General features: G+C 35.0%; 2 protein-coding genes and 1 long non-coding RNA gene across 3 annotated transcripts; 2 read left to right on the forward strand and 1 right to left on the reverse strand.

The window, feature by feature from the left end:
• Positions 1–1,392: 1,392 nt before the first annotated feature.
• On the reverse strand, positions 1,393–2,120 carry LOC147396511 (uclacyanin 1-like). The gene is made up of 2 exons (XM_086450135.1): positions 1,915–2,120; positions 1,393–1,841 (listed from the first exon to the last, which is right to left on the reverse strand). Exons 1-2 carry the CDS (start codon positions 2,093–2,095, stop codon positions 1,393–1,395), a joined length of 630 nt encoding a protein of 209 aa, XP_086306261.1. The 5' UTR covers positions 2,096–2,120.
• An 11,230-nt stretch (positions 2,121–13,350) lies between these two features.
• LOC147396512 (membrane-associated protein VIPP1, chloroplastic-like) lies at positions 13,351–28,927 on the forward strand. Its single transcript, XM_086451173.1, has 11 exons — positions 13,351–13,749; positions 22,875–22,999; positions 23,092–23,202; positions 23,514–23,578; positions 23,665–23,746; positions 24,147–24,221; positions 26,622–26,692; positions 26,796–26,878; positions 27,869–27,933; positions 28,120–28,194; positions 28,506–28,927. Exons 1-11 carry the CDS (start codon positions 13,620–13,622, stop codon positions 28,623–28,625), a joined length of 1,002 nt encoding a protein of 333 aa, XP_086307299.1. The 5' UTR covers positions 13,351–13,619; the 3' UTR covers positions 28,626–28,927.
• On the forward strand, positions 24,228–24,983 carry LOC147396513 (uncharacterized). Its single transcript, XR_015180723.1, has 2 exons — positions 24,228–24,819; positions 24,865–24,983. It is a non-coding gene; the product is annotated as an uncharacterized LOC147396513 (long non-coding RNA).
• Positions 28,928–72,089: the final 43,162 nt, after the last annotated feature.

The raw sequence follows: 72,089 nt of genomic DNA on the forward strand, positions 1-72,089 counted from the left end.
CTCAATGTCTTTATGAACTTCAGCTATGCCCAGGGGCGGAGCCAGGATTTTCTTGTAGTGGGGGCAAACTATGGCTGGTTGTATAGTTGAAGAACTTCAATTGTGAGAAAATTATTTGTGCTGGAAAATACGATTGTAGTGAGGTGAGGGTGTGGGGGCAAATGGGGAGAGAGGTGAGGGAGTAGGGGACAAATGGGGCATGTAATTAGTTGAAAATATAGGGGTGTCTTAAAGTTCTATGGGGGCAATTGCCCCCACCAACTCCTTACTAGCTCCGCCCCTGGCTATGCCAATTGAGCTGAAAATGCCATCTGAAATACGGTCTTTGTGGTATATGGATGTAGTATCTAGACCATCCTTTAAACTCTATTCATGTTTGTGAAAGATCAATCTGTTAAAACTTACAAAAGAGGTTGGTTGCGTCACTCTGAATTTATGAGGTACCATACTTTTGAAATTACCTCTTGTCCTGACTTGAATTCCCTGCCTACACCATCTCAGTTTAAAAGCAACAGTTTTGGAGACACTAATACGAACACCTGTTTACAATTAGTAACAGTCTGATACCTTCAAAGCCCATTTGAAAGGTCCTAATCACGTGGCTAGTTTAAGTCGTTACGATGCGTGAAAAAGGTTCATTTATCGTACGAGAATAATGTAATATCTGCAGATCAGCTCGGTGCCAGCAATCAATATGCTTGTATTGTGATTGGAGGAGGGACCAACTGTTTCAAAAGTTTGAAGTTTACATGGCTGAAGACATTAATTGGTCCTCTTTTTTATTTTTTGGTGAGGGTCATATCTTCTCTGTGTTGTACATATATTCAAGTTGTTATTCGTTATGAATTTGAGTGCACTATTTCGTCGTTGTTGATAATGAAATTACTAAACCTTTTTTTCTTTTATTTATTTATTTAAATGCCTAATGAAATTGATATCAATAGCATATTTTGATGTGGTATTTTATTATCAAAGATGATTTTGATTGCAGTTTAAGATCTTGATGTTGTATGTATGTTATTGCAACTAGGTTTGTACCCGGCCTTAATTGATTAATTAACATCCTTAGATCAAAAATCAATTTGCCTTTGTTTCATTTCACCTTGAAAATTCAGAAAAACATCCATCTTGAAGTTTTAGAATTTAGCTTACAAACAAAATGCTCAAACAGAAAATATCATGAACTATTATTGTTATTATTATCGCAAATGAACATATATCCCATCATCTGGTTGAGTGAGACTCGCACAATAAGCCGTACAAAGGTAAAATTGCAGGAAAGCAAGAAAGCTAAAAGAACACAATGTTATTCTACACCTACAGAGATCTTTGGCTGCTTAGATCTGATCTGTGTATATTTATTATTAGGCTCATCGTAATTAAGGGACCTCACTAGAAAAGATAATGCACTTCACAAGAAGAGAGCGTCATGATCAAGGGGAGAAAAAAGAGCAAACTTGCAATGCGCTTGTGAACTTCAGATGCTGAAGCCTCGGTGGGGCCTTCAGATTCATTAGGTGGGGTCTCGGGATTTGATGGACTGGGAGGAACATTGGTCTTGGGAGGCGGAGGAGAACGTGGTGGAGAATGAGGTGGCTTACGGTGAATTTCAGGTTCTTTTGTGGGGGATTCAGGGGGAGGGAGAAGTACATCTATTTGGAGTTTAAGTCCTGATCCACAATGCCCACTTGTGCCACATATGAAGTATCGCATTCCAGGATTGTCTAATGGGATCACTGTCTCACCGTCATTGTGGGTGTTGATTGGGTTGCTTGTCTGACACATGACATATGCACTTTGGTTCACTTCAAGCACATCATGGGTTGGTCCATAAGTGAACACTGCAAAAAAATCAAGGCATTGATTAGTATATCCCATCCCCCCAAATAATAAATAAAAATATGATAAACTGACCTAAGTTGTCTCCTGTGTAAAATGTCGTCGAGGAGCTCCAGTTCTGGATGTTTGACACAAGATCCCAACCTGTAGTTCCTCCTACAGAGTGATTAGTTGCAGAGACGCAGATAAACAGGATCGACGAGAAGATTATAATGACAATAGCCGTCATAGCTGAAGTATGAGGTGATTGATCCATCTTGCTTTGAATGGTTTTCGAACACAAGTCCTAGAAAATAAAATCAAGGATCAACATTATGTGTAGCTCATATATAGGAACATCAGATGAAATGGGAATTTTAAAAAAATGGCCATTTCTATACTCTAAATTGGCCCTTAACATACTACAACTTGTAGGAAAAGGATTCAATTGGACATGTTTTTTACTCAAGAAAATTAATAGCTGAGTGGCACAGTGCTTTCAAATGTGTTCTGTAACATGTGGTTGTGATGGCCACGAAAAAAAATGTAACAAAAATGCATATTTTGATAACCAACATAGAAAATATCTTCTCCTTGTAGCCAAATGGGGGATTAGAAAAAAATAAATAAATGGTTAGGAATTATGAAACATAAAATTTTCTTTATAATTAATGAAAGAGAGAATTCAAATGTCCAAATCTTTAATCATGTTTTGACATTATAATTATCTGATATTATATTAGTTGATTTTATCTATTTTAACAAAGCCAAATAACAAATTTACCCTTGCTTATTACATAGAGACAAATGAGGCTCTTGGCCATTTTAAATGTTTTCTTCCATGCTTTCTTTTTTTCTTTTCTTTTTCTTTTTCTTTTTAATTATAATGCTTTATTGTGTATGTCTGTATAAGAATGTGGCTGGCCATATCACTTCCCTTAGCAAAAATACTCGTAAGAATATCCATTTTCACATAAAATTAAGTTAAATAGTAAGGCAAAGTTCAAATAAAAATAAATAAAAATAAAAAAGAGCTATTTGGGAGGGGGTTTCCTATATATATATATATATATATATATATATATATATATATATATATATATATATATTTATATCAGGCACAGAAAATATAAAGAAAAATGCATAAAAGTGAAAAGTTTAAGAGAAGTGATAGAGCTTGAGCTAACCTTGGAAGGTGCCCTTTAGTCTTCTTGGAGTGGGTACTTATAGGTGCATGGCAAAGAATTGAGGGTAGCTTAAAGGACACAAAATTAGAATAAATTAGCCATTTGGGTGAGTGTAAGAGGAAATGGTTTGTGTATGAGAGAGAGAATTGTCTGGCAATTTTGGTGAGGTTGACCATGGTCAATGAGAGGACATGAATGGGTGAGAGAGAGGTCATGGGTTGTGCATGATAGAGAGAGAGAGAGAGAGAGAGAGAGAGAGGACATAGTTTGTGTCTGAGTGAGAGAGAAGACAAGGTTTGTGCATGTAAGTAAAATTGGTCGGGCAAGAATCGGACCTAGGTTGGATATTTATGTTAATTAAAAACTTAAAACTTATCTATATATGTATGTTAAATTACTTTTATTTATATTAATATGAAAAAATAATAGTGAAAAAACTAATGATTTATTACTCAAATCGACTTTATTATAAAATCCAGAAGGACCCGGTCGAATCATTGTTTTGGTCCTGCTATTAAAATAAGAGTCGTGCTGGGGGTGACTAGGGGATTTACTGCGATCTCACACTTCTTATATGGGGGTGCCCATATAACCGTAGATGCTTTTTACTCGAACCAATTAATGGCACCCCAGCATTAGTGTTAAAACAATGGCTAGGTATTAGAAAATTAAGGTAAAGTAATAATTAAGAATAATGATAATCTGACTATCCCACTTGACACACTCAATTGACTCTCCTGATGTGACAAGTTCAGGAAGTGGAGATCTGTATGCCTCAGGATACAAAATTGCAATTCCCAATAAAAATGTGTATCCTGAGGCTTACATATCTAACTTGTCACGTCAAAAAAGAAAAATTCTCCTATTATTGCTTATATCATCAGTGCCACATGTCAAAATGGTGTTGATCTGTGAGCAATCAATCTCTCATATCTTCACCATTATAATGAGTGAAGTTGTAGTATCAGTTGTTTGACGCCAAAATTTGAATGGTAAAAAATGACCCCATTTCACAATTAAACTTCAAATTATCACAATCATTTTAGTATTAAAAAAAAATCAAGAAAATTATAATCCCATGACGGTAGGACTCCTATAATCAAATAGTTGGTATTTAATAATATCTAAAAGTTGAAAGTAGATATTTTATAGGAATATTTATGAAAAAGTGATCAATTTTTGATAAATTTAAGATTTCGGCTCACTGTTCATTTTAATTACCAAAACATGAACGATAATGAATTCGGAGGATTTTGAAAGAGACTATTTTGCAAGTTTAAAGTGACAATTTTGTAGGTTTAAAGTGACTAATTCCAATTTCGTAGGTTTAAAGTGACTAATTGGAATTAGTCACTTTAAACCAGTGAAATAGGCACTTTAAAACTGTTGAATTCAAATTCTCTCCACCATGTTTGGATTGACGGGAGAGATCTTAGGACAACTTTGGAATTTTAAAATATCTTAAAAGAGATCTAGGGGTAGAGTTGGCATTATAAAATATTTTAAAACCTCCATTTCTCCCCTCTTCTCTCCACTTTTGGAGAGAAAGAAAACTCACCTTTTTTTTTCTCTCCTCTTCTCTTCAATTCTTTTCTCTTCTCTCCCAACTTAACAATCCAAACAGGAGAAATGGAGAGAAATTCATTTATTTTCTCTTTTCTTCTCTTCATTTCTCTCAATCCAAACACAACCTTAGGGAATTGAAGAGGTGTAGTAAAGGAATGATTCGTGATTCTATATTTTTCAACATTTATTTTATGATTGTTAAGGCAGCTATAATTTAACTCATATGCACAAATCCTATGATCCTTGGGAGGACAACATATGTATTTAGATAAAGCAAACCTTTTATTTCTCGGATCCCACACTACTAAATACATAATTTGTATTTTTTAGAAAAGTATTTGTAGATCTAATCTTGTTTGAACTTAGGAGTTTTGTTATAAAAAAAATTAAGTGATTTGGGGTGTAATATATAAAGAGGAAAAATTGGGATGCATCGATCTTCCGACGAATTTTTTTTTTAGATTGACGCTTGTTCAACCAATCATACCAAAAATAAAATAACATAAATAGAGAGAGAGAGAGAGAGAGAGAAAGAGAGAATACGAGAGATTTATTTAAGAGTATGTAGCAAATCCAACAATTACGAAAAACAATGTCACATGTCTTTGCCTCCCCCTTTGAATGAAATGGTGGATTTTGAGCAATTAGCCTCTTTGGCCCTTTTGTTGGCAATTCGATTTGAAACATACTTTTGAAGGCTCTTTTCAAGGTGGATTCGTGCAATTGGGATGTCTAAAATGGTGCTACATGTCTTTTCCTCTCCCTTTGCAAATTCCAATCCTTCCACTTAAATAGATAAACCAAATCCCTTAAGAAAAGCTAAATAATCAAATCTTGTGGAATCCATAATCCTAACTTCGAGATCAAAATAAGGTAACTCCACTAATTAGAGTCTTCCCATGTTTTGTTGATTTACATTCCCATTAGGTTTGTCATGGGGTTGTATTTCTATGTACTTTCAGACTTGTTAGGGACTTCATAAATAGGTCTTCGAGCATTTGGAATTATCTTATTCCATTTATAATAATTTGAAACATGCGTATGTGTTTATTCTATCTTAAAATGTATAATCAATATCAATTCAAATGCATCTGAGTCAATCATGGTTAATTTCAGTCAAAGAACATGTCTACTTGGGTCCTCAAAACCTCTCCTAAACTATTTCAATAGCCGTGGTCACTTCAGTAGCCAAGGATGTATTTTGCAATTTGCACCCACATTATCCTGAGGAAATTAAATAATTTTTTATTATTATAAAAACATATATTTTTTATTTTCTTTATGTCATTTTACGGTAGTATATCAGGTGAAACCTAGGTCAAGGGAGGTGTCTCTAAATCACCCTAATTTTTTCTTCCTTTCTATTTTTTATGTAACCTATTTTTCATTTATGGAATGCCCTCCTATTGATACCCCTATGTTGCACCCAAATGTATCTATTTTAAATCAAATATTTTCAAAGTCTTAGACCATACAATTTTTTTTAAAACCTAATCTAGTCGGATAGACCCTGAACTCTATAGTAATGAGTTTTCATTTGGGCCAACATGGTAGTTCAGATGGCCAAGTGAGTATTGGATAAATGCCCTGATGACCACCTATCTATGCGCCTATGTGGCATCCAAATGTATCTATTTTGAAGGTTAAGATCATGATTTTGTTTTTAAAACCTGAACTCTGTAAAAATGACGTTTCATTAGGGCCAACATGGTAGTCCAGATGGCCCAAGTGAGTATGGAAAAAATACCCTAAAAAGACCAGTTTCCTTGTATAGTCTGTTCATTTTGGATATGGAGAAAATAATAAATAAAGATTGAGATTCTTTTCGGTTCTTATTGAATGACACATTATTGACTAATTATGATTGTAAACACCGTAACCCTATTTCGTTATTCAATGAGTTTGATCACTGAGGTATATGATTGCTTGTGTTATACTTAAAACAGCTTTTATTAGAGTTTTACCAGAGAATAATGATTTTCTAATGCTCCCTTTGACACACACCTCCTGACATAGCATGTACTAGAATCATAGATATTTTTTCATGGGATACACAACTACATATATTTATGAGGATGTACCGTTGCTATCCTGAGGGAAAAATCTATGATTCTAACCCATGCCACGTCATGGGGCGTATGGGTGCATGTGTCCGAGGGGGAGTCACAAAATCATGACTCCTTACTATATAACCCAATGGAGAGACCGATCCTAGGGTTAGTGAACCTTAGGAAGCCTAAAATTTTTGTAAAAAAGTTGAGTTAATAGTTGGAGATCGACATTAACTAGTAGGAATGTAAAACCTTAGATTTTAAACATGTATCTCGAGAAAATATACAAAATAGGAAAAAAAATTTGAAAGTGGAATTTTTCGAAATCAAATACACTATTAGATTTGCACCGAAATAAACTATAAGAATGCGAAAATCGAAGTCTTGGATATAAAATTTTGATTAAAATAAAACAAATCAGATAATGACCATTACGTCCTTTTAACACTATAAATATTAGGAACCACAAAGTTTTTTAAAATTATTCATCTATTTCCCACATTCTCTTCTTCTAAAAAAAAATCCTAGAGAAATCGTAGTTCCTCCATCTTCAACCTAGGTCTTCAACTAATTCGAGCTTTGGTTGGACGTTGTCATAAAAAAGAAAAACGATCAAATCATCACAACCTTCGAAGAGATATAAGAAGTTAGAAATTTTGACTACATACAACACGGAACCTTTGTAGTTTTATTTTGAATATTTTTAATAGTCGTAATTTTCTTTGCATCTAGATTTTTATCAAAAATCTAAATATATTTTTTATATGTAAAATAGGTAAAAATAACCTATTTTTCGAAATCTATGATTAGCATAATCGATTCGATGTATTATTCGTTGCTCCACGAAGAGTTTTTATCTTTCTCGTATTCTTTTTGAGTTTTTTGATTGAAGAAAAATCGAGTGTTGAAATCAAAATTGCAAAGGTATAAAAAAAAATTGCAGAATTATAGAGAGTTCTGACAGTGACACCGAACAAATTCAAAAATATTTTTATGTAAAAAATTATCAACTTTTTGGCAGCAGAAAGGTTTCTATCGGTGGCACCGATTGTTTTGTTCGGTGTCACTGTCAGAACTCTCTACAATTCTGCAAATTTTTTTATACCTTTGCAATTTTGATTTCAACACTCGATTTTTCTTCAATCAAAAAACTCAAAAAGAATACGAGAAAGATAAAAACTCTTCGTGGAGCAACGAATAATACATCGAATCGATTATGCTAATCATAGATTTCGAAAAATAGGTTATTTTTACCTATTTTACATATAAAAAATATATTTAGATTTTTGATAAAAATCTAGATGCAAAGAAAATTACGACTATTAAAAATATTCAAAATAAAACTACAAAGGTTCCGTGTTGTATGTAGTCAAAATTTCTAACTTCTTATATCTCTTCGAAGGTTGTGATGATTTGATCGTTTTTCTCTTTTATGACAACGTCCAACCAAAGCTCGAATTAGTTGAAGACCTAGGTTGGACGTTGTCATAAAAGAGAAAAACGATCAAATCATCACAACCTTTGAAGAGATATAAGAAGTTAGAAATTTTGACTACATACAACACGGAACCTTTGTAGTTTTATTTTGAATATTTTTAATAGTCGTAATTTTCTTTGCATCTAGATTTTTATCAAAAATCTAAATATATTTTTTATATGTAAAATAGGTAAAAATAACCTATTTTTCGAAATATATGATTAGCATAATCGATTCGATGTATTATTCGTTGCTCCACGAAGAGTTTTTATCTTTCTCGTATTCTTTTTGAGTTTTTTGATTGAAGAAAAATCGAGTGTTGAAATCAAAATTGCAAAGGTATAAAAAAAATTGCAAAATTGTAGAGAGTTCTGACAGTGACACCGAACAAAACAATCGGTGCCACCGATAGAAACCTTTCTGCTGCCAAAAAGTTGATAATTTTTTTACATAAAAATATTTTTGAATTTTGATCAAAGTTATTTATTTTCTTCTAAATATCATTATAAAAGGATTTACAACATTAAAATTATTTAAAACTTTATTTTTAAATTGTTCAAGGTTTTTTTTGAATTTTGATTTAAAAGATCAAAGTTTTCGAAAAACAAACTTGTGAATTATTTAAACTTGAGGGATCGCACGGTATATGTGATGTCCTTTGGACGAGAATATAGACTCTCATTGTTTGCGTGTGATGGCAAGTGAATATCTAGGCATTAAATTTATTTTTTGTTATCGCGAAGCGATGAATTGATTGCTTATTTACAATTCTATCATCGCGAGGCGATATGTATTATTTTATTTTTTTACGGGTTGGGCCGTTGCATGGTAGGTACCTAAATGTTCATTCCACACACTTGTTTGTTTTATTGTCTTTTTTATTTTTAAAATAAAAGAATATATATACGTAGTTATTTTGGGGTTGCATGGTAGGTACCTAAATGTTCATTCCACACACTTGTTTGTTTTATTTTCTTTTTTATTTTTAAAATAAAAGAATATATATACGTAGTTATTTTGGGATCCGTTAAAGAATTTATGAAAATTAGAAATGATAGTCTATCATATCATGTCTACAGTGACATACTATCCTAGGATGAATGGTTGCGATATTAAATTCTTATGTAGTATAGGGCATAGGAATTAATATCATAACTGAGATTCAAGAGTTTCCTCTCTATCTTTATCGATGAACTATGTGATGCAATGGTGATTGTGAAAAACGTAGAGATATCTTAGGGAATCATATGTTCTCCTGATAGGCTTAGATGAAGATGACGAGTCAATGATCATTAACTATTTAGTAGTAATCGAACGTATTGACACTTTGTGAAAGGACCTGTACTTTATGATTACAGTCAACGACAAACTTTGGTTAGATAAATGGTCACCCAAGTGTGGTAAGTGCAGCAATCAATCACAAAATCAGGAATTAATGATGAAGTTCCACATTAGTAAAGTTTAGAACGTATTCAAATTATGTCTAAGAGGCAACCAGTCGTGGTTCTTAACAGACACATTACCATTGTTTGTGCTTAATTATTGAACCTGTTTTATTTTAATTTATAAAAACCTGAAATTTTATCTGGTTAATTATTTAAAATAGTGATTGTAGTTATATTTCTAACGTATTTATTTTATGATTAAGAATTATTTTGTTAAAAGTTGAAGAACGATGTTTTAAAGTTGAATATTTTATAGGTTGATGAAAAGAATTATTTATTTTTTAAATTGACTTATATTTTATTTTAAAATGTTTCATAAGATTTTGAAGCTTGATATTTTATTTGTTATTTTGAAAAAATAACTGGTAAATTGATAAATGATACAAATGTTATTACTTTTTAATTATTGTCTAATTCATAAATTTGATATTATGACATGATTTGTAGTTATTTAAGTATAGTGTGATTTAACCATTTTGTTATTATTTACAAAAAAAAAAAAAAAAAACTTGCATATCTTTTCAAAATACTTTAGAATGATTTTTCCCATATTTAAATGACTATTAGTTTGAGATATTTATTTTATGTTGGTTAACTCTCATGTTACTCACCTTATCATTCACCCTTTTAGTTTTGATAGATTTTAGAGTTAATCTTAAGGAGCAAATTTCGAGTTAGTACTTGGAGTTCATTTCTGACGAGTAGCAGCCCCCGTTTACTTAAGGATATTTTTAGATTTAGTTATTTGTTCCATTTTGTTAATGATGTATTTGAAATATTGTAAGTGAAACATAAGTAAAAATTGAAGTTGTTTCATCAGTCTGATATTTTTTAGTTATATATATAATTTATTTCACTACTATATTATTATTTTTATCACTATATAATCGTATTTATGTTAATATCACATTTGAGTAGAGTTTTTAATGTCTCGAATTTTGACATGAAATCATAGGTATTCGTGCTGGAATTTGGGGACTCCAAAAGGGAGGTTTATGAATTACTTTTTGTACTTGTTGATCAACAACACAGAAAGTAAAGTAGGACACAACACTGGAAATAATCTAAAAGTAAGTAGGAACAATTTCAACTTGTTTTGAAGGAATTGCAAGAATATTTGATTTTCAATTCTTAAATTAACAATCTTAATTCATCAAAATTTCAATTTCTATAAAGATTATTATAATACATATATACATATTTGATGATTTTTCCACTAATATTGTAGAATTTGAAAACCTCGGTCTAGGCTTTGTTAGAAATATTGCTAAAAAAGATATTTTTATATTAGTTTATTAAATAAGAGAAATTTGTGTTTGTTTAAAGTTTATCGATCATTCACTTTATTTTTTCATCACATTATGATACATGACCAAATTTTGTTAACCAAGAGATGATTGATGAGGTATGAGATACCATAATGTCTTCAAATAAAATTGTAATATAACTAAGTGATTAACTTAGGGTTGTAGTTCATTTTATTTGAAATTATCTGCCATGATTGAAGCTAGACACTTCATTCATATAACTGCCATATTATTAATTAAAATATATTTGATGTATAATATCTTATTATGTAGGTGTCATGATGTTGACATATGAGTGTTTATCAATACATTAACTGGTTGTGCATAAGTTAATTTTTATTGAAACTTATTATCAAAATAGAATCAGTTTGAAATCTCAATCTAGACAATTTTTTAAATTGTGGTTTGAGATGGCAAGATGCAAACACTTGCCCAAGTTTGGGATTGACAATCTAGTGTAATATATATATATATATATGTGGTAGATTAAGATGAAGCAAGGAATTTCTTCGAGTAGTTTGATCCCAATTTTTTTAGAATAAGATTTTGAAGATGATGATAAATCTTAGTTCGCATAAAAGTTAAATCCAATGTTTTACACATCCAATTACAAGGCGCTATGCGTGTTGAAGGCATCCCTTATGTACAAAAACATCCACATTAGGGATGCCTTCAATATATGCGACGTCCTGTAATTGATTATGTGAAACATCGAATTGACTTAATTTTATGTGAAGAAAAGTTATCATATCCAATCCAATCCATCCTAGGATTTGATCTAAATAGATAGATATATAGATCATGACCTGGATCTAAATAGAACATGATCCAATTGAAACCCGACCCAATGGTATGGAGTATGGTGAGCAAAATTTTCTCATATGGTATTGTTTCTTTGGTTGGCATAGTTAAAAGTCATTCATCAAATCTAACACCTAAGGTGGATAAAGCTTGGGTGTAACAGAAGTCACCAACCATGCACTAAATATATTTTTCTATGTGGTTCAACCACTAATCATTTCTTAATTGAAATCAACACAAAACTACTTTATTTTAAAAATATATATAAATACCCCTCCTTACATACATCTTATGTTCTCAGTTATATGTAGTGATCCATTTTCTTCTTATTTCTCTGCCATGCAAAATTTTCAAGTTCCACCGATGATTGATCAACATGACTCAATTCCAAGCCCTCTCGGGCAAGAAAATAGACCACAAGAATCAATTAGTGCCCTCGAAAATTACTATAGACATGGCAGTGGACGTGATTACCATGTTAGACAAGCATTTTTTCGTAGCTATCAGTTATCGGATACACGTGGAGGTTTCAAGGAGAAGTTGAAGAGGTCGGTGAAGGGGATCAATGAGACTGCCATGGGTGCCGTGGCTGAAATTCGACGTCAAATGTCTTCAAGACGGCATGGGATTAAGGTTTCCAGGTTTAGGTTGCCTATATTACCTCTAGTTCTTGGTCAATGTTTCACACCATGGCATCGCAGACCATAGGGTGACAGAGAGACGAATGGTTACAATATCTACTATGTATATTTTTCCTTCTATAAATTATCCTAATACTTTCCACACATCTCTAACATCTGTCATGTATTATTTAGAAGTAGTGTCTAAGTATTGGTCATTCTACTAGGACTTATGTCAAATAGGGTAAAAACCCATCAAATGAATTGGATTTTATGAACCAAGTGTTTTTCATATTTTGTCATTTTTCAAGTATTTGGATGAGGATTGGATCATGAATCATGGATCATCTTGTGGACTTTAATTAGAATTGAGGGTGTGACAAGAGAAATTATCCCCTTACAATATCTTGGTTGTAGATTATAATGGAGACTCAATTATCTTAATGCACCGAATCCCAACCCTCTTTGATTTGGTTCATTCTTAACCACCCTAATGCTTTTCATCGCTTAATTTTGGTGAGTGTGCTAGTTTTATATCATTTACTTGAACCTAATAACTTTATTGATTTGTCCGTCACCAGAACCCGACAACCAATTAGGTTAGGTAATATATTGGCAATTAATGATAATCTGACACTTTTTTTTTAATGCTTTTTTCATAAAATTGTGTAAAATTGTAAAGTTTTATAATTGTGTATCCCAAAATAAAATATTTACGATTCTGTGAAAAGAACATACAAAAAAAGAATATCAAAGTATCACGACTCTTGATGACTAATGTTAATTTGACTTGACTTGCCTATGTAATATCTTGCACATTGTTCGTTGGACAATTGAGTTAAACTAAAGAAATGTATTATTCAATTAAAATAGTTTTTATGATATAAATAAAATTATGATAACTAAGCATCTTCTAATCTTCTTTTATTCATGAAAAAATTTACAATTATTTGTATAAATATTCTAAACCGAGTTAAACGATTTATCTTATGCTCGGTGTCTTCATGAACGAGACGATACGTCCCAACCGAGAGTGGAACTTGAACCCATGAAATCTGCAGTGAAATTACGAGAATACCCTGCTTCTTGATGGATTGTGTGGGTGGCAAAAATCCGAAGCTCATGTTTCATGATACAGAGCAAAATCCTTCCGAATTATTTCCTTTTTGTTTTCTCTTTTGGGTTCAAATTATTCTCAAAAGTCCAAACAAATTACCTGTTTCGATTCACATAGAAGAATATCTCTGAAATCTGATCATCTCTCTCAGTCTCATTAGGGGTTCTTAGATTGTACTTTTTTTTTTTTTTTCCTGCAATTGCAGCAGAGGTGGTGGGTTTACTCTGAAAATGGCGATGAGAGCCTCTCCCATTACTGGGTTTAGTTTGGCATCTTCACCATCTACTTCGTTACAAACCTACTCTAATCGGCTTGTTTTCGTGAGAAAACCCCTCACAACATCGTTTTTTAATGGCGGAGGTAAGCTTCTCTTGTTAATCTCAGTCTCTCTCTCACGTTGGGTCTTTATGGGTTTCTTTTTAGTAAAGTTTGAAGAATTATGGTAAGTGTCATCCGTGCAATTTCGTGGTATTAGGTACTGAATTTAGTAATTGGTGTTTGTTTATTGGGTGCTCCATCCTTTATATGGGCTATGGTTTATGAGTTCTTGTTTGGCGATAGCTTGAAAATTTATTTAGTTTATCATCAATTTACAACATTAGGTGCTGAATTAAGAAATTGGATGCTCATGTTATGGTGATTGCTTGAATCCTTTATATGGACTATGATTACCATATAGGTAAAAATATTCAATCTAATCTTGATTAAACACATGTTGCCATGAGATTCGTACTGAAAGGGGGGGGGGGGGGGGGTGAATGTATGAGATATGGTTTTAAAACTTGTTTTGACGTCTCATCCATGAACGAGACCAAGTCATCTTGGACGGGTCATCCGATTTATTCAAGTCGTCTCGTACTCTCGTTAACTATGACATGATGGACTGAATTTTGAGAAACACATTAAGTTTGTGACGATTTGTCAATCCGTCTCATTGGTGGACGATACCGAGACGAATTGGACTAGTCGTCTCGGTCTCGGACGAGATTTAAAACCATGGTATGAGCTCAACCTTTACATGATAAAGTTAAATAGAAGGGTATGGATGGGATATAGTTCTATATAGAACATGTAAGTGTTCTAGATGGATCCATTAGTTATACTTGATGGGTCATTCATATGAAGCACTCGTTTGGATGGTGCAAACTAAGGGGAAAGATGTTAGTCTAAAGCTTAATTGATGGTGGAAATCCCGAAAATGGATAGTTCTGGATCCTTGAGATTGTGGGAGAGTGACGATGTAAGGAAACTTCCCAATTACGTTTTATAGGAAAAAAGTTATAAATAGGCATTCAAAAGGAGAGAGAAAATACTTTTTTTTTGGGGGAAATTTATTCTTACCCCCTTATAAAATTGGAAAAATTAGTGATACCCCCCTCGCTAAATGCAAGATGAGGTCTGCCCCCCTTGACTTGCGTGGACTTGGTCAAACCATTATCAACGTTTGTTTAATTGACGGTCTAAAGTTTGAATACCAAAATTACCTTATAGCGTTTAAATTACCAAAATGTCCTTCACTTACTCGACAAATCTTTATATTCTAATATGATTTACACCATTAGATTGAATGCATTTAGACCATTCGATTGAGAGGCTAAACCCTAACTTCTATTCGTTAGAGCCATTGTTTTGAAAACCTACCATTAAAGCTTTGATTTCGATTTTGGGTTAAATCGAGTTAAAGATTCCATATTTCGTGCAATGGGTGGAAGTTTGGATTCTCTAGTGAGCTTTCATGACTATTTTGACTTCAAAACTCAAGTTTTTGTGAAAAAAATAAGCCAAAAAACTGTTTTCGTTCTGTATTGGGCGGGGGGTGGGGGGTAGAACTAATATTCATATTTATAGGAGGGAGTATTATTAAATTCATTTTTTTTCATTGTTTCATCTTTTTCTCTTGATTTTTTATTTTTTTATTTTATTTCAATGTTTTCCATGTGAAGATTCTGAGCATTGGTCAAAGAATGCCTTTAGGTTGTGATGGAAACGATGAGATTGGGATAAACATGATTAAATTAGGTTGAAAAGTATGAAATTTAGTTGCAAATGATGAAAATGAGTTGAAAATGATGAGATTTTGCTTCAAAACAACAATATTTAGGTTTAAATCGATGAGAAATAGGGTTGAGAACAATTATGACTCTCATGACTATCTTGATTAGAGTGATTAGATCAAACATCTTTAAATCGAAGGACATTTTCATAATTTTAACACATGAGGGTATGTTGGATATTTTACCATCTTTGTGAAGAGACTGATGTATTTATTAATGGTTTGACTGAGTCAATGAAAGTTAAGGGGGGCAGACCTCATCTTGCATTTTCCAGAGGGGAGGGGGGGTATCACTAATTTCGCCAATTTTATAGGGGGGTAAGACTAAATTTCCCTTTTTTTTTTTTTTGTTTGGGATTTTTGATCATCAAGAAAACTGTTTCTTTTTTTTTCAAACCTAAGCATTAGATAATCTTTGGTAAGTACCACACTGGTTCCATGAGAGGATACAAGAGAGTAGATAGCAACACTAGGAAATGAAGACTCATACTTTGGTGATCTTGAGTTGTTGGAGGTTTAAAGAAAGTTTGTTAGCACATCTTTGGCATAATCTGTTGGAAATGTTGAAGGATTGTTACCAATTACAGGATCCCCAATGGTAAGACCAGTGAGGTCTAGGAGATTTAGAGAAACCTCCAGTCTAATAGACAGATTAGAGGATGATCTTTTGTGAATCCAGATGGATGAGTGTGTGGTGGTCATGTTTTGCATGGTTGGTAACAGTTTGTTTTGCTCGGTCTTGTTGTGCAGGATCATAGGTGAAGTTGTCAAATCAAATTTGATTCTAAAATTGTCAAAGTGGATTCTAATGTTAATATTGTAATATTCTTGAAGTTTTTCTTTTCTAGTTGAGAAATATATGAATGAACATTCATTATCTTCAATTCATCACCAAGTTAAATGATTTTCCATATCCATGAAATTATTCTTATTTTTAAATAAATTGTATTCAAATATTGCATTTGGTATGGATTTATACATCTTATTCAAATATTGCTTTTGATGTGGATTTATAAATCTTTCATAAAAATAGAATTGGATTTTATCTGGAATTTGCCATTTTTTTTTTATTCAAGTCATAAAACTTGAGATATTTGTAAGAGGTGATGACGTTAGACTTTGGTAGGATAGGAGGTGTGGTGGTATCCCTCTACTTTCTTTGCCTTGTTTTGTTTTGAACACGAAAGGCCATTTGGTATGGCATTTCATGATTTGGAACGGACAGGATAATTTCATGGGATTTTGGCTTTAAGAGATTTAGATAGATATCATTATTGTTCGGTGGTTCATCTTAGCAATTTACAAATTTTCATCAATTTTGGTTAGGGGATCATGATGGCTCATTTTCGATACGTTTCTTGCCTATCATTGTTCCATGCACATAGCCCATGAAGGTACTATTAACCTCCTTTGATTCATTGTAACATGGCTAGGTTGGTTTGGAATCCATCCCATTGTTTAGCCAATTTTGGAATTGTTGGACTTTGTAGTGGTTGATTTTAGACTAATCAAAGTTGGCGTGCAAATGCTTCTCACCCAGATATTAATGATTTGGAGGCTCATTCCATTACTGATTTCTTGGGGCCTTTGTTAAGAGAGGAATAAGAGAGTCTTCGAAGGGAAGTAGGTCATTCAATCCGCCATTCTTAATGTTAAGGCCCTAATGTTCACTTCGTTAAAATCAGTCATTGATTGGAAGGGGTCATTCTTTGAGGTTTTTGTGTTGAGGTGGGCCCATATTGTGGATTTCTTTTGTATTTGTTTGTCATTACCCTTGACCTTGATCTCCTTGTTGTTTCTTTCTTTTAATAAAACGTTATAAACAAAAATGAAAAAAAGAATTGTGTTATTCTGAAATATCCCCTTAGTTTGTGGTGGGTGTTTATATCCACTATAAACATCAAACTAAAATCTTTAAATCATTGATCTTGATAATTTGTATATACATAACTCCTATAAACCATCAAACTCAAATTGTTGAGATGATCCATTCAAATCATTGACTCGATAATTTGAATATTTGATCTCAATGAGTCATGTTTAAACGTAGAGGTTGATGATTTATAATCGTTCATATAGATGGTTGTAAAAGGTCGATCTCAACTATTGGATCAAAGGCTGATCTCAAACATTTGATTTGTTGATTTAGACACAATTTGGATCGTTGATCTCAACAATTGGAAGGGAGTGAGGGGCATTAAATGGAAAAGTTAGGGGTAATTAGAAAGAAATCCCTTTGTTAGGATTAATGAAATAAATTTTCAAAAGATTTTGGCCTTTTTTAGTGTCCTTCCTTCATAAAAAAACTTGATTTATCGTAGTAATCAGGATATGGACAAGATAGTATGTATGTGCTTGTATAAACATGCTAAACTGCTTCGAATACATCACAATGATTAATTTTCAATGCATAAGGAACATGCATGCGTGGATGACATAGTACGTCCTTGATCTTGTTGTTTTGTGAGAGACTAAAGAAAAAACATTAAGGACCTATTTAAATTTTCAAAAAGGCTGAAATGCCCTCTTCTTGGACCTCTTGTAAAAAATCCTTGATTTTTCCCTCGACAAACCTTTTCCCTTAACTTCTCAAATTTCCTAGATCTAACAATGCTCTCAAAACAATTTGGGTCCCTAAGAAAGTTGCAAACAATGTCACCAATGCAATGGGGAGGGAAGCGACTACAATGGGCTGGGAGACAATAAGAATCACATGGACGGGAAATGTGGGTCATAACTTGGGCTATGAGAAGAAATAGAACATTAATAGCATATAGGTTGTTACGTAGTTAAGGAGCCATGTAAGGAGCAGTAAAAAAAGGGTGAGAAAGTTGTAGATATTCTATGGATTTGATTGTGGATGATGACATGTTTTAATAGAGAACATCAAGATGAAACTAAGAGGAAATAGAAATCAACAGAACTAACGTGACATTCTCTGGTTTGAGGAAGGTTGTTTGTAACAACTTATAAGAATTTGAAGAAATGGAAATCAGCAGAACTAGCGTGAGATTCGCCGGTTTGAGAAAGGTTGTTTGTAACAGTTTATAAGAATTTGTTTTGGGCTATAAATAGAAAAATTGGAAAATAGTGAAGGAAAGTGGATCATTTGTAAAGGAAACATGATACTGAGTGTGATATCTTAAAAGTTAAATACTCTCTCACATGATGACGTTAATAACCTTATCTTCTTGTTTGGATTGAATTACTTTTAGCACAAAATGTAGGATTGTAATTTTTGTGTACAACTCAAAGTGAGTGGTACATTTCATTTGCCAATTCAACACTCGGACTTGCCTCAACATGTAGGGTATGAGAAGAGCTTGAGGAAGAGATTTTGGGGGGAAAAGTCAAGGATTTTGACAAGAGGTTGAAGATAAAGGCATTTTGATTAGTTTGAAAAATTCAACAAACCTTTACGTTTTTTTGTTTAGTCTCTCACAAAAATCAAGGTCAAGGGATGTGTCATCATTTTCACTTTTGGGAAGGTGAGGCTGGTAACTCAAATATATGCTAAAATTGAACGGATATCTAAAAATTACCCAAAAGATTTCAAGTCGTGAACCTTACATGAACTGTAAAATTTTCAAGGTACCAAAGTGGTTCATACCTAAGATTCAAATCATTTTAGTTAAGATTTGTGGCTTCAGCACCCTGTGTTCTATGATCTAATTTTCAGGTGCTAGGCTTAGGAGCAAGTTTAAAGGGCTATAGGTGAACCTCAAGTCTTGGAAGAAGAAGTCTTTCGGTATAATTGAGGAAAGCAAGAAATCATTGGTTGATGGAATTGGGTGGTCTGATTGAGAGAAAGAAGAGACATGCTATCTTCAGAAGGTTGGGTGTCCTATTTTAATATGAGGGTTGAGTTTCAAAGAATATCAAAGCAATGGAAGAGATGGGTTGGGGGAAGAAATCTAGAGTGAGATGGCTAAGTGAAGGTGATAGTAACACGAAAATTTTCTAGAGGATGATGAATAATCACAAAATGAATAACCCTATTACTAAGGTCAAATTCAATAGGGTGTTGTTGGAAGTGGATGATAAGATTTGGGGTGCTATCATGTATTTTTATAAGGAGCCATATTTGAAGGATCAAATCAATTGACTATATATTTACAATATTTCCATTGAGTTGATATACGTAGATTTGAAAGCCTAGCTTGAGTTGGTGAGGATGAAGTGTATTAAGTGATTGTGGGAATAGGTGGCAAGAAAGCCCTGTGGCCTTCTATAAGTCTTGTTGGAAGATTATTTAGGAAGATCTGATGCTGGCTATTAAGAATTTTTATTATTGGTGCTTCCTCGAGTATGGTTCAAACACTACATTTATCGCCCTAATTCCAAAAATAAATCGAGACCGAGGAGTTGATGGATTTTAGACCTATTAGTCTTATTTGCTTTCCCTATAAAATCATATCAAAGCTTATTTATTCAAGACTTAAAGTTGGCAATTTCTTAAATTATTGGGCAAGAGCAAGGGGACATTAAGCAAAGATCGCCTGATTTTAGATGGAGTTTTGATTGAAAAAAAGAAAAAAAATATCATTGATTTGAGGTGGGCTGGAAGGCCTGAAATTGAGCAAAATAGACTTATAAAAGGTCTATGATCATATCAATTGGGATTTTCAAAAGTCTACTGTTAAATGGTCTTCTTGTGTTTTTATTTATTTATGCGGTGTTGAGTCTGCCCACCAACTTTGGAAAAGTAAGCTTTGAAGTTGTTTCAATCTCAAAACTTTATATCCTTGCAGGGTTTTTGTCTTGCGAGGTTTCCTCATTTTATACTGTTATCGGTGAAAATTGGTCTGAGGATTACTGTATGGGAAGACAGAACTTTAGTCAAGATGACGAGGAAATTCTTTGAAGCTAAAAATATGAATTTGAGAAGATAGATTTGTGATGAAAGAAATCAACTCAATTGACTATGAGCAACCAATTGCTTCGGTGCCATTCAACCAATAGCAACCAATTGCTTCAGTGCCATTCAATTCAATTGATGAGGTCACATCAGTTCAATCAATGAAGCAACATCAATACAATAATATGGGAGCTTTTCAGTTGTTTGGTGTTTTTTTTTTTTTTTGAGAAGAACTTAAAAGAAGGCATTGAGGTGAAATGGAGATCACATTCATTGATTGTACTATTAAAAAATCCAGGAGTGTGTTATTAACCTCATTTTCTCTGTATTTTCTATTAGAATTCATATCCAATCAAATCAAGTGATCGTAATCTAACTTGTTGTGAGTTTGGCTTTTGAACATCCATCCCACATATGAACACAAGTCAATTTGAACCCCATCAAATTGAAAAAAAAGGGTTAACGAAATGGTGTGCTTTCATTGAGATTTTAGCTTGATGAAATTATAGGCCTTCAAGTATTTGGGATTTGATTACTGAGCCTGTGGGGGAAAAAACTGAGTCGTGGAATGTTAGATATCTCTCTAAAGAGGGTAAAATGACTTTGATAAAGACCATGTTGTCCAGCATTCCGTTCTACTTCTTTTTTCTGAAAGTGTTGAATTGCATTTGAAAAAGATGGTCAAAGATTTCCTCTAGAAAGATGAGGATCAGAATTACAAACTTCACTTGGTTATTGGAAGCTTGTATGCCGTCCAAAAAATAAGAGAGGCCTTGGAATCAGGATATTTAGTAAGATGAACCTTATGCTACTGTGAAAATGGTTATGGAGCTTCAATATTGAGCATGACAACCTATGGAGGAGAGTCATTAGGGCCAAGCAAATGACTTCGCTGAATGTTGTTGGTACCATCAACCAAAACCTCGTATAACATAAATACAACACCGATATACCAAAATTCTTATCTAACATGCATGAATTTTGTCAAAATACATACATTGAATATGAGTTTTGAAATAATTCATTTACATTGAAACAACAACATTTTTAAAGAGAATCTACTTCTACAATTAATAAATTGGAAGTTTCGTACCTCTTTGGATTTGATTCTTAGCTTCTGAGCTTGAATATACTTGAATTTTGATCAAGGTTGGACTTCAAAGTTTGGCTCAAAACTCAACCTTTTTAATTCAGGTTAAAGGATTAGATAATATATCTTTTCTTCAATCGGTCCGACTTTTGATTCACTTTCTAACAAGATCAAACCTAAATCAAAGTTCAAGGGAGAAACAGGTTTTAGATTCAGCTTCTCTGGGACGATGGGTTTAAAAGAAAATGAAAATGAATTGAGTCTTTATATATTTTCTCTTAAAATATCTTTTGGGTCCACTAACTTCAACCTTTAAATCGGCTCACTCTAAACTATGTTTCTTGGCTGTTCTAATCCTACTGACTAGGCCTAATTGACTCAAAACCTCTCATATCACAACTTTGATCAATATCAGTCAATTTTATTAAATTTATTCCATGAGATTCATAATGAATATTTCATGGCATTACACAAATAGTTGTTGCTGGATCTAGTACAAAGACCTAGTATACAGCTATGGCATGTGTAGTGCTTGCAAGCTGCTATGGTTGAGAATTTTATGTAGTGAGCATGATTTTTCTATGGAAGTACTTGAGAATTTATGTCGTGAAAATAATATTGCAATTGGTGTCGATCACAATCTAATTCAACGTGACTGGACAAAACACATTGAGGTTGATCACCATTTTATTCGAGAAAAGTTAGCTTTCGAAGGAAATTTGTCCTCCGTATGTGCAGAGTGAAGACCAACTAACAGATGTTCTCAGCAAAATTTTTAATACCATCAACAAATTGAGCATGATAGATATCTATGCACTAACTTGCAGGGGAGTGTTGTTAGGGGTAAAAGAGATTAGGGATCTATGAAATAACTCAAATCCTATTTCCCCCATCTTCTCTTCTCTCTTCTTCTTTCCCTTCATTGTTTTTTCTATTTTACATCAAACTCGTGAAACAAAGATGGATTTATTATGATGCTTAATTGCTAGCTTACTGCCACTCTCCAACCTAGCCGTAGAATAAAGAAGACTATACTCGTTGGGTACTTGGAGTCTACCACCATGACTGGGAGCCTTGTCTCTATGATGATTAGTATCCCCAAACTGCATTGAGCCCTGGAATACAGCCCATCTATACACCAAAGTTACACAACTTCTACTAGTTCAGCTTTGACCGTGAGCTTGGATGTTGAGGACATGCATACAGTTTGATGTCAACTTGGTAGTAGTGATGGTTTTGTCCTCATTTTAGGAAAGAAACTTCTTTTTATCCATTTAGGGAAATAATGGTAATTGGAGAGGGCTTCCTGTACGAAATTTGGACAGTACCTTAATAATGGTATTTTACATAAGATGACTTCTTTTGGTCAAACTCAATCACAAGTCACATGACCTTTCTGTATTGATGCTTATTCTCAAACTCGTAAAGTGTCCACTCTAACTTATTTGTTAAATTGTATGTACCTAATAAATATTTTCTTGCAGTGGGAACTCTAAAAGTTTTAAGGTTGCGGGTGGCCTATTCCAATAGATCCAGATGTAATGGATATGGTGGGGGAGCTCTTGGTGCCCGGATGAACCTTTTTGATCGGTTTACAAGAGTTGTCAAGGTGAATTTTTTTTATGTATTACACATGAATTTTATTTTATTCACTATTCTTACACCAATGACGTGTCTTTTTTTTTGATGTCTTAAGTGTAGTCATATGCAAATTCAATCATAAGCTCCTTTGAAGATCCTGAAAAGATCTTAGAACAAACTGTGCTTGAAATGAATGATGACTTGACAAAAATGCGTCAGGCCACAGCGCAGGTAAGTCTTGTAGTCACGCATTGTCTTGAGTTTTGTTTTTTTCCCTCTTATGTATTTCTTTCTTCTTCTTTGTACTTTGGGTCCTTTCCATTTTCTACTTTTTCTTTCCTGATAAATAAGAAAATTGGATATGAGAATTTGCTAATGTAGTCTGATGAAGGTACGATGGAGGGAAGGGGGGCAATAAACTCCCAATTACATAGTCAAATTATTTGAAATCCTTCCCTGTGCCCTGGGTATTTATTTTGGTTGTAGCTTTCTCTTTCTAATACTTTTCTAGTTATACAAAATTTGTCATTTTTTTTCTTAAGGTGCTGGCATCTCAGAAGCGGTTGGAAAACAAATACAAAGCTGCACAACAAGCTTCCGAAGATTGGTAATATTTGACATGAAGTGTTATTGAGAATACCTAGGAATTTTGTCTTGTGTGTGAATGTTACCTTTGAGCTTTGTTGAGTACAGGTATCGTAGGGCTCAAATTGCTCTTGGGAAGGGGGAAGAGGATCTTGCTCGTGAAGCTCTTAAGAGGCGTAAATCTTATGCTGTAGGTGTTCTTTCAAGCATATATTTGGTTATATATTTTTATCACTACATGCCATCACGTGGTCCTAAAAATTTCACTCCATTGTGGCCTGTTTGGATTTCTTGAAATCTTCTTCCACTTACGCTAGTTGAGACCTCTTCTCAGCTACTCAGTTGAGAACATAAAACAACAAAAGAAAAGGAAAAGAAAAGATATTGGGTACATGATGATGTTGTTTCTTTATTCTTATAGAAGAATTGTAGAATTGTCAAGTCTCTAATTAAGAGCTTGGCAGATATTTATAATAATAAAAAAGGTGAATGGACATAAATGCCCTTACACTGAAATAATAGAATTAGACTACTACTATCTACTATTTTCCAATACTTATCACACCCTTTCTCCTTATATTGTTTTACAGGATAATGCAAATGCTTTGAAGGCTCAGCTTGATCAGCAGAAGAATGTTGTTGACAATCTCGTTTCTAATACTCGGGTGTGTGATTATATTTATTTCCTTCCTAATTCACACACGTGACACATCACACCTCAATACTCTCTTCATGTTCTTTTCCACTAAGTAATATTTTTGTTTTTGTTAGAGTTGGTTTTCTCCTTTTGGTGTCCCTATATACACAAATTCCCTTAAAAAGAAATTGTATTATCATTTTTGTTTTATATGCCATTTTTTTTAATTAATTACATCTTTGTTATCTTGTGTAATTTTATTAAAGAGCTAGAGACGATAGGCAAGTCTAGGAGGTTAAATTTGTTCATTGCTTATTGACATTTTATGTCAGCAGATGTAGAAAAGACAAACATTAGAGGACTGGAATAGAAAACCTTGTTCTATCTTAATTGATGCAGAACCAATTAGGAAATTTTGTTATTTCATTAATTGTACTTGTAACTAGCAAGTTGTAGTAGTCTGTGATGACATGATTATTGTAAAGGCTGGTAATGAATTTTTATATTCAATTAAAAGGATTTTATGTTTGTTCAAGATACAATTTTCATGACTCGTTCTAGTATTTGAAATCTTTTTAGTAAAGGGTGTGAATATAGAAATTGGGGTCGTGACAATAGTCCTGAAGGTATTGCTGAAGAGGGTTAAAGGAATCCCCCCCCCACATTATTAGATCTCAGCACCTTAACAGTGTAATTGTATTGAGTTTCAACTATTTCATGAAAAATAGGAAAATTTTTGGCCACTTCCTATGTTGATTTCATTAAATAAAACATGGTTAGCTATGCACAATCATCCTTAAAAAAACAACATACCGAAAGCCTAGTAGAGAATTAATGGGAGAAGGACCCTACACGTCAGAGTAGACAATACCAAAATAAATATCCCATCTATTATCTCGCTTAAATAAGAGTTTGATAATGTTTGGAGAGTTTACAAACATCTCAAAGCAAAATAGAACAATCAACAAACTTATGTTGATTAGGATCTAGTAAACGTAGCCTTGACAACGGCAAGTGACCAAGACAGGAGAGCCACCAAATGCACAGTACTATGATTGTCAACACTGGAAATGAAAGACTGAAAAGAGATCTTTTATTCTTAAGTGGAGTCCCTCCTCTTCTCATTATCATGACTAGATGTCTTTCCCATTCCCAGGTCTTGAAAAACACAATGAGAAGGGAAAACGTCACACTCCGATTGAGAAGGGTAATATTATGAACAAAAAAAGAAAAGAAAAAGAAAAAGGATTAATAGATATACTTGGAATTTGTAGTTTGGATTCCAAAGGAAAACTAGTGGTGCTAATGGTCCATGTACCTGCTATAGTTACAAGAGGACCATCAATTATATCAATATGACATAGTTTAGACAACAATGTATGAAGAAAGTAATGATTTTCTGATGCTCCCCTCGCCCCTATGCCCCCATCACAGTACCGTAGATCATTTGCTTCATGATATGCATAATGATAAATCTTTTTCTTAGGTATTCTAAGGCAAATGATCTACGGTTCTGTGATGGGGGCATATGTTAGAGGGGGCATCAGATTATCACGACTCAAGAAGAAATACCCAAGGATATGCCGGTCATGATTATTGGGCCCCTAAATCAATGATCCATGGAGGCTGGGACTAATTACTGAAAAACTTTTATTATGTTTCAAGACTGACTCAGCTGAAATAATGGAAGGTAGCTATAACCATCAGAATAATGGAATATTTAAAAGATAGAAATTGAAGCAAACAATTTCCTTGGGCTTTATATTTCTTGCATTTATTTTTAAACTTGTTCGTTTAATTGTGGTGCTATACCACAAAGTCACAACACTTTTTAGGGTTTTTGTCATGCTCGACATATGTTAACAGGTATATCCATGTCAAAATATCCAGTTATGCATCTTGACACCTAAGGGAGTCACCATTTAATTTAATTTAATTTAATGATTTTCATTAGAAATGCCTTCTGAAAGAGGTATGGTGTTTTCTGTCCTCCATTCACTTTTTAAGTTATACTGGATAGATCTTTGATGTGTGGGAATGTTTTCTTTTACCTTATATATATTATATTACTTATTCTGTTTTAGAAAATGTCTAAGTTAAATGGGGCTAAACTGTTACATTATAATACTTGTGTATATATGTAGGCTTTTAGAGCTTCTCTTCGTATCCATATTGGATACCAATGCACATGCTTGTGTCATTGTCAAATAGGTGCAGAGGGATAGGTTTGGTGAGAGAGGGAGTAACACATAGTTTTTTTTTTTTTCTTTCTTACAGATAAAATTGATTTTACGAAATGTTTAAGATTAATAAAAAACCCAAATTTCAAGAACATGGAAAACTGGTTTTCTGTTTCCTCATTTTGTTAACTTGGTTAAATTAATGAGCTGATAGAGTTGTAGTTTCACCGAATTCTGTGTTTCTATAGCTTTTGGAGAGCAAGATACAGGAAGCAAAGTCTAAGAAAGATACTCTCAAAGCACGCGCTCAGTCTGCAAAGTTTGTCCTCAATCCGATTTGTCAACTGTATTTGAGTTCCTTATCTCCAAATCGACAAGTACCCTTGAGTTGATGTTTAATGGCCAGTTTGATGTTGCTTCAGGACTGCAACTAAAGTGAGTGAGATGTTGGGGAATGTCAATACAAGTAGTGCTCTTTCAGCTTTCGAGAAGATGGAGGAAAAGGGTAAGACTTTTACTAAATCCATGCTTTACCTTTTCTTTTAAAGAATTATTAATTTATTATAAAGTTCATGTGCAGTCAATTTTTTTTTATAGAAGGGTGGAGTTCAATTAAGTCGTAGTGTTTAAATCATATAATCCAGTAGGCTCAAATCTTTTCTGTACCGCTTATCACACTGGCAATTTTTCACAAGAATGTAATGGAAATGATCCAGTAAAGTTCAAATCAGCCCCACTACCTGCCATGTAATATACTAGTTTGCCAGTGGTTGATCATTATTATAGGTACCACAGATTCCTGTAGGGACAATATTAATTCCACGTCCAAATTTGCTCTCTCTCTCTCTCTCTCTCTCTCTCTCTATGCATCTGTACAAAGAGTTGGGTTGAATTAGGATGCATTCCGTCTTTTTTTAGGTTTTATGGAGCTGAATGTTGGGCGGTTAAGAAGCATCATGTTAATAAATGGAGTGTGGCAAAGATGAGGACATTGAGATGGATGATTGGAGACAGTAGGAAAGATAAAGTTAGAAATGACATGTTCGAGAAAATGTAGGAGTAACCATAATTGGGTATAAACTAAGAGAAACTGAGAAAGTCAATTGATATGGTTTGGAAATATTAAATGAAGGCCGATTGCAGCTCCAGTTAGAAGGAATACACGAGTGGAAGGTTCTAAAGAACAAAAGAAACGCACATAAAAATGCTCCCCCCCCCCCCCCCCCTCCCTCCTTCTCCACCCCCCAATTAGGAAAATTTGAAACTAGTCTCTGCGTTGGTATGTTTTTGTGTTTTTTACAATCTTTTTGTTAATGCCATACCACCTTGATCCTTCTCAAATTATATGCCTCAATGTCTGTTGCTCAAACCCATGCCCCCCCCCCCCCCCCCCCCCCCCCACACACACACACACACACATTATTCGATTAAATTGGTTTGAATCTGAATCCATAGTTGTAACTGCTGACAAAACATTTGATTCCTTTCATGGCAGTGTTGACCATGGAGTCCCAAGCAGAGGCACTTAATCAGTTAACTACAGATGACCTTGAAGGAAAGGTATTTTTTCTTCGCCCCCTCCCCAACAAATCCCACTTCTTGTTTATGCTGTCGTACAAAGTTGAAAACTAAAATGACGAATACTTCACTAATGTCGTTATTTTGGTGGTTCCTTTTTTGTGGATCTCCTGAGAAAGAAGTTGATCATGTTGTCCTAGAGATTCTAAACTTTTTCTATCTTTGCAGTTTGCATTGCTAGAGACCTCATCAGTCGATGATGATCTTGCAAACTTGAAGAAAGAACTGTCGGGCAGCTCAAAGGTATATCTCTTACTCTTCTTGCCTTCTTATTATTGCCTTCTTATTATTAAAAAAAGAAAAAAAGAAAAAAAGAAAAGAAAGAAAAGAGTCCGTTGATGGAGCTACGGGGTTGAGCCCTTGCCATTGCCAATTTTGATGTGGTTCTAGTAAGACCATTATGCATTTTAATAATGGTTTATTAGTTTAATATAAATTATATACTTTATATTAATACTCAGATATAGGGAAATGTAGAAGTCAGACAGGAATTAAGGGCACACTGTCTTATTAGACTGAGTTATTTTCCCCCTTTTTCTCTTTGGATTTAATAGAAAGGAGAGCTTCCGCCGGGTAGAGCGACTGTTAGTAGCACAAGCACTACCTTTCCTTTTCGAGACACTGAGATTGAAATGGAACTCAACGAACTGAGGAGAAAGGCCAAGGACTTCTAGATTATGCACTGTTTTCCATGTGAGCAGGTTGAATCCTTCCTTTATTTGATTGTTCTCTTACTGCACCTGAAAATTATGTGTATAGTTAAAGAGCCAAATCTGATCTATAAATTGGGATTTGTAAATGGGTAAACACTAAATAGCTGCACATGGAGGATGGATTAATTTTATATTGTCACGCACTACGTAGCTGCAATGGTCCATGTTTCTCATACTCATGTAGACAAGCCCATTGATGTACAGGAATGTTTAAAAATGAATGATAATGGATCATGCCTTAGGGTATGCACTTGCTCTCTACATATGTCATACATGTTCAATGGTATACACTTCATTCATGCTCTTTCCTTTCGTATGCTTTTGATTCTTTTTAGCAACGTGTTGATATTCTATGTGCTTGTCATTCCTGAAGAGCTTTTGTTATCGTTGGATTTATAGATATGAAACTTAGAGGCCATAGATTATTGAATGTTGAAACAGTTGTTATATCCAATGGTTCCAACTGGGTCTACTGTGTTTCATGTTAGAATTTTATGTTGTCGTTTCTCATCATGTCATTGTATCACCATCACCGTTTTGTTGTTGCATGGCAAAGGTTTTCAAAGGCATTAGATGTTCACATCTCAAGATCTCTTGGGGGTGAGGGTGTCAAAATTGAAATGGGACCTACTTGTTGCTCACCACCAGGGTCTAGTTGCATCCCCAAGCTTAAAAAAAGTTTTTTTTTTTAATGTTTTGGTAATCTCTTAGCAAACGAGTTGCACTTCATTAGGATGACCTACTAGTTCTTCTCAATTTTGTTTTTGTTCTCTTTGGCGACAATTCTAAGATGAAGATTTTCCAAATTTGTTTGTTTAGAAATTTATAAGACCATGTTTGGATCTCAACCTTGAATGTGGTTTGACCCATAAGTTAATATGGATTGCACTCTTTACCCATTCTTCTCTTGCTCTCTTGTAATGTAGATGCACATGACAAGAATCCATAACTATTAGAACTTCTCACATATCATCTCTGATTTGAGTGTCTCACTGATTATTTATTAATTGGTTGAGTTAAAACCTGTCTTGATCTCTTATGGAACCTAATCCAAAACCGGTAAGTCTTTTTAACAAAGTTTGCTGAACCAACACTAACTATTTTGGGCGCTTGAAGGAGTAGTATCTTTTAACTTGTTCATTTTTATTGGAGTGCAATCATACAAATGGAGTGGAAGGGAAATTTTTGAAGTGATGGAATGCAATTGGTAACAGAATCAATTCCTCTTTAAATACCAAGATCATGTCTTAAATTTTGGAAAAATTGCTCAATGGACCTTGTTGAAGGGGTTTTTTTTCTTCTAAATACTCCCTAACTTTTCGGCGGTAGTTTGATACTCCATTTAGTAAACAATTTATATCTAAGTAGTCCCTCAACTTCCTCTCTCCTTATAATATTTTTGGAGTACCCAAGCTACCCTTTTCTCCTCTTCCTCACATACTCGGGTTTTCCAACGGCCAAGTGGTAAAAGGCTGTAGGAGAGTTGATCCTATGACCTAGGTTCAAATCCCATTAAACCCATCTTCACCTCTATTAATCATTAATCCCTTGCTTGCTTAGCAAAATAATAATAATAATAATTCAACAGCAATTGCAATCATTTTTGACGATTTTTATTTATTTTTACCGTAAATGGCAGGTGGAGAATGATATACATTTTTTTTGAAGCTTTCATTGTAACCTTTTATTCAAGTACTTGTTTCACAACAATAATATATGCATTTTTTGGTATTTTTGAGATCTATCTAGAGTGAGGTCGAAATAAAATGAAAAATATCCAAATTACATTACAGTTCACCACTTTTTATTATCGAGTTCAACAGTTTTTTTTTTTTTGCAATATTAAGTTCAACACTTTTTATTGTCAGAGTTCAATAGTTTTATTGCTGAGATCAACAATTTTAATGTCAAGTTCAACATTTTTTATTGTTAAAGTTCAACATTTTTATTGATGATTTCACCACTTTTTATTGTTGAGTTAAACATTTTTAACATTGAGATGAACATTTTTTATTGTTGAGGTTGACAATAAAATTGTTAATCTTGATGATAAAATGTGGAACTTGAATTGTAAATGTCATTCATAGTTTTTCGATTTTTTTCAACTTTTATATTGGATATATCTTCTTGAAATACCAAAATTCATATATTATAATTGTGAAACGGATACTCGAATCAAAAGTTACGATAAAATCTTAAAAAAATTTAGAATTACAACTTCGTTTTATCATTTTTTTAATTATAAATTGTCAAAATAAATTGAAAAATACATCTAAATGTGCAAAATTAGGAGTATGTTATTCTTCATTCACAGTAAAAAATTCGTTGAAAATATTCCAATTGTCTGTTGAGAAATCTAACTAGTTGAACAAGAGGAGAAAATGGTAGTTTGAGTATTCTAAAAATATTATTAGGAGAGATGAGGCTGAGGACCATTTAGATATAAAGAAATTACTAAATGGGTTATCAAGCTACTTCCCAAAGAAACCCCTCCAACAGGGTTTATTAAATAATTTCCCCAAAATTTAAATTACATAAAGGATTTAGAATTGTGAAAATATTGGCCATTGATAAAATTTGACCAAGTCAACAGTATTATAATATTTTTATTAATTTTTGTTTTTAGATAACTTAAAGATTTATTATCTGAATAAAAAAAATACGATCTCATAATTAAGGGTGGCATTCCGAGGTCCTAAAGAGAGCCAAACATTGTGCCAAACGATTTTTCAATGAATGGGTTTGGAGTTTTGGAATGTGCTGATTTTTTGTGAGAACGATCTCTATGATGAGGAGACCATCCTCACCAAAAATCAGCTTATTCTAAAACTTCTAACCCTATCAAAAGGGGTTTACAAAAATTGAACGGTCCACGATTGTTCAACTTGTAAATTAGGGTTAAAAGTTTTTGAATGAGTTGATTTTTGATGAGAAGATCATCCTTACTAAAAATCAGCCCATTCCAAAATTTCTAACCCCATCAAAATTGATTTACAAAACAAAAAAAACATGAACGATTTACGGTTCTTTAATTTGTTTTGATGGGGTTAAAGTTTTGTAATGGGCTAATTTTTGGTAAGAATGGTCTCCTTATTATGATCTAGAGATCATCATCACCAGAAATCAGTTCATTTTGAAACTTTTAACCTATGTAAGACTAGACAATTGAGTGACAGTGTGGGTTGCCCTTATTAATCTGTGGGGTGCTTTTATAATTACCCAATGCTATTACTGCTTTTAAGACTTTAAATAACTAAATTACCCTTAAAATTTGAAAAGTAGGCATACCTATGACTAGTGGCATTTAACGTTGATATTTAAAATTTAGAGAAATTTACCAAAATGGTACAGTTTTCATAATTAATTAACAAAATGGTAAATTGTAGCAATTAATTTCGAAAACTGTAATTTATCGTTTTAAAATTTATATTTTTTTTACCAAAGTGGTAAAAATAGTAAAATGTAAATTTTTTTAACCGAAAATATCTTTTTTTGTTTTACATATGCATTTACCATTTTAACCTTAGAAATAAATCAAAATTCAAATAAATCTTTCTCTTCTTTTTAATTTTCCCAAGACTAACGAAAACCTGCACTTCGTCTTGCCTTGGGTTGTGATCGATTCTTGAAACAAATGGGCCGATCTTAGGAAGGTGAGAATCGGGTTTGTGCTAGCCCTTTTGCATTTTGGATTTATCTAGGGTTTCTGAACTTGACCTAACTTCCATTAAAGCTTTCGTTGAAATGGGTATCTAATTTCACATAAGGAAGAGAGGATTAGAGCTAGAAGATTTGGGGATTATTGAGGAGAGAGAGAAAGAAGAGTAGTGGAGATAATCATTTTTAGGAATTTTTTTTCCAGTTTTTCTTCTTAGATGAGAGTGTAATGCAAGTGAGTGAGAGTAAGATTTTTTTGTAATTTCAATAAAAAAAATAGAAAAGGGCACTTTCAGAATAATTTTTTTATTATACTGTTTTTACCGATTTGGTAAAAAAAATTATTTCCAAAAACGGTTAATTACCATTTTTGGAATTAATTACTACAATTTACCATTTTGGTAAATAGTTGAGATGTGGGGCATGTTTTGATAAATTTGCCTAAAATTTATTATAACGGTTGACACATGTTTTTTTTTGAAAATTAAAGGGGGGGTTAGGCAGACCCCCAACGAGAAAACAGAAGGCCCCTTACATTCTTTCATAGACATGCCCATAGGCATCCTTACATATGATGGTCTTGAGATTAGTAGGGAGGCTTAGAGGATCCAACCTAATGCTACCAGGGGCAGTAAGGTAACTAGCTAAGAAATTCGCAGCTTGATTTGTCTCTCTAAAGCAGAAGGCGAAGTCAATCTTGTGGAACAATAAGGCTTTAGCTTTGATGGCTTTGACCAACTTCTATTCTTTCCAAGGGGTCTTGTTTAGGCCATTTATGCAGTCGATAGCTATTTTTGAGTCCGCTCTAACATTTAGGGCTCTAATGTGAAATGTATTTGCCATGTCCAAACCTTTAAGAATCGCTTGAAGCTTATGGTATAGAATTGATTCCCCATGGGTCGTTTTCGCAAATGCTCATATTGTTCTTCCTTGGTCATCTCTGATTACAGCTCTTTCTCCCCCCATATTGCCTCTAAGGGAGCCATCAGTGTTGAACGCACATTCACCCTAAATAGGCTTGATCCATTTGCATCTCGCGGTGGTCTTTACCTCGAAGTTGGAATTGATGTTCCATGAGTTCATAAACTCTCTGTTTGCAGCGTTGTCCTCGGTGGTTGTATCCATGCTTTTAGTTCTAAGGATGACATCTCTAAAGATGAAGTTTTCCAACAGATTTGAAGGAAGAAAGCTATTCTTGAAGATTCTTCTGCATCTTTCTAGCCATATTGTATGAATGCATTATAAGCAAGCTTTTTAATAAGTGAGCGTAGGGAGTTTCCTTTGATGTGGTTACTCAGCCATTCTACCTCAGAACCCAGTCTCTGTTTAAATGGTTGATGTTGCTTGTCTTTAACAATCTCTGCCACAACCTGAAGGCATAATCACACCCAAGGAATAAGTGGCTTTCATTTTCAGGGGCATTCCTGCAGAAGCAACATTTCGAGTGTTGGGTAATTCCCATGGCCATTAGTTTGTCCTGGGTTTTAAGACCCTTGTTCAATCCAAGCCATGAGGTAGCACTATGTCTCTTGATGTTGTTAGGGAACCAAATTAGCTTGTGCCAGGTGACTTGTGGGTTGGGTTGTTGCATGGCTTTGTAAGCAGATTTCAACGTGAATACACCTTTCGGATTTGGTTTCCATATCACTTTGTCTTCTTCAGTGCCATCTAGCTCCAAGGTTCGAATGTTGTCCCATATGAGCCCCAAGGTGGCAGTCAAATGCATAGGGATAATCCATGAGTCTTGGCGAATCAAAGAACTTACTTTTGCTTCCCTGTGAAGCCTTAACTCTATGTTGGTCTCTTGTTGCCTATTGTGCATTAGGATCCCTACAGTGTTCTAAGGATCATGCCATATGTAGGTTTTGTTGCCATCCTCTATTTTGTGCCAGATTAGATTTTGAACAGCTTCCCTACTTTGAAGCACTTTCTTCCACATCCACGAAGCTTCAGTGGGAAGGGGAATGGTCCATAAATGCCTTCTCTTGATCATGTTTCTTTGAATCTAGCTAACCTATAGGCTTTCCTTGTTTGATGCAATGTCCTAGATCTGCTTAGTTATGTGTAGACACCCAATTTTTTCATATGCCTGATTAATCAACTCGTCAACTCGATGAAAACGCCCTCGATCCGCGGGATGTGCGGATCCGCTTTTGACTTTGAGGTTTAGGAGTTGCCACCTAGTTATTACGGTCTAGGAATCGAACATTGACTCTTAAAGACAAATAACACTAATCTATGAAAGAAAATACGGGTCCGGGGATTATGTTACGGGGTTAGAAGGTGTTAGGCACTAACCCTACCGGGCAAATGCCGATCTCTACTTTTACCCAAAGAAGATTACATTGCTAAAAGACCTAAAACAAATAAATAAAATAATAAAAAAATTAAAAAAATTTACCTTGATGATCGCAACAATAGTTTCCTCAGAACTAGTGGAGAGATTCCTTGCCTCGTTTCCGTCACTGAATTTGCTTATGATATTCTAAGATGAAGTATCTTATTCTTAGATCTGAGTGTTTTTTAAATTTTTGATGGATTTTTGAGTGTTTTAGAAGGGTTTTGGGTATTTTTTGAGCTAAAATTGGGGTATAGATGTTAGGTAAGGAGTTAGGACTTCAAAATTAGGATTTTGGGAAGGTTGGGGAGGCTTCTTGACCTACTTTTTCTAAGATTTTCTCTCTCTTTGCTACGAAAATAGGTTGTAGAGATCCTTATTTATAGATTTTTTTAAGAACTTTTTAGATAGAATTAGAGTTAGATTATGTTTTTTTTAGATAGTTTTAGAGTTTAATTAGAATTCTATTAGGGTTTTGACTTAAGTCTCACTTGATTGACTAGATTTTAGGATTTGGACTTAAGTCTTAGTTGATTGACTTTAATTTTAGCGTTTTGACTTAAGTCATATTTGATTAACTTGACTTTAATATTTTGACTTAAGTCTTACTTGATTGACTTGACTTTAGTATTTTGATTTAAGTCTTACTTGATTGAATTTAATTTCAATTAGGATTTCACTTTACATTAATTAATATTTTAATTATTAATTTCAAAAATTTTAATTATTAAAATTGTAAAATTACCGTTTTACCATCGAATAGAATTTTTTGCATTTTAAGTCATTTTTCAATGTTCCAAGATTTTTTGAAATCGATTTATCTCAAGGATTTCAATGGGAATATAGGTTTGTGTCATTTATAAAAAATTTTGTGCAAAATGATCGTGAACTTTATGAGGGGTATTTTCGTAATTTTTTTAAATTTTGTGGAAATTGGTGAAATGACTTATTTGATTTCAATTTGTTGTTTTATGTGCTTGAAAGGATTTTCCTGAGCGTACTATAGGCTCTAGGGATGTTTTGAGGTTAGGGGTATTTTGGTAATTTGATCATTTTTAGTGATTTTTATCGTAAAACTTCTTTTTGTCTGCAAGATAATGATTTCTATATTTTTGGAGTTATATTTTCCTAGTGTAGCGTAGTTTCTACAGTTTTGTTAGTTTGAGATACTTCATCCAAATGTCTGAAACATATCTAGTAACAAATAAAGCATTAGAATAAACATCTATCATTGGGAATCGTTGCAATCGGGTTGACGATTTGATTAATCAGGTGACTGCAAAAATGGGGTGTCTACAGATGCCCCTTTTTGATAGAGGGTTGAAGTAAACTAGATAACAAATCTATTTCAATAGATAGTGCAATATCCGAATGCCAAAGCTAGTGACAGTTCATTTTGTAGCCTGATTTAGCAATTCGTCGAGGCGTCCGGATCCTTGAGCATAAAACTGTCCTCGAACTAAAGGTTGTCAGGTCCTTGAGCAAGAACTCTCATTGACGGTGTTAGATCCTTGAATTTTAGAAAATTCTTCCTGACTAAAATGTGCAAGCGTGGGCACTTGAAATCTGAGATAAATATCAAAGGGTCTGAGCAAAATTCGAATAAAATTGAGTAAAATCTGAGCAAAACATAAAATCTAGGAAAACCTGAGAAAAAATTTGACTTTAAACAAAACTTGAAAAAAATTTGAGGTTTGAGAAAAATCTGAGCAAAAGTTGAGAGTAAGTTGAATGTTATACTCTACCTACCCTGGGTGAAAGAGTAATGAACTTATTTTTTTAGGAGTCTTACTCTACCTGATCGGGGTCAAAGAGTAATGAACTTCTTTTTCTAGGAGTCCTACTCTACCTGTTCATGGTGAAAGAGTAATGAACTAATTTTTTTGGGAGTCCTACTCTACTTACTTGGGGTGAAAGAGTAATGCACTAATTTTTTTTTGGGAAGTTCTACTCTACTTACTCGGAGTGAAAGAGTAATGAACTAAGCTTTTTGGGAGTCTGTAAAGACCCAATTTTTGCATCTGCCTGATTAATCAAGTCGTCAACCCGATCGCAACGGTTCCCAATGATGGATGTTTATTCCAGTGCTTTATTTTGTTATCAGATGTGTTTCAGAAATCCGGATGAGGTATCTCGAATTGACAAAACTTTAGAAACCACGCTACGCTAGGAAAATACGACCCTAGAAACATAGAAATCATCATCTTACAAACCAAAAGGAAGCTTCACGATAAAAATCACTAAAAATAACCAAATTACCAAAATACCCCTACCATCAAAACAACCCTAGAGCTTACATTACGCTTAGAAAAATCCATTCAAACACATAAAATAACAAATTGAAATCAAATAAATCATTTTGCTAATTTTCACAAAATTCGATAAAATTACGAAAATACCCCTCATAAAATTCATGACTATTTCACACAAAAAATTTCATAAATGACAAAAACCAACATTCCCATTGAATTCCTTATGAAAAACTGATTCCAAAACATCCTGGAACATTGAAAAACGACTTAAAACGTAAAAAATCCTCTCCGAGGGTAAAACGGTAATTTTACAATTTTAATAATTAAAAATTTCGAAATTAATAAATAAATCATTAATTAATGTAAAGTGAAATCCTAATTAAAATTAAAGTCAATCAAGTAATACTAAAGTCAATCAAGTAAGACTAAAGTCAACATATTAAAAGTCAACCAAGAAAGACTAAAGTCAATCTTAAAGTTAAATCTCATAAAACTAAAGTCAATACCCTAATCTAAACTAATCAAGTCAATCTCATAAGACTAAGGTCAAAACCCTAAATCAAAATCCTAATTTAAACTAATTAAGTCAATCTCATAAGACTAAAGTCAAAATCCTAAATTAAAACCCTAAAAACTAAGTCAAAACCCTAATTGAAACCCTAAAAGAAACCCTAATCAAAACCTAATTCTACTAAAAAACTTTATAAATAGGAGCCTCCACACCCTATTTTCATATAAAAAAAAATCCTAGGAAAAGTAGGTGAAGAAGCCTCCATAACCTCTCCAAAACCCTAATTTTGGAGTCCCAACTCCTTACCTAACACTCCTACTTCGATTTTAGCTTAAAAAACACCTAGAAACCTCTCAAAAACACCCCAAAAATCCATAACAAATTCGAAGCACCCAGATCCAAGAAGGAGATACTTTACTTCGGAAATCAGAAATCAGATCCAGAGACAAAACGAAGTAAGGAGTAAGGTACAAGGAGTCGTTTTCACCAGATCTGAGGGAATAACACTTTTGCAGATCGAAGGTAAGATGTTCGTTATTTTTTATTATCTAGGTTTTATCATTAGCGATGTAGTTTTATTTGAAATAAGTAGAGACCGACATTGGCCGGGCGGGGTTGGTGCCTAACACCTTCCAACCCCGTAACATGATCCCGGATTCAGATTTTCTATAGTAGATTAGTTTTTTTTTATCTGTTTTAGAGTCAGTTTGGTTCCTAGACCATAATAACTAGGTGGCGACTCCCAAACCTCAAGGGTCAAAAGCAGATCCGCGCACCCTGCGGATCGAGGGCGCTTTCAGTGGCGACTCCACTGGGGACATTGAGGATCATACTTGAAAGACCCTAAGTATGGGAGTATCACTAAAGTAACCTAGATTTTTTAATTTTCCTTTGTTTATTTGTTTATTATGTTTTTTGTTACTTTTTACCTTATTTTATTTTTTGATTATTGAGCATGTGTTTTGATTTTAAATATTTGATTTCGACATACTATTCTTGTGAGTCAATCAAGGGTTATCGAACGTGATCCTAAATAATGAAGGGTTTCAGAATGATTGGTTTTATTGGAGATAGTATGATGATTGGTGGATCATGACGCTTGATTCTTTTACGTGTGTAGGTTTTCTTTTTTATTTTTTTTTATTTTTAGGGTGTAGGCAATTGATCATTAGATAGCATTTTATTTTCTTAATTTTTGTTTAAAAAAATTTTTAAAAGGAAAAAGAGTATGTAATTAACTTTTTTTTAAGTAAAATAAACTTATTTTTTCTAAAGGTAGTGCTGTCCATTGACAGCAAGAAAGAAAAAAAAAAGTTTCAAAAAAAAAAAACAAAAAAAGATTTTTTTCTAGGTTCTGTTAACAACACACGTTGCTGGAATTTTGAGTGCCCTTAGTATTTAGTTTTTTCTATTTATTTTCACACCCACTAACATCATTGATGTGTTGGTGTGCGATGAGTAAAATCTAATTTTTTATATTCTCACATCGTCTTCTCTAAAAGAACACGTTGGTTCATAGAGAGACCGATTCGGTCTCTCTGTTCAGCCGTTTGAAACCAGCAAAAATCAACAAAAAAAATCGATTTTTTTAAAACCCACATCATCTTAAACGACTGGGGTTCACCGAACCAAATCAAAAACCAATCTATGTTCCACCATTTTCAACCAAATCAAATCAAAAACCGATCTATGTTCCATCGTTTTCAACCAAATCAAATCAGAAATCGAACTTGTGTTCATTGTTTTCAACCGAACCAAATCAGAAATCGAATTTGTGTCCATCGTTTTCAACCAAACCAAATTAAAATCTGATCTTGGGTTCATCTTTTTCAACCGAACCAAATAAAAAACTGATCTTGGGTTCATCGTTTTCAACCGAAATAGATTAAAGAACAACCCGTTTCGTTCTCTCAAACTAATCGGCGTGATTTGTTCGATGGTTGATCTGGTTATGACTTAGGAAAACCATCAATTTCTTTCAAGGATTAAGCATAGAGCTTTAACAAACTATTAATGGCAGCGTTTTATCGAACTTAATCCGGGTTTGAATCACAAGAGATCATTGATAAGAGTTCTAAACCGATTAAACTGACTTCAACCAATCGGGTTGAGAGTTTAGATCAGTTTTTTTTTTTAAAATGTGAACATGGCTGATGGAGAAGATGGTGTGAGGGTAAATAAGATCTTCATTTTACTAAGGGCACCCCCTTTTTTATTGAATATGATGGTTCCTAACAAGTGGTCTTTTGTTTTAATTTTTTTTTTTTTAAATAGTTTTTTTTTTTTACTGTTTTTGCTTGCAGTCCATTTAATAACTTTTTTTTTTTTTAAAAGAAGAAAAAATGTGATTTCATGTGTTATGGGTAGATGAAATCTCGCACAGCTATTTTATGTGATTTAAACACACCAACGATTCTAATGTCACCTCAATTATAATGATTGTTTCTTTGCATGGAAATTGTGGTGACACTAGTAAAAAATGATATGTCAATCCATTTATGGATCAAATTCTTAGGACTTTGTTTTAAAAAAAAAAGAAAAAAAAGAAAAAAGGGTTATTTGATTTCAAAATCTCCATGCTAGCGATTATCCATTTATCTTCGATCCAATGTGCCTTAAAATTCAGAATTATTTTGGACCATCCAAAATGACCCTTGATTGAAATACATGAATAAATATTTCGGATTAAATGTTTGCTTTTAACATGGATATATGCTTGATATATTTATTTTCAATCATGTGATTCGAATAGTGTTGATCTCGATTAAATATTCATGTGATTGGGATAGTGTTTTATTTCGATTAAATATTCATGTAATTCATGTTGTAATGATTGGTTTGATTAGATCCATGGGCCCATGTGTTTGGAAAAGGCCCCGGGCACACCCCACCCTGCTTTGCACACACCACAAGCACGTTTACTGTTTTGCACACTTACATGTCCTATACAGCCAACGTGGCACTAGTGCGTGGCCTGGTCTCTTCGGAGATGCGACGTCATTCATGAAAACCACAACTTTAGTCACGTACCTTAGGGTATATCAAACTGGGGCATCAATACCGTTTGATCAGGTGATTCTGAGAGGTATATTGATGCACTCAGGCTGGAGCGACCTGAGCTTTTGACCTATTGTGAGTCACACAATCATATGTCTCGATTGCCAACGTAGTACTAGTACGTGGTCAGTCCCCTCGTGGGATGCCAAACCATTTATGAAAGCTACAACTCTTGACCCGTACCCATAGGTATGTAAAAGATAATCTAAGTATATCAATTGCACTTCTTGGTCAAAATCAGTGCCTAAGCGAGATCTTGCCCCAGTTTACCCTACTGTACAAGGGGGATAGACTATGTCTATTCTAGACGAGAGGTATTTAAGTGGGTCCTTACTCAGCATTGTGCGCCACCTGTCAACTGGAGATCAAACTGGTTATTTTTGACTTCAAAGAAATGAGTTGAGGTTTTAGATTATCACCTATACGGTATATCAAACCAAGTCACCACGTATCGAGAGGTATATAGGTGTGCTTGGGCAAGGGTGGCCAGATGAAAATGCATTGCACGTAGTAAGCCTAGAGTCTAGAAACCTTCCTTGTAGGTCACGACTCAAACTTATCGTGGATGTTCCCGGGTTGTTGATTGAATGGAACCTGTTGATTGATGTGAATGATGAGATCAGAGTATATGATTGTCTTCAAGAATCAAAAATGTTATTTTTGAAAAATAAAATGGGTGCACCAACCCAATAAAGAATCTATTTCCTACGAAAATTCAATAATGACCCAGTCCATCTCGATCCAACAATCATGATGGACCGGGCCATTTAAATCAAAATGGAAATCGAATTTTCAAAGAAGAAAAAGAAAATATTTTTCAGAAAAGAATGTTTTCCAAAAGAAATGTTCTTTAGAAAAAAATGTTTTCCACAAGAACAAGATTTTTCAAAATGAAAATATTTTTAAAAAGAAAATGAAGAGAAAAATTGATATTTTACATGGACCTTGGAAGAGTATTAAAATACCCTTTTGTGTCGAACCAGGATGTGAAAGCGCCCTCGATCCGCGGGGTGCGCGGATCCGCTTTTGACCCTTGAGGTTTGGGAGTCGCCACCTAGTTATTGTGGTCTAGGAACCAAACTGACTCTAACATGGATAAAAAGAACTAATCTACCATAAAAAATCTGAATTCGGGGATCAAGTTATGGGGTTGGAAGGTGTTAGGCACCAACCCCGCCCGGCCAAAGCCGGTCTCTACTAACCTCCCAAGTAAATTACATTGCTAAAACCTAGATAAAAATAAATATAAAAAAATACATACCTTTCCGATAGCAAGGATTTTGCTCCCTCAGATCTGACAAAAACAATTCCTTGTACTGTACTCCCTTGCTTCGTTCTGTCTCCGGATTTGACTTCGGATCTCCTAGATCAAGGTATCTCTTTGTTTCTGAATCTGAACTCTTCAAGTTTGTTGCGGATTTAGGGGTGTTTTTGGAGGGATTTTAGGGGTTTTCTAGACTAAAATTGAAGGGGGGATGTTAGGTAAGGAGTTGGGGCTCCAAAACTAAGGTTTATGGGAGGCTAGGGGAGCTTCTAGACCTACTTCTCTTAGGGTTTATTATTTGATACGAAAATAGGGTGTGAGCACCTCTATTTATAGATGTTTTTTAGGATTGATTTTGATAGAGTTAGTGTTTAATTAGAGATCTTTTAATTAGAGTTGTGTTTTAGTTAAAATTATTTTAGGTAGAATTGTGTTTTAATTAGAATTGTTTTAGGTAGAATTGTTTTTAAGTTAGAACTCTATTAGATAGAGTTATTATTTAATTAGAATTCTATTATGACTTTTGGTCTTATTTAATTGACTTTTAATGTTTTGACTTTAGTCTTAATTGATTGACTTTTAATATCTTGACTTCAGTCTTGCTTAATTGACTTTAATTTTGACTTCAGTCTCACTTAATTGACTTTAATACCTTGACTTCAGTCTTGCTTGATTGAATTTAAATTTTTGGAGAACCCCCCTCTAAAATATCTTTAATTCTTTGGACCCCCAAATGGAGGGGTCCTTAAAGAAATATCTCACGAACCCTCAACAATTTTGTTTGAGAGCCCGATTGATCGATTTCTTTAGTTCAAAATTTTAAATTAATTTCATCAATGTTTCACTTTAATTATTTAATATTTTATTTATTAATTTCGAATTTTTTAATTATGAAAATTATGAAATTACCGTTTTGCCCCCGGAGAGGACTTTTCACGTTTCAAGTCGGTTTTTAATGTTTTAGAATCGGTTTTTCGTAAGGAATTCAATGAGAATGTTGGTTTGTGTCATTTATGAAAATTTTTATGTGAAATGATTGTGAACTTTATGAGGGGCATTTTCGTAATTTTGTCAAATTCTGTTAAAATTGGTGAAATGATTTATTTGGTTTCGATTTATTATTTTATGTGTTTGAATGAGTTTTCCTAAGCGTAATGTAGGCTCTAGGGTTGTTTTGAGGTTAGGGGTATTTTGGTAATTCGATCAATTTTTAGTGATTTTTATCGTGAAGCTTCTTTTTGGTCTGCAAGATGATGATTTCTATGTTTCTGGAGTCGTATTTTCCTAGCGTAGCGTGGTTTCTAAGGTTTTGTTAGTTTGAGATACCTCATCCGGATTTCTGAAACACATCTGGTAACAAAATAAAGTAATGGAATACACATCCATCATTGGGAATCATTGCGATCGGGTTGACGAGTTGATTAATCAGGCGGATGCAAAAATGGGGTGTCTACAGATGCCCCTCTTTGGCAGAGGGTTGAAGCAAACTAGATAGCAAATCTATTTTGGTAGATAGTGCGATATCCGAATGCCAAAGCTAGTGACAGTTCATTTTGCAGCCTGATTTAGCAATTCGTCAGGGTGTTCGGATCCTTGAGCGTAAAACTCTCCCCGAATTAAAAGGTTGTCAGGTCCTTGAGTGTGAGCTCTCACTGACAATGTCAGATCCTCGAATTTTAGAAAATTCTCCCTGACTAATGTAAAAGTGCACGTGTGTGCAATGGTGTGATGCTTACTGAGTAAAAATGTGTCAGGTCCTAGAGATCTTCTCTCACTGACAATAATGATTCAAAATTGAGATGCACTTATGCAATGAAAACAATCATGGTAAGGTTTAACAATGTGGTAATTGGAGTCATAACATTGTAGGAACTTCATTAAATCCTATTTGAAATTCTTTTTTAGAGTTCGAAAAAAATTTGAGTCTCGTTTATCAGACTCGAACCTATTGTAGCAACGCTAACAATCATGTTAATTCAATATGATTCAAACAAAGCTGGGGTCTCATTTCTCGGACTCTAGATAAGGTTTACAGGAACTTAAACATTCCTATTAAATATGGAGTCTCGTTTCTCGGACTCGAGCTAAGGTTTGCAGGCACTTCAAAAAGCCTATGATTCAAAACGTTGGAGTCTCGTTTCTCGAACTCGAACTTAGGTTTATAGGTACTTCAAAAAACCTATATTATTCAAAAAGTTGGAGTCTCGTTTCTCGGACTCGAACTTAGGTTTATAGGCACTTCAAAAAGCCTATTCATTCTATGATTCAAAAAGTTGGAGTCTCGTTTCTCGGACTCGAACTTAGGTTTGTAAGCACTTCAAAAAGCCTATTCATTCTATGATTCAAAAAGTTGGAGTCTCGTTTCTCAGACTCGAACTTAGGTTTATAGGCACTTCAAAAAGCCTATTCATTCTATGATTCAAAAAGTTGGAGTCTCATTTCTCGGACTCGAACTTAGGTTTGTAGGCACTTAAAAAAGCCTATTCATTCTATGATTCAAAAAGTTGGAGTCTCGTTTCTCGGACTCGAACTTAGGTTTATAGGCACTTCAAAAAGCCTATTCATTCTATGATTCAAAAAGTTGGAGTCTCGTTTCTCGGACTCGAACTTATTAAGCCACGCTTCTCGGGCTTAGATTTATAGGAATTTAAACAATCCTATTAATTCATTCTATGATTCAAAATCGAGCTCAAAGTTTGAAAGATCAGGCCTTTATTTGCTTATCATGTATCTGGATTCATAATTATCATTGGGCTTCGCCGGACTTTTAAACTTTTGTATGATTTTCTTTTTATCATGTGATTAAGAACAAAAACTTTGGAATTAAATGACCTTCAAAAATGCCCCTAGTTTCAAGGTTGGCTTTAACTGGGACTTGACTACGAGACTGATGGAATAGATTACGCTTGAAAAATATGGACTCTGATGTATGATAGATAGAAGAACTGACATTCTCTTAAATTTAAGACTCTTAAGATTATCATATGTGCAATAAAGAATTGATCATTTTCTTTCGAATTTCTTTTGAAAAATGCTTGAGCTGGACTTAAAAAATCTTGATAAATATTAGAATAAAAGATCTTCCTTTTCAAAGTGGTTGATGATTCTACATCTTCCATTAGCGAACACTTAAACAAGTAAACATACTTTTGAAGATCCTACAATATTCAAGATGACTTCTGATTTTTTCGACTTCAATATTGTCTTTGTCAGATGTGAGCTCTTCGCTAAAAGACAAATATCGTGGCTTGAATGGTTCTGCAGTTTCTGCACAAGCTTCCTTATGAATTTTTCTTCTTGACGGGACCTTTCCTCCCATTTGATGATGCCCTAATTTTTTCCTAGATCGCCTCTTTAGGTTTTCAATCTAGCGGGCTTTGTTTTTATTTTTCTAATGATGCCTTGATTTTTGCCTAGGTCGCCTTTTCAGGTTTTCAACCTAGCAGGCTTTCTTTTTTATGGTTATGCCCTAAATTTTGCCTAAGCCGCCTTTTCAGGTTTTCGACTTAGCGGGCTTCTCTTTTTTTCTTGATGATCTTGTATAACCAACTCGACAACTTCTCAGTTCCCTGCACTTTAACCGAGTCAATTAGCCTTCAGGAGGACTTAATAGGTGGGCTTAGGATGTGGTTTAGAAAGAAAAGATATAAGGCTCAACTTCCCAAAATGCCCCTAGTTTGATATTCTCTCTTTTCTATCAATTATTTTGATTTTTTTTCTAAATGCCCCTAGTTTGGCATTCTTTTCTTTTTATCAATTCTTTTGATTCTTTTTTCTAATGCCCTTAGTTTGGCATTCTTTTCTTTTGAACATTTCAATAGTAGATTTTTCTTTTGGATGACACTTTCTTTAAGAGAATACATTTTTCTTTTAATGACCGGGCCTGAAGTAACTTCTCAGGTTGCCTGCGTACCCCAAATATTTCTTTTTTTCCTTTTGGGATCAGGTCAAAACGTAGTTCATAATAAGATTCCCTCCCAAGGTTGGTTGGTGTGGTTTAAAAAGAAATAGGCTATTTGATTTTTTGAGAGGCTGCAAGGGGCTAAAGAAGGTTTTCTTTTTCTTGGTAAGACAGGAAAATGGTTCTACCAAAGAAGGCCTCCTTTGGTGAATGCTGCTTGACTTGGTCAAAGTTTCAGGAATTCGATATCTGAATTGCTCTGTCGAGCAAGGTCTTCTTTTGAGAATGAATATTCTTCAGTCTTCTTTTGTGAAATCGAGTATGATTGAGTTTTCTAACTCTAAAACTTCGAGAAAATCTTTTATTCTCTTATGAATGAAAATTCTCCTCTTTTGAGTGAGAAACCTGGTAGATCCACTTGTAAGTCTTAGTGTCTTTGTCGATGCTTTCAACTATATCATTTTTGACCAATAACCTTTGACTTTGAAATCACTCGACTTTATGTCTTGATCTATATTTTTATACAATCCATTCATATATCCTTATGAGATCATGCAAGAAACATTGTTGAATTTCTCAAGTAAGTTTACTATTCTCTCATGTTCTCTTGAGGATAATGTATCACCAATTTGCACTTCTTGAGTGTACTCTTTAATTCCAATATTTATTAAGTTTAGTTAGTGAGCTTTAAGTCATTTCTCATGTTAAATCTTATATTCAAATCATTATTGCACGCATGATAATCAAAAGCTTCTTTATTTATTGGAATTGAAAAGAACATAGATTGACAAACCTTACTAAAACCCAAAAATAAAGATGACTAACTGAATTTAAAGACTGATGCAACTAAAGCTAAAAAAAAACTAAGACGACATCATTATGAATGGAGGGACGCAATTCTAGAGTCTATGCCACTTCAGTTATCTTCGATGGATGACTTGAACTTGCCTGCTTTTACTATCTCTTCATATTCCTGTCACATGCGGGACAACCTATTGCTTCAATAATTTCTCTGTTCTTCAGTCCTGTCACTGCCTTAGGGTAGTTGTGCTCATTCTGGCATGGAGTAAATGTACTGTTAAGACCCATTGGGTGAATAAAGGAAACTGGGTCAACTGATTCGGGTTTGGATATTGATATTAGGTTCAGAGTAGGAGGGGGTTGATTTTGAAAGGTAGGCAAAGGGTCAGTCTTAACATTGGGAGTAGTAGGAGTGGGTATGGTGACTTTTCCTTGCTCAATAAGATCTTGGATAGCATGTCGGAGAGTAATACACCTGTCAAGAATATGACCAGGCATCTGATGGAATTCACAGAATTGCTCATTATCCATGTTTGGGGGAAGAGGATTAGGTAAAGGCTTAGGTTGTAAAGGTGCCAGCAATCCCTTTTTCATCAATTTTTGATAAGCAACACTAAGGGACATTCCAAGATTGGCAAACTGTCTCCTAGGCTTAGCTTGTGAAGGCTGAGTAGCTTGTGGAGATAGTGCGAAGGAGGTGTTGGCCACTTGCAAGGAATTGACATTAGGTTTGAAATGTTTGGGTTTTGACTCAGACGAGTTACCAAAAAGTCCCGAAGAGTAAGCATCTTCAACTTGATTTCCAGCCTCAAGGAGGGATTGAAAAGTAGACAAGTATTGAGGCATCAAGTACTTGGCATAATTTGGAGTGAGATTCCTGAGGATAATCTTGACTTGTTCCTTCTCTTGAGGTCGGTCCCACAGTTGAGCGGCTTTAGCTCTCCATCGAGCAATGAACTCAGTGAAAGTTTCTCGGGGTTTCTGTTTAGTAGTTTCTAGGTCTCTTATTGTAAGTTCAATATCTGTGTTGAATGAGTACCGACCAATAAACTCCTTCATCAATTCATGCCATGTTCTTACCCGAGATGAGTCCAATGACATTAACCAGCGTAGTGCAGGACCTGTCAGGGTTCTTTGAAAAAGTTGAGCCATCTGTTCTTCACTTAAACCCTGAGATTGCATTATGCCGACATATACTTCTAAGTGAGTCCTAGGGCATCCAATACCGTCAAACTTCTCCATATCAGGCATTGTGAACTTTTCTGGTAGACGGACCGTGGGAAACAAGGTCATTGACCCTAATCCAAGAGTAAGATCATCAGGGTCTTTGATGTTCTTCAAAGCAGTTTCAACTTGAGTTATTCGTGAGCTAGGACAGGGTCAACGTGTAACTGATCATCTTCTTGGTTTTCAACGAGGTCAAACACATCCTGAGGTTCTATAGCTTTATCTTTTCCCTTTTCAATTTTCAGGGATTCAATTTGTGTTTGGACAGAGGCAATAATCTGGACTTGAAAAGATTCTAAAATCTGACGGAGCGCAGCTTCATCCATGGTACTCGTTTCTTCTTGTGGCAATGACTGACTACTTGGCAATGGTACTCTAGAAAGACGACTCTTTTCACGGACCCAAAGTGGTACAGATGGAGGTTTAGAACGTTTAGGACCAATTATCACCTGATTGGAAGTAAACCAAGGTTAACCATTGACTCTTAACCACATGATTAAAGTTTTGACATAAAATAGTCCAAGTCTGACGGAAAATCGAATCCAAATGCACCATAAGTCTATAGTGACCAAGAAAGTGAGAAAGGTTACATGCAGGTCTACCTCTGATTGGGATTGAACCTTTGATCAGATAAATTAATTTGATCTTAAGATCGAATCTTTCTAGATAAAGTGGTCTGGATCTTTAAAAGTGAAACCAATTAGTCCAACTGATTTGGTATCGATCAGTTTGATCCATTTGTCCATTGGGTCAACTGGTTTAAGTGGGTCAAATTAATCGGTACATTTCACCGATTGGGTCGGACCGATGTTGTGGGTTTTGTTTGATTATTCTGGATCGGTCTACCCACCTACCTGTTGGTTGGATTGAATAAAGCAACCCAGGAACACCCATGTCAATTCGGGTCGTGACCTATAGGAAGGCTTCTAGACTCTAGGTTTACTACGTGCAATGCATTTTTATCTAGCCACTATTGCCCAAGCACACCTATATACCTTTCGATACGTTGTGACTTGGTTTGATATACCGTATAGGTGATAATCTAAAATCTCAATTCACTTCTCTGAAGCCAAAAACAGCCAGTTCGATCTCCAGTTGAGAGGTGGCGCACAATGCTGAGCAAGGGCCCACTTAAATACCTCTTGTCTAGAATAGACGTAGTCTATCCCCCTCGTACAGTAGGGTACAGCGGGGCAAGATCTTGCTTAGGCACCGATTTTGACCAAGAAATGCAATTGATATACTTAGACTATCTTTTATACCTATGGGTATGAGTCAAGAGTTGTAGCTTTCATAAATGGTTTGGCATCCCACGAGGGGACCGACCACGTACTAGTACTACGTTGGCAATCGAGACATGTGACTGTGTGGCTTACAATAGGTCAAAGGCTCAGGTCGCTCCAGCCTGGGTGCATCAACATACTTCTCAGAATCACCTGATCAGATGGTATTGATGCCCCCAGTTTGATATACCCTAAGGTACGTGACTGGAGTTGTGGGTTTCATGAATGACGTCGCATCTCCGAAGAGATCGGGCCACGCACTAGTGCCACGTTGGCTAAATGGGACGTGTAAGTGAGTAAAACAGTAAACGTGCATGTGGTGTGTGCAAAACAGGGTGGGGTGTGCCCGGGACCTTTTTCAAACAAATGGGCCCATGGATCCAATCAAACCAATCATATATTTAATCAAAACCAAAATCATTCAAATCATATGAATATTCAATTAAGATCACATTATTCCCATCACATAAGCACATTAACATTACGATCAACATCAATCATGTATTTCAAGAAAGATCATGGTAAATTAATCAATAAATATGGCATATGATAATGATCAAACAAACATTGCAATAGGCATAATTTTTATAATTTTTAAGGTCCAATCAATGATCACTTTTGGGTGATCCAAAATAAATCGAGATTCCAATAGGTGTTACATTGATGATAGAATGACAATGGTTGAGATAAGCTCACTCTCAAGAACATTATTTGTGCTAACATTAGATAAATTCAGATTTTCTGTAAATTAGAAAAACACAATCTGAACTTGCATCGATGATATCTAAGGCTCCCGATAACGAAATTGAGTGAACTCAAGTTCTAAATTAATCTACTCGATGAGATCTACATTTTATTAATAGGTTCCTAGACTTAATTCTCACCAGAATGTTCTGTAAAAAAGTTTTAACGTTGCTGTCCCAACTTTCATTCAGAAATAATTCCAGATTTACAGATTGAACTTGCATCGATGATATCTAAGGCTTCCGATAATGAAATTGAGTGAAATTAGATTCTAAATTAATCTACTCGACAAGATCTACATTTTATTAAGAGGTTCCCAGACTTAATTCTCACTAGAATATTCTGTAAAAAATTTTTAACGTTGCTGTCCCAACTTTCATTTAGAAATAATTCCAGATTTACAGATTGAACTTGCATCGATGATATCTAAGGCTTCCGATAACGAAATTGAGTGAACTCAGATTCTAAATTAAGCTACTCGATGAGATCTACGTTTTATTAATAGGTTCCCAGACTTAGTTCTCACTAGATTATTCTGTAAAAAAGTTTTAACGTTACTGTCACAACTTTCATTCAGAAATCATTTCAGATTCACAGATTGAACTTGCATCGATGATATCTGAGGCTTTCGATAACGAAATTGAGTGAACTCAGATTCTAAATTAATCTACTCGATGAGATCTATATTTTATTAACAGGCTCCCAGACTTAATTCTCGCTATAATATTCTCTAAAAACGTTTTAATATTTCTGTCCAACCTCCATCATTCCATCATTTTCATAGGTTAATTTGAATCTTTCATTATTTAGGAGTCATCAAAAAGTGATCCTTAATTGGAAAAAAAATGCAATACCCAAAATCTTCTATAATCAAGATAAAAAAATAAATAAAGAGAAAAAATAAATAAAATAAATCCAACTAAATAAAAAAAACTAGGTCATCTTGGCAATGCTCCCATACTTGGGGTTTTTCAAGTTTGATCCTCAATAGTCCCCAGTGGAGTCGCCACTGAAAGCGCCCTCGATCCACGGGGTACGCGGATCCGCTTTTGACCCTTGAGGTTTGGGAGTCGCCACCTAGTTATTGTGGTCTAGGAACCAAACTGACTCTAACATGGATAAAAAGAACTAATCTACCATAAAAAAATCTGAATTCGGGGATCAAGTTACGGGGTTGGAAGGTGTTAGGCACCAACCCCGCCCGGCCAAAGCCGGTCTCTACTAACTTCCCAAGTAAATTACATTGCTAAAACCTAGATAAAAATAAATATAAAAAAATACATACCTTTCCGATAGCAAGGATTTTGCTCCCTCAGATCTGACAAAAAAAATTCCTTGTACTGTACTCCCTTGCTTCGTTCTGTCTCCGGATTTGACTTCGGATCTCCTAGATCAAGGTATCTCTTTGTTTCTGAATCTGAACTCTTCAAGTTTGTTGTGGATTTAAGGGTGTTTTTGGAGGGATTTTAGGGGTTTTCTAGACTAAAATTGAAGGGGGGATGTTAGGTAAGGAGTTGGACTCCAAAACTAGGGTTTATGGGAGGCTAGGGGAGCTTCTAGACCTACTTCTCTTAGGGTTTATGATTTGATACGAAAATAGGGTGTGAGCACCTCTATTTATAGATGTTTTTTAGTGTTGATTTTGATAGAGTTAGTGTTTAATTAGAGATCTTTTAATTAGAGTTGTGTTTCAGTTAAAATTGTTTTAGGTAGAATTGTGTTTTAATTAGAATTGTTTTAGGTAGAATTGTTTTTAAGTTAGAACTCTATTAGATAGAGTTATTATTTAATTAGAATTCTATTATGACTTTTGGTCTTATTTAATTGACTTTTAATGTTTTGACTTTAGTCTTAATTGATTGACTTTTAATATCTTGACTTCAGTCTTGCTTAATTGACTTTAATTTTGACTTCAGTCTCACTTAATTGACTTTAATACCTTGACTTCAGTCTTGCTTGATTGAATTTAAATTTTTGGAGAACCCCCCTCTAAAATATCTTTAATTCTTTGGACCCCCAAATGGAGGGGTCCTTAAAGAAATATCTCACGAACCCTCAACAATTTTGCTTGAGAGCCCGATTGATCGATTTCTTTGGTTCAAAATTTTAAATTAATTTCATCAATGTTTCACTTTAATTATTTAATATTTTATTTATTAATTTCAAAATTTTTAATTATGAAAATGATGAAATTACCGTTTTGCCCCCGGAGAGGACTTTTCACGTTTCAAGTTGGTTTTTAATGTTTTAGAATCGGTTTTTCGTAAGGAATTCAATGAGAATGTTGGTTTGTGTCATTTATGAAAATTTTTATGTGAAATGATTGTGAACTTTATGAGGGGCATTTTCGTAATTTTGTCAAATTCTGTTAAAATTGGTGAAATGATTTATTTGGTTTTGATTTATTATTTTATGTGTTTGAATGGTTTTCCTAAGCGTAATGTAGGCTCTAGGGTTGTTTTGAGGTTAGGGGTATTTTGGTAATTCGATCAATTTTTAGTGATTTTTATCGTGAAGCTTCTTTTTGATCTGCAAGATGATGATTTCTATGTTTCTGGAGTCGTATTTTCCTAGCGTAGCGTGGTTTCTAAGGTTTTGTTAGTTTGAGATACCTCATCCGGATTTCTGAAACACATCTGGTAACAAAATAAAGCAATGGAATACACATCCATCATTGGGAATCATTGCGATCGGGTTGACGAGTTGATTAATCAGGCGGATGCAAAAATGGGGTGTCTACAGGATGCTAGTCGCAGGCGATAACCCAATCGATTAGTTAGTCAAAACAACCGTCGTAGGGATGCACCCTGTAGAGAAGATCAATTTTGGGAGATTCATGTTGAGGAGTACTCTTTACTTCCACGAGTTTGAGATAGACTGGAGTCTCTTACGTGCTATGGCTAAGCGATGGAACCCCTACCTTCACATATTCCATATGGGGTATATGCATTTGTGCCCCACTCACGAGGATTATTGCAGCATCATGGGGATATCCACTTCAGGACCTCTAGTTAGGCCCTAGTTGAAGATCGGGTATTCTAGTGATCTAGCCACAGGACTGAACATTTCCAAGGAAGAAGCCAAGGCCTTAGTTCATAACGGGAGATTAGACTTAGTACTTTTACTAGGTCCATATCGCTCCCGCAGTCACCCTATCAATGTAAAACATAAAGCCAGGCGAGCTACTAGAGATTATCGTTTGTGCCTAGGAATCCTAGCCCAATACATACTGACCTCAAATAGTGATGGTCAAACGATCTCTGAGTCCTTCATAGATATAGCTTTTCAACTCTCAAGGAAAGCCAACCCGGTACCTCTCATCCTAGCTGAAACTTTCTCAGGTTTAGATGTCATAAAAAATGGTTAGCGGGAAAGCTTCAAAGGAAGCCCCTACTTACTCTATATGTGGCTTTATGATCGTCTCAAAATTGTAGATGTTCCTTCAAACCTCGAATATGGGCCAGAACACTTTTCCAAGAGAAACCTGTTAGTGCGTCACAACTCGGTCAAAGCTTGGAGCAAATGGTTAGACTCTCGCCTTGCCTGTCATATCGATTTTAGGTGCCTTTGGTGGATGACTGATCCCCCTGTCCTAGGAACCAAAGGATCCTACTATGTCTGTCTGATCGGTTTAGAAGAAACATCTTTTTACCATCCTAATTTGATCCCAGAACAGTACGACGTACCTACAGAGTTATCTTTACCTTAGCACAAAGCTTTCTTTACCCCCGAGCCTTTGACTGAAAAGTTAGTACACCTCATTGAGAAAGCCTAGAACAAGCGCACCTTAGGGTATCTAGATGGACCAGCAGAATTCAAAGAGCCAGTTGTTAGAGCCAAGAGGGTCAAGCCTGACAGCAATCTGGATGACCGTCAAGACAAAGCCAAGCGTCCATGTAAAAATAATTCAAGTCAAATTTGTTGAAAGATGTTTTTAATAAGAACATTTATTTGCCAATCATTTTCAATAAAGCTATTTTTCTTTCAAATAAATATTTATTTCTTCTTTGAATATTCATTATGTGAATGGATTAATTAATGGATTGGTGCACAAACCTCAATGAAATAATTCCTTAAAATGTTATCAAGAGGGTGATACTGAAATTGACTAAATTTACCTTTGATGGGGTCATATAGGATTATCATTGCGCCCAAACTCGAGCGTCCACCTCCTAGTTGGAGTCGTAAGTCTAGTCGGTTAGAACGAGCTATGGTACCAAGTCAACAAGCAGAGATGGCTTTAGAATCTGAACTTACAGAGATCCGTAAGATCTTGGTAGCCTTTGCTAATGATATCAACAGTATAAAGGGCAAAGTGGAAGTGTTAGAACAAACCTCGAAATCAACGGGTAATCCCCTAAATGATCCAAAAGGAAAGAAGGTAGAAGAGAGACGTCCACGTGAAGTTTTCGAACTCGACGGAGATGAAGAATATGTTGATGAAAATTCGATGTTAGCTAACAGAATGTCTCATTTAGAGTCGGCCATGAAAAGTATAAAAGGCATCGATGAAATTGCACCAGGTATTGAAGCTATGAATCGCATCCCCAGAATCCATTTGCCCGAGAAGTTTGTGATGCCGGAAATGGACAAGTTTAGTGGTATAGGGTGTGCAAAAACACATCTTAAGGTGTATGTTACTAACATGCGCACTATGGGGCTCAGCGACGAACATATGACTTTGTTGTTTCAGAGAACTTTATCAGGGTCAGCACTACGTTGGCTAATGTCTCAAGATCCAGTTACTGTGGGCACCTGGGAGAGCATGTCAAAGGCTTTTTGGCATCAGTATAAATACAGGACCGAGATTGAGACTTCAAGAAGAGATTTGGAGGCAACTAAGCAGAGAAATGGGGAGACATTTACTGATTTCATTGGTCGTTGGAGGGCTAAGGCTGCCCAAATGTGTGATAGACCTTCGGAAAAGGAACAAGTAACGATTATCCTAAAGAACCTCTCACAAGGATATGCTCAGCACTTAGTGACCCAATATCTCCCTACTTTCGAGTCATTGTTACAAGTTGGAAGCTAACTCGAGGATGCTTTTACCTCTGGGATTCTCTCTAACCCCTTAGACAATAAGCCTAAGAAACTTTATGTTTCTAAACCTAGCACCAACCATGTTTACATAACCAACACGTCAACTACCCCAGTTCAACCCCCAGTTCGAACTAATAACCAGGCTCACCCAAGTCAACCTCGAACTCCGCGTCAATTTACCAATCTAGGGATGAGTTTCACTGTAGCTTTTCACAAATTGGTGAAAAAAGGGCTTCTTACCCCTATCCAACCTCGACCTTTACCTAATCCCTTACTAACTGGACACAATTCTAACCTGTTCTACAAGTTCCACCAAAACCTTGGCCATCACACAGATTGATGTATCACCTTGCGCCATGCCATTCAAAACCTGATTAACAACAAAAAGGTCACAATTCCTAGCCCGCCGAATGTTATCACTAATCCACTACCTGCCTATCAACCTTCACCAACCCTGAACATGGTTTCTCACACACCATTGCCATTCGATCCTGTCTCTCTTATCCATCCCATCCAAGTCAAACCGCCTTGTTACCCCCTTGCCGGGATAGTCTTCACTGATGAGGTTCTCACCACAAACTATGAACCATTTGATTTAACCTCAAATGATACGTATTGTTTATCTCCGCCTCGATACAGTAACCCTGCATTCACTAGTTACTTGTTGGCTCAGATGAACTTGAAAAGTCCTGTACCTTTAACGGATGAAGATCCATACTTGCTGACTGAAGATGATGAGCCTTTCTGTCTCTCCTGTGATGAAGTTAGACATATGACTCGAGGGGGAAGAGTCTTTAAACCACAAGAACTCTGTGTTGATAATCTGGCAACCCTGGCAAGAAGAGAAAGAGAAGATCCTATCAAAGAAAATATCGAAGAGGATAATTCTGTGATCAAGTAGTTGAAGAAATCAGGGGCCAACATCTTAGTATGGGGTTTACTCATGGCTTCCACTGCCCATAGGGAGGCTGTTCTCAAAGCATTAAATACAGCCCAAGTCTCCATTTATACTTCTCCAGATCAGCTGGCCAACATAGTAGGGGCAACTTATGTGGAGAATATCTTATCCTTCTTAGATTCTGATCTCCCAAAGGAAGGAACAAGCCACACTAAGCCATTGCACATCACAGTTGACTGTAACGGGATGAGGGTACCTCTAGTATTGATCGATAACGGGAGTGCATTGAATGTTTGCCCTTTGAAGACCGCCATTTGCCTTGGGTTTAAAACTGAAGTTCTCAAGCCCACTAATCAAGGGGTTAGGGCCTATGATAACACTAAAAGGGATGTACTAGGAATCTTTCACCTTCGACTATCCACAGGTATAGCTGAATTTCCTGTGGAATTTCAGGTTATCGATATCCAGTCCTCTTTCAATTTACTGTTAGGGAGGCCATGGTTACACCAGATCAAAGCTATCCCTTCCACGCTGCACCAGAAGATCAAGTTTATCAAGGATGGGCTAGTGATTACTCTCCATGGAGATGCTGAAATTGTAGGGATTATAAATAGTACTGAAACTAAGGATGAGCCGTTGCTTGAGATTCAGCCAGAACAACAAGGAGTAGAGCTCAGTGGGTCTGAGTTTGAAAAGATATGCTCAGTCCAATGTGATCAAGCCATGAAAGAATATTTTCCAATGGAAAATACTTCTAACTGCAACATGGCCAATATATTCAAGAAAATGAGATTTTTCCCTGGTATGGGCTTAGGTCGCAAACAGCAAGGTATTAAAGAGGCACCAATGATTAGAGAGGCCATCGGCACATTCGGGCTAGGATATAAGTCTACTAATGAAGATTGGGCCCAATACTGGAAGACAAAGCGGGATAAGGCAATTGCGAAAAGGCAAAAACGCACCACGGATCTCATCAAAATGAAGCCTTATCGTAAGATCCTTAATGACTATTTCATGAAAGAAGGAGAAGATTTCCATTACTATGGGTTCCCCGAACCATTCATTGACCACATCACAGGTACTCGTTTGCCAGGATTCGAGATCTTCTTTGGTATGGATTGGCCTGAAAAGGAAGCAAACACAGAAGCTAAAGAGAAGAAAATTGAAGACTGACAGCTCAATCTGGACTCCCTCAACATTGATCAACTATTGATTGAAGATCACAGTGTCCTAGTGTTGTCAACTGAGAAGGGGATCCCAAATCCTCAATCTACAATCAAGTTCTCTATAAGGTGTCTCTCTAGCTATCATGTAATTAGTCCTGCGTTGCATGTCAAGACTGGGTGTTAGTCCCCTTAGTCCTGTTCAGTCTGACATGCTAGATGAGTCATTTGTTTCTGCTGAGTCAAGTAAGTCCATTATTTCTGCTAAGTTAAGTGAGTCTGTCAAGTCGGCAATGAGTCCTGTTACCCCATCTTCTTTTAATGAAATGAAAGAAATTTTTGATTACCCTGAGCGCAATAATAATTTAACTAATAATCTAACTTCGGAGGGAGAATCTTCTGACGAAGAACCTCCCCCTGAAATAATCAAATTACTTGAACAAGAAAATGAACGTCGGGTTCAACCTCTAATGGAAGAAGTAGAGGTTATCAATCTCGGAACAAAAGAAAGTCCTCAAGAGATTCGGATTGGGATCACATTATCCCCTGATGAATGCAAAGGGATAGTAGACTTGCTTAGAAAGTTCAAAAACGTGTTCGCGTGGTCTTACGAGGATATGCCGGGAATAAGCACAGACATTGTTCAGCATCGGATTCCGTTATATCCAGATGCTCGACCCATTAAACAGAAACTTCGATGTATGAATCCGGAATGGACTCTGAAAATTAAAGAAGAAGTTACAAAGTAGATTAACGCTGGTTTTTTAGAAGTAGTAGAATACCCTGAGTGGATTGCCAATGTCGTCCCGGTGCCTAAAAATGATGGAAAAGTCAGAATGTGTGTAGACTTCAGAGACCTAAACAAAGCAAACCCAAAAGATAATTTTCCTTTACCACATATAAATGTTCTAGTAGATAGTACAGCAGTGCACGCTTTATTATCCTTCATGGACGGTTTTTCGGGGTACAATCAGATAAAAATAGATCCCCGGGATATTCAAAAGACGTCATTCATCACACAATGGGGAACCTTTTGCTACAAGGTTATGCCTTTTGGTTTGAAGAATGCCGGAGCCACCTATCAAAAAGCGGCCACGACTCTACTACATGACATGATACATAAGGAAGTCGAAGTCTATGTAGATGATATGATAGTCAAATCTAAAGAACGACTAGGGCACGTTGCTACGTTAGAAAAATTTCTCACAAGGATTCAAAAGTACAAACTCCACCTCAACCCATAAAAATGTGTGTTTGGAGTAACTTCTGGAAAATTGTTGGGATTTGTGGTCAGTCAAAGAGGGATCGAAGTAGACCTTGTGAAGATTAAAGCTATCCAAGAGATGCCACCACCGAAAATTGAAAAGTAGATTTGAGATTTTTTAGGCAGAATCCAGTATGTTAGCAGATTCATCGCTCAACTCACCAACGTCTGCGAACTTATTTTCAAGCTTCTCAAGAAGAATGAACCAACAGTTTGGAAAGAGCAATGTCAAAAGGCCTTCGACCAAGTCAAGGAGTATCTCTTGAACCCACCTATTTTGGTTCCACCCACATCGGGTGAACCACTTCTTCTTTATCTGTCAGTCACAGAAGAAGTTATGGGATGCATGCTTGCACAATATGACAAAGATACTCGCAAAGAAAGGGCTATCTACTACATCAATAAGAAGATGTTAGAGTATGAACGAAAGTATTCGGCCATGGAAAAAACTTGCTTGGCACTAGTATGGGCTACTTAGAGACTTCGACACTATATGCTATCTTACTCAATTATCTTGTTATCTCGAATGGATCCTCTCAAGTATCTTTTCGAGAAACCGACACTAACAGGGAGAACTGCACGATGGTTATTGTTATTATCAGAGTTTGACATCACGCACGTTACACAGAAATCTATCAAGGGGAGAGCTATAGCAGAATACTTGGCAGATCACCCGGTAGTAGAAGGAATAAGGCCTGTTGATCAGTTCCCAGATGACAACATCTTGCATGTTGAAGAAGAGCCTCAGAACCAAACATGGCAGTTGTATTTTGATGGAGTCGCCAATCAGAATGGGTATGGAATAGGGGCAGTCCTATTTTCTCCAGAAGGATGCCACATTCCGATCGCTATTAAGTTAGCCTTTTCTAACACCAATAACACAGCCGAATATGAGGCATGCATTGCTGGACTTGAAGCTGCTTTGAATCTGGGCATTACAGAAATTGAAGTTTTTGGGTATTCAGCCTTGGTTATACACCAGTCATTGGAAGAATGGAAGACTAGGGACGTAAAGTTGAAGCCTTATCATGAGTATTTGTTAAACCTAGTGAGTAAGTTTGAAGCTATCCTGTTCCAACACGTTTCAAAGGAAGATAATAGATTTGCTGACTCGTTAGCTACTCTATCTTCAATGATCCATTTGCCCCCTGGTATGGAATTGAGGCCGATCACCATTGAAGTCAAAGACAAACCTGCATATTACTGTCAGATCAATATTGCTACTCGACTACCTGATGAAAAGTCATGGTACATAGACATTAAAAAGGTGTTGAAAAAATAAGAATTTCCAGAAGAAGCATCGATGAAGGAACGACAAGCCCTACTAAGATTAGCATCTCAATTCATCCTGTGCGTAGGAAGTTTATACAAAAGGTCTTATGATGAGATTCATCTATCGTGCGTCGATGAAGATCAAGCTGAACAGATAATGGTTGAACTACATTCAGGAGAATGCGACCTTCACATGAGTGGAAAAATGTTAGCTAAGAAAATTATGAGACAAGGGTACTATTGGCCTACGATGGAAATAGATTGTCATCAGATGATCAAGACCTGTCACAAATGCCAAATACATGCAAATCTCATACATGTGCCACCTTCTCGATTAGTTGGTCTGACGTCACCATGGCCATTCGCAGTTTGGGGAATTGACATTATTGGTAAAATATCGCCTAAACCATCAAACGGACATGAATACATTTTAGTTGCTATCGATTATTTTACTAAGTAGGTCAAAATTGCCTCTTATGCTGTCCTCACTGCGTCTCGAGTTGCAAAGTTTATTTAAATGAACATCATCAACCGGTACGGGGTACTTTCGGAACTGATTTCTGATAACGGTTCACATTTTAAAGCTGAGGTTATTGCTTTGTGTTCAAAGTTCAAAATCTCACACCACAAATCATCTCCTTACCGTCCTCAGACTAATGGAGCAGTCGAAGTAGCTAATAAGAATCTTAAGACTATCATTAGGAAAATGTGTCAATCACATCGAGATTGGTCTGAAAAATTACTACTTGCACTATGGGCGTATCGAACTTCAATTCGATCCTCTACTGGAGTTACTCCCTAGTCCTTAGTGTATGGCATGGAAGCGGTCTTGCCAGTTGAAATGAAAATTTCATCTTTCAGGGTCTTGTTGGAAAGTCAGTTGTCAGAAATAGATTGGGTTCGCCAGTGGTATGAAGAATTGAATTTGATCGAAGAAAAATGACTGAGAGCTTTGTATCACATGCAAGCTTATCAAAGAAGAGTCGTCCGTGCATTTGACAAAAAGATCAAGGCCCGTCACATACAAGTTGGAGATTTAGTACTCAAAGAGAATCGAGCACCTATCTTTGACCCTAGAGGGAAGTTCAAACCGAATTGGGGAGGTCCATACATCATCAAGGAAATATTACCAAGAAAAGCTGTCAGACTTCAAGATCATGATGGAATCGAGTTACCAGAACCAACCAACCTTGATCAAATCAAACGGTACTACATTTAAGGAGGCCATTTTTGGCTGAATCAATTTTCCTACTACCTAGTTCATTATCTCCTTTCTCAACACCTTTGCAGCCTGTTCAAAAAAAGAAAAATTATGCCTTTTTCTTTCTCAATCCGATCACCTAACCTAAAGAAGGAAAAATTCAAACTACATTTTGGTCTGATCCTAAAATTCTAGGATATGTAGGCAACCTGAGAAGTTACTTTAGGCCCAACCACATCAAAATAAAAAAATTGATTCCCCGACAAAGAAAAAATCTAAAAAGAAAAAAATTCAAAAAAAAAGAAATATCATTCAAAATGGGGAAGAAAATTCAAGAAATTTTTTTAAATGAAATGCCACACAAGGGGCATTTGGGTTTTGAGCCTCAAAATTCCTTTCTTTTTATACCCAGTCTTAAGCCCACCTATAAAAGTCCTCCTAAGTACCGTATGAAAAGTCAAGGAAGATAGCAAAGCATGATCAGACAGTAACTATAGAAGATTAGAAGAGAAGAAAAAGAAAAAAAATGAAGTCTGTTAAGTTGAAAACCCGAAAAGAGTGACTTAGGCAAAAATTAAGGCAAGCTTGCAAGGTTGAAAATCTGAAAAGACAACTTTGACAACAATCAGAGCCAAGAAAAAAGAAAAAAAGCTCGCTAGATCAAAAACCTGAAAATGGGATCTAGGCAAAAGCTAGAGCAAGCTCGATAGATTGAAAACCTGAAAAGGCGATCTAGGCAAAAGTTAGAGCAACAAAGAAAAACAGAAGAAAATCCCAAGCTGAGAGCGATCCGAGCTGAAACATCAGAAGTTTGAATAATCAAGTTCAATACTTAGCTTAAACCAGGCACAAATTCAAAAGTCACAAGTATCTTGTCTATAATCGATCTAAAAATTCTTACTTCCCCAAGTGAACCAATGGAGAGAAGGGTGAATTCTATGATAAGTCTCAAAAGAAAATATTTTGTTCTCTTGAGCCTGACTCAAAATCTTCAATAAAATTAATCAAAATTAAAAGTTGGATCTTTATTGCGCTTGTGGTAATCAAATATTTCAAACCTTCATACAAGGGGCATTTTTCTTTTTTCTCTAAATATGTAATTTCCCCCCTTATACCAGGGGCATTTTTTTATATGATGCGTTCAATTATTTTCAATGCCATGTTTATTGTCAAACTAGGGACATTTTGTTTTTGAGCAATGTTAATCCTTAAAGATAATGGGAACCCCAAAGTTAAGGTTATCCTCTTGATAACAGTTTTTCGAAAAACTCTTAAGGTTCAAACTCAGGTTTTAAATTCATAAAACTTTTGGATAAAATCTTGAGGTTCAAACAAATGCATTTTGGATCTCACATAGAAAATAGGGCATTCATTTTGCCCCAGATCTATTCATTCCCAGATTCAACCCTTTTTTTCCAGGTTCATTTTTTCCAGATTTATTATTTCATTCTCAGTTTTACTCAACCAGATGTCGTCGAGGGCTTTCTCGAAATTATGCTCAGTTGCTGCCGAGGGCTTTCTTGGAATTATGCTCAGTTGCTGCCGAGGACTTTCTCGGAACTATGCTCAGATGCCGTCGAGGGTTTTCTCGAAACTATGCTCAGATGCTGTCGAGGGTTTTCTCAGAACTATGCTTAGATGCCGCCAAGGGTTTTCTTAGAATTATGCTCGGTTGCCGTCGAGGGTATTCTCAGAACTATGCTCAGATGCCGTCAAGGGTTTTCTTGGAATTATATCAGATGCCGCCGAGGGTCTTCTCGGAATTATGCTTAGATGCCACCGAGGGTTTTCTCGGAACTATGCTCAGATGTCGCCGAGGGTTTTCTCGGAATTATGCTCAGATGCCACCAAGGGTTTTCTCGGAATTATGCTCAGATGCCGCCAAGGGTTTTCTTAGAATTATGCTCAGATTCCGTCGAGGGTTTTCTCGAAATTATGCTCAGATGCTGCCGGGGGTTTTCTTGGAACTATGCTCAGATGCCACAAAGGATTTTCTTGGAATTATGCTCAGATGCCGCCAAGGGTTTTCTCGAAACTATGCTCAGATGTCGCCAATGGTTTTCTTGGAATTATGCTCAGATGCCGTCGAGTTTTCTCGGAACTATGGTCAGATGCCGCCGAGGGTTTTCTCGGAATTATGCTCAGATGCCGCTAAAGGTTTTCTTGGAATTATGCTCAGTTTATATTCACTTCATTCTCAGATTTGACTCATTTCTAACTCAAACTCTTTGAAACCTATCTCAGATTTTGAGTCCACACACTTGCACAGTTGTTACATCAGTCAAGGAGAATTTTCCAAAATTCAAGGATCTGACGCTTCCAGTGAGAGCTAGCGCTCAAGGACCTGACAACCTTTTAGTTCAGGAAAAGTTTACGCTCAAGGATCCGAACACCCCGACGAATTGCCAAATAAGGCTGCAAAATGAACTGTCACTAGCTTTGGCATTCAGATATTGCATTACCTACCGAAATAGATTTGCTATCTAGTTTGCCTCAACCCTCTGCCAAAGAGGGGCACCTGTAGACACCCCATTTTTGCATCCGCCTGATTAGTCAAGTTGTCAACCCGATCGCAACGGTTCCCAATGATAGATGTTTATTCCAGTGCATTATTTTGTTACCAGATGTATTTCAGAAATCCGGATGAGGTATCTCGAACTGACAAAACTTTAGAAACCACACTACGCTAGGAAAATACGACCCCAGAAACATAGAAATCATCATCTTACAAATCAAAAGGAAGCATCACGATAAAAATCACTAAAAATGATCAAATTACCAAAATACTCTTAACATCAAAACAACCTTAAAGCCTACATTACGCTTAGAAAAATCCATTCAAACACATAAAACAACAAATCGAAATCAAATAAATCATTTCGCCAATTTTCACAAAATTTGACAAAATTACAAAAATACCCCTCATAAAATTCATGATTATTTCACACAAAAAATTTCATAAATGACAAAAACCAACATTCCCATTGAATTCCTTACGAAAAATTGATTTCAAAACATCTTGGAACATTGAAAAACGACTTAAAACGTAAAAAATCCTCTCCGAGGGCAAAACGATAATTTTACAACTTTAATATTTAAAAATTTTGAAATTAATAAATAAATCATTAATTAATGTAAAGTAAAATCCTAATTAAAATTAAAGTCAATCAAGTAATACTAAAGTCAATCAAGTAAGACTAAAGTCAACATATTAAAAGTCAACCAAGAAAGACTAAAGTCAATCTTAAAGTCAAATCTCATAAGACTAAAGTCAAAACCCTAATCTAAAGTAATCAAGTCAATCTCATAAGACTAAGGTCAAAATCCTAAATCAAAATCCTAATCTAAACTAATCAAGTCAATCTCATAAGACTAAAGTCAAAACCCTAAATAATAAGTCAAAACCCTAATTGAAACCCTAAAAGAAATCCTAATCAAACCCTAATTCTCCTAAAAAAATTTATAAATAGGAGCCTCCACACCTTATTTTCGTATCAAAGAAAAAACCCTAGGAAAAGTAGGTGAAGAAGCCTCCATAATCTCTCCAAAACCCTAATTTTGGAGTCCCAACTCCTTACCTAACACTCCTACTTTGATTTTAGCCTAAAAAACACCTAGAAACCTCTCAAAAACATCCCAAAAATCCACAACAAATTCGAAACACCCAGGTCCAAGAAGGAGATACTTTTTTTCGGAGATCAGAAATCAAATCCGGAGACAGAAGGAAGTAAGGAGTAAGGTACAAGAAGCCATTTTCACCAGATCTGAGGGAATATCACTTTTGCAGATCGAAGGTAAGATGTCCGTTATTTTTTTTTATTTAGGTTTATCATTAGCGATGTAGTTTTATTTGGGATAAGTAGAGACCGGCATTGGTCGGGCGGGGTTGGTGCCTAACACCTTCCAACCCCGTAACATGATCCCGGATTTAGATTTTCTATAGTACATTAGTTTTTTTTAATCCGTTTTAGAGTCAGTTTGGTTCCTAGACCATAATAACTAGGTGGCGACTCCCAAACCTCAAGGGTCAAAAGTGGATCCGCGCACCCCGCGGATCGAGGACGCTTTTAGAGTCCTATTCTACCTACCCAGGGTGAAAGTGTAATGAACTAATTTTTTTGGGAAGTTCTACTCTACTTAGTCGGAGTGAAAGAGTAATAAACTAACTTTTTGGGAGTCCTACTCTACTTGCCCAGGGTGAAAGAGTAATGAACTAATATTTTTGGGAAGTTCTATTCTACCTACTCGAAGTGAAAGAGTAACGAACTAAACTTTTTTGGGATTCCTACTCTACCTGCCCAAGGTGAAAGAGTAATGAACTAATTTTTTTGGGAAGGTCTACTCTACCTACTCGGAGTGAAAGAGTAATGAACTAATTTTTTTGGGAGTCCTACTCTAGCTACTCGGAGTGAAAGAATAATGAACTAATTTTTTTGGGAAGTTCTACTCTACCTACTCGGAGTGAAAGAGTAATGAACTAAGCTTTTTGGGAGTCCTACTCTACCTGCCCAGGGTGAAAGAGTAATAAACTAATTTTTTTTGGGAAGATCTACTCTACCTACTCGGAGTGAAAGAGTAATGAATTAATTTTTTTGGGAGTCTTACTCTACCTACTCGAAGTGAAAGAGTAATGAACTAATTTTTTGGGAGTCCTACTCTACTTGTCCAGGGTGAAAGAGTAATGAACTAATTTTTTTGGGAAGTTTTACTCTACCTATTCAGAGTGAAAGAGTAATGAACTAATTTTTTTGGGAGTCCTACTCTACCTGCTCAGGGTGAAAGAGTAATGAACTAATTTTTTTTTAGAATAAATGGGGGATTTACACCGCATTGATTTTTTTTAAAATAAAAAATTAGATTTTATGAAGGTCTGGTAAACATTTTAACTCTCTTTGAATCTTAGGAGGTTTCAAAATTATTATTAAGAGGGTAACCTTTAATTCAAAGTTAACCTTATCCTTTAGGATTGAAATTGACCAGGCTTCAGAACCAAAATGCCCTTAGTTTGACAGGGAACATTGCATTGGGGATAATTGAACATAATTTGAAAACGAATGCCTCTAGTGTAAGGGGGAAACTATACTCTTTAGAAAAAGAAAATGCCCTTGTTATGAAGTTTAAAATCCTTGATTACCGCAAGCGTAATAAAGTTTTAACTTTGACTTTTTATATTGAAGATTTCGAGTCAGCCTCAAAGAAATTGGAACAAAATATTTCTTTATGAAATTCATCATAGAATCTGTTATTTCTCCCCGTCGGTTCACTTAAGGATATGAAACTCTTCAGATCAATTATAGACAAGATACTTGTATCCACTGAGTCTATAATTGATTCAAACTGGATGTTGAAACTTGATCATTCGAACTTCTGATGTTTCGGCTCGGACCGCCTTTTCAACTTCTCAACTCAACGGAGATTTTCTTTTATTTTTTGGTTGCTCTAATTTTTGTCTAGATTGCCTTTTTAAGTTTTCAATCTAGTGAGCATGCTCTAGCTTTTACCTAGATCGCCTTTTCAGGTTTTCGATCTAGCGAGCTTACAATTTTTTTTTTCTTTCCTCTGATTATTGTCAAAGTCGTCCCTTTTGCCTAAGTTTCCCTTTCGGGTTTTCAACCTAGCAGGTTTCATTTTATTTGTCAAGGCCGTCTTTTCGGATTTTCAACCTAGCAGACTTCATCATTTTTTCTTTTTCTTTTTCTTCCCTTTTTGAATTTTTGGAGATACTATCTGATCATGATTTGCTACCTTCCTTAACTTTTTCACACGGTACTTAAAAGGACTTTCATTGGTAAGCTTAGGACTGGGTATAAAAAAAAAAAAATTTGAGGCTCAAAAACCCAAGTGCCCCTTGTGTGGCATTTCTTTTAAAAATTTTCTTCCCCACTTTGACAATAAATTTTTTTTTGATTTTTTTTAGAGGAATCTATTTTTTCATTTTGATGTGGTCTGGCCTGAAGTAACTTCTTAGGTTGCTTATGTACCCTAGAATTTTGGGATCAGACCAAAACGTAGTTCGAATTTTTCCTTCCCCTAAGTTAGGTAATCGGGCTGAGAAAAAAAAAAGGCTTTTTTTTTTTTTTTGAAAAAGACTACAAAGGGTTGAGAAAGGAGATGTTGAACTCGGTAGCAAGAAAAATTGATTCGGCCAAAGATGGCCTTCTTAAATGTAATACCGCTTGTCAAGGTTGGTTGACTCCGGTAGTTCAATTCTATCATGATCTTGAAGTATGAATATTTCCAATTGGGTTCAGACTTACTCCTATGGTCGAGGAGGGGTGCTTAATTTTCTCTGAAGTCTGATGGTTAAATCCTCGACTTGTGAATAACAAACTTTGACCTTCTTGTCAAACGTGTGAGTGACTCTTCTCTGATAAGTTTACACGTGGTACATAATTTTTAGGTTGTTTTCTTCAATCAGGTTTAGTTTTTTGTATTTATGTTGGACTCGGCTTGTTTCTAACAATTGACTTTCCATCAAGTCCTTGATATACGGAATCTCTATTTCAACTGGTGAGACTGCTTCCATATCATATACTAGAGAGTAGGGAGTAGCTTTAGTGGAAGACTATATTGAAGTATGATATGCCCACAAGTATGAATGGTAACTTTTCCGATCAATCTCTATGTGATTGATACATCCTCTTAATGATTGTCTTGAGATTTTTATTGGCAACTTGCTTCAACCGCTCCATTAATCTGAGGATGGTAAACACAGAGGAATGACCTAAGCTTTGAAGTACGCCCCATTATCACAGATCAGCTCAAAAGGTACCTCCATATCGACTGAGAATATATGCTTGAATGAACATTGCAACTTGAGATGCCGTGAGGATAGCACTGATATATTTTCTAACATCTTCTATGATTTCATCGATATAGACGAGTATTTATTCCATGTTGAATAAAACCCAAGCTTACACCTCAAGTCTTTTGAAATTTCTGAGTACCCCTTGTATTCCTTTGGGGTAGGATAGTTTTAATCTGAATTTCTTGAGAATTATTTTTTTATTCCAAGGTCAATGACCTTTGATTTCTCGATTAAAGGTTGAGCCTGACTTTTATCTTTTTGTTCAGGAGATGAATCTATCCTTGAAGTCAGATTATTAGTTAATTCGTTAATACGCTCGAGGTATTCAAAAATTTCATTTATTCAAATGGGGTGATAGACACCTCTATAAACTGACTCAATAGAAAAAGAGTTGACTCGATCTAAAGAAAAGATAACCTTGCTGGATTGATAAAAAAAATGGACTTGAGCTAACCCAAATGACTCATGAAAACTCAAGACAAATAACCACAACGAGCTTGATTATGGATTGAGGACTCAAGACATTGCTTATAACTAGCAAGACTGAAGCACTGTGATCTTTAGGGAACAATTGGGCAATGTTGAGAAATTTTAAGGCCATTTTAACTATTGACTTGGTATGTTTATTCTAACTAACTGGACTTCCAACCCTAACTAGGCAGTGGACGATTGAGCTTAGGTGTAATGATAACCTTGAAATCTACTCGAATGTGGATTTAATCAACTTCAGTATTACCCCCTTAATAACATTTTAAATGAACCCTGAGATTTTATTGAATTCTGTGCATCAATCCATTAAACAATTTATTAATGTAATGATTATTCAGAAGGAAAATAATTTTATTGCACTCTTGAAAAATATTGACAAATAATGTTTTAATTGAATGACAACTTCCAACAAACATATTTCAATAATTTTTCATGTTAAAATAAATCTTTTGTAAATCATTTTTTTTTCTTAAAAATATTTTTCTTCATTTTCTTTTTTTTGGAAAATATTTTCTTTTAGAAAAACTTTTTTGGGAAAGCATTTTCTTTTAGAAAATCTTATTCTTCTAGAAAATATTTTACTTTTTGAAAACATTTCTCTTCTAGAAAACATTTTACTTCTGGAAAACATTTTTCTTCTTTTAAAATGGGTTAAAAATCTGAATTAGAAAAAAGTTTGAATTTCATTTTGTTTCAAATAGCTTGGCCCATAATGATCGTTGGATTGAGATGGACTAGGTCAAGTTTAAAATGGATTTTTTATTGGGTTGGTGCACCCAGTGATACTGTAATTTCAAATCAGGTTAAACAAAAAAAAAATTATCTTTGAGGACAAAACCGTACATTCCTGATCTCATCATTCATAAGGTCCAATTTCAATAAACAACCCGGGAACACTCACGATAAGTTCGAGTCGTGACCTATAGGAGAGGTTTCTAGACTCTAGGCTTACTACGTGCAATGCTTTTTTTATTTGACCACCCTTGCCTAAGTATATCTATATACCTCTCGAGCGTACTCAATCAGACAGTACGTGGTGACTTGGTTTGATATATGGTGTAGGTGATAATCTAAAACTCCAACTCACTTCTCTGAAGTCAAAATCAGCCAGTTTAATCCCCAGATCAGATGTGCCACACGATGCTTGAGAAAAGACACTCTTAAATCACCTCTTTTCTAGAATAGATGTAGTCTATCCTCTTAGTACCGTAGTACATCGGAGTAAGATCTCTGTTAGGTACTAGTTTTGACTAAGAAGTGCAATTGATGTACTTATATTATCTTTGATATACCTATGGGCACGAGTCAAGAGTTGTAGCTTTCATAAATGGTTTAACATCCCATGAGAAGACCGACCATGTACTAGTACTACGTTGGCAAACGGGAAAGTGACTGTGCGGCTTATAGTAGGTCAAAAGCTCAGGTCGCTCCAGCTTGGGTGCATCGATATATCTTTCAGAGTTACCTGATCAGACGGTACTGATGCCCCAATTTTATATACCTTAAGGTACGTGACTAGAGTTGTGATTTTTATGAATGATGTCGCATCTCCGAAGAGACCGGACCACGCACTAGTGCTACGTTGGCTATATGGGACATGCAAGAGTGCAAAGTAATAAACGTGCCAGTGGTGTATGCAAAACAGGGTGGGGTGTGCCGGGGGCATTTTTCAAATATATGGGCCCATAGGCCTGATCATTGCATCACAGTATTGATACCACATGAATATATACCAATCCAATCACATCATTAAGATAAAAAATAAGTACATATATCAAGATCATGGCAATATTAGATAGGCAATCAATACAAAGACTAATCATCAGATTCGATTGTTTGAACAAGCATACAATTCTTAGTCCAAACCAAAATATTTTTTTTATATAATCCAATCAAGGATTATTTTGGAATGATAATTGTTGGAGATAGGGAGTTATGAATTTTTTTTTTTTTACGTTACTTTTTTTATAGAAATAAAGAAAAATTGAATTCAATTTTTTTTTTAAATTGGTCCTTTTTTTTTAAGAGAAAAATCGAATATTGTTTAATATAAAAAATTTTGAAACAAAGAAATGTTTTTAAAAAATGTTTATTTATTTATTTATTTATAATTTTTTATATATTTTTTTAAAAACGTTATTTTTTTTAAAAAATTTTTTCTTTTTTTTTAACGTTTTTAAAAATTTACTATCAAAGATCAATGCATATACCTTAAAAAAAATTAAATAAAAAACCTAAAAATAAAAATAAATAAATAAAAAATGTTTTTTTTATTTAAAAAAAAAGTCTTTATGATCCAACAACCTTCATTCCATTTTACCTCATTATTTTCCTTTAAACCATTAGATGATTTGGGAGTCTCCCAAATTGACCTTTAATTGAGACCACAAAAAACATCCAAGAATATGCTCTCCAAACTTTTATAGCCAATTTCAACATCATCCCATCTTCAATTCATATGTCAATTTGAATATTTCATTATTTATGATCATCCCAAATGACTCTAAATTAAATCATAAATAAAAAAAATTATATGCCAAATCAAAGTATCCAAAATCGAACTAAAGAATACCAATAAAGGATAATACAAACCCAAAAAAGAATCCAAATAAAAATGGGTCAACACCCATTTTTTCACATCATCATCCTCTCAATATCTTGTATTATTTAGGATCATCCTAAATGACCCTAAATTGAATCATAGCAAATAATATTCCATAATAATACGCTAAAAATGATGCCGAGAGAATATAATACAATCTCAAAAATAAACGAATCAAATAAACTAAAAATAAACAAAAGAAACATAAAAATTAGGTCTAAATGGCAATGTTCCCATACTTGGGGGTTTTCAAGTTTGATCCCCAATAATCCCCAGTGGAGTCGCCACTGAAAGCGCCCTCGATCCACGGGGTGTGCGGATTCGCTTTTGACTTTGAGATTTGGGAGTCGCCACCGAATTATTATGGTCTAGGAACCGGATATTGACTCTAAAAGGTATATAACACTAATCTACGAAAGAAAATACGGGTTCGGGGATCACGTTACGGGTTTGGAACTTGTTAGGCACTAACCTCGCCCGGCAAACGCCGGTCTCTACTTTTTCTCAAAAAAGATTACATTGCTAAAAGACCTAAAATAAATAAATAAAATAATAATAAAATAATAAAATAAATAAATAAAATTTACCTTGATGATCGCAATAATAGTTCCTTCAGAACTGACGGAGAGATTCCTTGCTTCGTTTCCATCACTGGATCTGCTTCTGATATTCTAAGATGAAGTATTTTATTCTCAGATCTAAGTATTTTTTGATTTTTTGATGGATTTTTGAGTGTTTAGAAGGGTTTCTGGGTGTTTTTTGAGCTAAAGTTGAGGTATGGATGTTAGGTAAGGAGTTAGGACTTCAAAATTAGGGTTTTGGGAAGGTTGGGAAGGCTTCTTGACCTACTTTTTCTAGGATTTTCTCTTTCATACGAAAATAGGTTGTAGAGACCCTTATTTATAGATTTTTTAAGAGATTTTTAGATAGAATTAGAGTTAGATTATGTTTCTTTTAGATAGTTTTAGAGTTTAATTAGAATTCTTTTAGATAATTTTAGAGTTTAATTATGTTTCTTTTAAATAGTTTTAGAGTTTAATTAGAATTCTATTAGTAGTTTTAGAGTTTAATTAGAATTCTATTAGGATAGTTTTAGAGTTTAATTAGAATTCTATTAGGATAGTTTTAGAGTTTAATTAGAATTCTATTAGTAGTTTTAGAGTTTAATTAGAATTCTATTAGGATAGTTTTAGAGTTTAATTAGAATTATATTAAGGTTTTGACTTAAGTCTCACTTGATTGACTAGAATTTAGGGTTTTGACTTAAGTCTCATTTAATTGACTAGATTTTAGGATTTTGACTTAAGTCTTATTTAATTGACTAGATTTTAGGATTTTGACTTAAGTCTTACTTGATTGACTTTAATTTTAGGATTTTGACTTTAGTCTTACTTGATTGACTAGAATTTAGGGTTTTAACTTAAGTCTTACTTGATTGACTTGATTTTAGTATTTTGACTTAAGTCTTATTTGATTGACTTTAATATTAATTAAGATTTCACTTTATATTAATTAATATTTTAATTATTAATTTTAAAAATTTTAATTATTAAAATTGTAAAATTATCGTTTTGCCCTCAGAGAAGACTTTTTGCATTTTAAGTTAGTTTTCAATGTTCCAAGATGTTTTGAAATCGATTTTTCTTAAGGATT

The sequence above is a fragment of the Akebia trifoliata genome, chromosome 8 (genome assembly GCF_017979445.1).
Source record: "Akebia trifoliata isolate Shusen 1 chromosome 8, ASM1797944v1, whole genome shotgun sequence".
Lineage (NCBI taxonomy): Eukaryota > Viridiplantae > Streptophyta > Magnoliopsida > Ranunculales > Lardizabalaceae > Akebia > Akebia trifoliata.

What these genes read in the sequence shown, in the direction of transcription:
- LOC147396511 (XM_086450135.1), bottom strand. Translation starts at nt 2,095, where the DNA reads ATGGATCAATCACCTCATACTTCAGCTATGACGGCTATTGTCATTATA. An exon ending in TTACACAGGAGACAACTTAG is followed by an intron (nt 1,842 to 1,914) that starts GTCAGTTTATCA and finishes ATTTTTTTGCAG; the next exon opens with TGTTCACTTATGGACCAACC.
- LOC147396512 (XM_086451173.1), top strand. Translation starts at nt 13,620, where the DNA reads ATGGCGATGAGAGCCTCTCCCATTACTGGGTTTAGTTTGGCATCTTCA. An exon ending in AGAGGCGTAAATCTTATGCT is followed by an intron (nt 23,747 to 24,146) that starts GTAGGTGTTCTT and finishes ATTGTTTTACAG; the next exon opens with GATAATGCAAATGCTTTGAA. An exon ending in CGAGAAGATGGAGGAAAAGG is followed by an intron (nt 26,879 to 27,868) that starts GTAAGACTTTTA and finishes CTTTCATGGCAG; the next exon opens with TGTTGACCATGGAGTCCCAA.